This window comes from Apodemus sylvaticus, chromosome 4 (genome assembly GCF_947179515.1).
Source record: "Apodemus sylvaticus chromosome 4, mApoSyl1.1, whole genome shotgun sequence".
NCBI lineage: Eukaryota > Metazoa > Chordata > Mammalia > Rodentia > Muridae > Apodemus > Apodemus sylvaticus.
Genome location: NC_067475.1, coordinates 115,354,510 through 115,426,598, shown reverse-complemented (window position 1 = coordinate 115,426,598; position 72,089 = coordinate 115,354,510). Strand labels below are relative to the sequence as shown.

General features: G+C 44.9%; 1 protein-coding gene across 1 annotated transcript; it reads right to left on the bottom strand.

The window, feature by feature from the left end:
• Positions 1-36,331: 36,331 nt before the first annotated feature.
• Positions 36,332-71,811, bottom strand: Cog6 (component of oligomeric golgi complex 6). The gene is made up of 19 exons (XM_052180533.1): positions 71,624-71,811; positions 70,068-70,211; positions 68,690-68,761; positions 67,868-67,926; positions 65,355-65,466; positions 64,302-64,384; positions 63,884-63,954; positions 62,064-62,157; positions 57,091-57,219; positions 56,928-57,019; positions 54,982-55,046; positions 51,869-51,960; positions 49,654-49,771; positions 47,757-47,888; positions 47,271-47,438; positions 44,417-44,524; positions 43,131-43,184; positions 40,802-40,881; positions 36,332-37,414 (listed from the first exon to the last, which is right to left on the bottom strand). The coding sequence occupies exons 1-19, from the start codon at positions 71,774-71,776 to the stop codon at positions 37,267-37,269; spliced, it is 1,974 nt and encodes a 657-aa protein (XP_052036493.1). The 5' UTR covers positions 71,777-71,811; the 3' UTR covers positions 36,332-37,266.
• Positions 71,812-72,089: the final 278 nt, after the last annotated feature.

Sequence of the window (72,089 nt, the reverse complement as noted above, 5' to 3'; positions counted from 1 at the left end):
GAACCTGTTTTAAAAGCATCTATACTCCAAAGACCAATAGCACAGCTGGTATGGGGCAGATTGAGGCTTGAGGGGGTTGGAGGAGGCAGTGCACCTGCCCTGACAGAAAATCAGCTATTCTGAGAGACTTACGCACCTCCCTCTGTGTTGCAGACAATTGGAACAGGGACCCATGTCACCAAGTTCCAACACCTTGCCAGACCACCTCGCAGGACAGACTGGATCTAAGAGAGGATGGATGGGACGGATTACACCTGGATCGCGACTATTTAGTTCTGTTATCCAGGCCTCCTTAACGCTAAGCTTCAAGTCAGTAACTCAAAGGCTTGAGGACCATTGGCTCCCTTTGTTTCTCTTCCTGCCATGGGCACATGGAGTAGATTCTCGTTCTCTAGTTTTCACAATTATTTGTCTCTTTAATGGGCACCCTGCAGGTGAGTGTTTAGCCTTCATTGCCTGTTGGGGACTGCTGGAGCCCAGACTAAAATCTCTGGCAACAGAAATAACTATCCTGGGATAAAGATGGAAGCAACTACAAAGAATGACTATGACCCCAGTATGCAGAGGTATCTGCAAGAACAGAGCACCGTGCTGCTTCCTGCTCCTCTATGAGCACCGTGCTCCTTCCTACTCTTATATAATTTATTGTGCTGTTTGTGATGTGCCAGCCTTGTGAATTGTCTCCCATTTGCTGCAGAAGTCGCACTGAGTCATTTGCTACCTTGGTGAAGGATTTTTTTCCTGTTTTTATATTTATGAATTTGTCCCCCTGGGAAACATCAAGGTCAATTTCTGCCATTAGTTTCAAAATGCAGAAGGTTTAACTGTAGATGATGTTGATCGTGCAGGCAGCCAGATATAGAGCTGGGTCTTAGATGCGGATTTTAAAACTGAAAACACTGGGATGGGAGCATGAAGTGGTGGGAAGTAAACAAGAGAAAATGAAAGAAAAGTGAAATGAAATATGAACTGGTTGTTCTTCATTCCCAGTGTTCCCTCTGTGAGACAGCACAGCCTGAGCTCTGCCCTGGTTATTCTGGGTTAATTAGAAGAGTCTAGAATAAAAATAGACAGGTGGTATATATTAGCTAACAAATTAAGTTTTTCAGTTTCGGGGTCTTAGTTTAGTTCATTGGTTCCCAACCTTCCTGATACCATGACCCTTTAAATATACTTCCTCATGTTGTGGTGACCCCAAAACTCTAAAATTATTTCATAGCTACCCCATAACTATAAGTTTGCCACTGTTGTGAATCACGATGTAAATATTTTTGGAGATAGAGGTTTGCCAAAGGGGTCATGACCCACAGGTTGAGAATGACTGGTTTAGTTGTTGTGGCTTTCTGAGGATATACTGAGTTTGTTAGTCAGTTGGTTGGTTGATTGGTTGGTTGGTTTTGTTTCAAGCTAGGGCTGTGGCACATAGCTCAGGCTGGCTCTGTACCTACCATTCTTCTGAAGTAACAGGAATAACATGTGGGATAGATACCCTGCTATTTGCTAAAGAAAGTAAATAGCAAATCTAACTTCAAAGGAAGGCTTTAGGCCATGGACAACTTACTGAATGCCTTCTCTGGCTGTTGGCTGAAAGCTCTGGAACTCTAACAATGTTCCCTGCACACAAGGAGGAAGGACAGGAGGTAAACAGAATATCAGTGCATGGTATTCATCGGTTGCCCTGCTACTTCGCTGGAAGCACGTGGAGAGAAATAGTCTTCACGTTAGAAATCACGACCAGAAGATAAGGGTCACCTCTGATGCCAGTGTATACGGACGTAAGCATGATGAGACAGCTGGAATGCTAACTTGGATGCCAGAAGGAAAGGGAGAACTTTGGGCGGTCACAGGAGAACCAGGCCACACCAGTAAGGGCCAGGCATGCTAAACATTCAAGGCTCTCAAGATTTAATGCCCAGGCATCCTTTTTTAGAGAATGTTATCCATAAAAACAAGGGAATAAATCAAGAGCTAAATTAAGGAAGCAAGGGGCTCCAACAATAGATCTGGGAAGGGAAATCCCTGGAGACAGAGCAATCCAGATTATGGGAAGGGGGCCGTGGGTGGAAGGTCACTAGGAAAAGGGAGTCAGTGGGCTCTCCAGCCAAATACAAACAAGTTTTTAGATGTAAAAATTTTAATGGAGAGCTATTGTCCTTCCTTTTCTTTCACTATTCTACTCTGTGTGTGTGTGTGTGTGTGTGTGTGTGTGTGTGTTAGATTTAGTCTATGTGTAAGCCTTTTGCCTGCATGTATGTCTTGTGCCTTTTGAGGTCAAATGAAAGTATACAATCCTCTGGAACTGGAGTTATAAGTGGTTGTGAGTCCCCATTCCTACACATACAATAAATCTAATTTTTTAATCTGCCCATTATCTATGTATCTATCTATGTATCTATGTATCTATGTATCTATGTATCTATCTATGTATCTATCATCTAACTATCAATCAATAATCCATCACTGATCTATGTAATATTAATCTGTAGGTTTAAATGGGATCATGAGGGTAGGGTGCCAAAGACTGGACTAGTATCCTTATAGGAAGCACAACAGAGCTCTTGTTCTCTACCCATCTCCTAGCCCTCATCTGCTTTGCAAGATTTGCAAGAAGGAGCCACCTGCATCCAGGGAGCAAGCCTTAGTAGACACTAGACTGACCGACATGTTTCTTGAATTGAGCATTCAAGCCTCCAGCTATGTTAGAAAATAAAATTCTGGTGTTGACGTCACCTGGGGCATAGTATGTGGTCACCATAGCCAGAACTGGCTGAGACAGAATTTACTGAGCAGTTTCTAAATGTCCACATTGGTATAAATACCAAGGGTGCAAGAAACAGAAAAGTATAGTGTTTGCTTTGGGGAATCATATTCTAACCTGGGCAACTGATACATAGCCAAACATTTCAATACAAATTGACCAATGCTTCAATAGGCCAACACACAGAGCTTCCTATGTCCAGAGGAAGGGAGCTTCCAATCTGTTATCACCAAATGGCTGTTTAATCACTCGTGATTCCAGAATTTGGAGCCCCTAGGAAATAGTGGGTTTCCTTGTGAGCTTGGGCATTTTCCTATCTTCTGGCAGAATCGTTGCACTTCCTCCTGGGACAATCAAACCTTTCCAGATTTTTACTTCTAAGTTTATCTATTGTTTTTGATGTTAAAATTGCTTATGAATGGCAGTATGAAGGTAGACTTACCAAGGGCCTGAGGCTTGAAGCAAAAGAGAGAAAAAAACCTAGAAGTGGCTGTGTTCTATTCATATAGTGTGCATAGAAATGAGAAGTGAACATGTGTTAGTCTAACTCTAGCCCAGTGCTTTTCAGATGGTAGCAGATGAAGAAACACAGCCATGGTGATAAAAGGCACTGGATCAGAGTGAGGTTCTTGTATACCATTGATGAGTTCTGGAATAGTTTATTGATCCTCCACACTGGAGTTTTCTTTTCTTCTTTCTTTCTTTCTTTCTTTCTTTCTTTCTTTCTTTCTTTCTTTCTTTCTTTCTTTCTTTCTTTCTTTCTTCCTTCCTTCCTTCCTTCCTTCCTTCCTTCCTTCCTTCCTTCCTTCCTTCCTTTCTTTCTTTTTTTGTTTTTGTTTTTGTTTGTTTGGTTGGTTTTTCGAGACAGAGTTTCTCTGTGTAGCTCCAGCTGTCCTGGAACTCACTCTGTAGACCAGGCTAGCCTTGAATTCAGAAATTCACCTGCCTCTGCCTCCCAGAGTGCTGGGATTAAAGGCGTGGGCCATCACCGCCTGGCTCACACTAGAGTTTTCAAGTCTTAAGAAAAAATCTCAGCACTCTTAAAATCATAGAAAATCAGCCTGGCTATATTGCACAACAGGGACATTTACTCTTCGCATATAAGCATTGGCTTATCGATAACATAGAACGTATGAGCCAGAGGGTCCCATTTGTAAGTAAACTATTTGGGTAAGAAGAAATACCTGCGCTGGTAGCTTCATGCTTACTGGAGGCCAGAGATGCCAGGAGGAAGGTCTGGCTTTTCCTTGTCTTTCTTCCTTAGATGGGCACCTCATTCCGGGAAGCCATTTCTGGAACCTGGACACCGACAGTGGAAACTGAACGGACCAGCTCATGATGTCTCCATCTCTTCATCAGGGAAAGTCTTGCTAAGTCCAAGCCAGTGGCCCTTTAGTGGCCCCCACCGCCAATGAACCCTCTTATGTACCAGAGCTCTGCCTTTCTTCTTTCTTTTAAGATCCTTATAATAAGATACTGCTTTCTAAAACTCACCCACTGTACTCTGTGAATTTCATTCTTCAGATTCAGGAGACAAGTATCCAAAAGCCACTCACTAGGTGGAGTTGGTTAGGTTGGTCAGACTGCTGGGAGTTTAGTTCTCCTGCGCCCAGGTTAAGCTCACCAAGAGTCAAGAAAGACTGTGTGGTTCTTAAAAATACCCTGGTGTCCTCCTATCAGTTCTATTTGAACGACTCATCCACATGAGGATATATCACCGGCCCCGCTGGCTCCCTCCACTTCTTTAAAGCATTTTGGTTTTTGCCTCTCAAAACTGCATCACTTCAAATGACTTGCTTTTTGCTATGCATTCTCGGGTGTGCCCCGGGATAGTGTACCTGTTTATCCTTGCTGACTAAAGTAACTGACGTTGTCAGGACAGAGAGAATACGGATGTAAGAGTAAAGAATGACAGAGGAAAATGGTTCTGTAAATGGAACTTTAAGACATTTTTAGGTCACCTATCCTTTAATTATTTCTAGCCAAATCTTCAGAAAGCGACACATAAAAACATTAGTGACAATGACAGCTGACATGTAAGGCTGCCAGACACCATTCAGTGCCGTGTGTACGTCCATCGTCCATCCACTTTACCTTCACAGAAACCCTGCGCGCTCTCTCATCCTCTCCCTCCCCTCCCCTTCTCTTCCTCCCTCTCCCTCCCTCTTCCCCCCTCTCTGAGTGTGTGTGTGTGAGAGAGAGAGAGACAGTGTGTCTGTCTGTCTGTCTGTCTTCCTACCTCTCTCCCTCTGTGTGTGAGTGTGCCGGTCTTCCCCCCCCCCCCGTGTGTGTGTGTGTGTGTGTGTGTGTGTGTGTGTGTGTGTGTGTGTGAGAGAGAGAGAGAGAGAGAGAGAGAGAGAGAGAGAGAGAGAGAGTCTATCTTCCCCCTCTCTCCCTCTGTGTGTGTCTGAGAAAGTGTGTCTGTCAGTCTGTCTCTGTGGCCCCTCCCCATGTGTGTATGTGTGTGTGTGTGTGAGAGAGAGAGAGAGAGAGAGAGAGAGAGAGAGAGAGAGAGAGAGAGAGTCTTATCTTCCCCCTCTCTCCCTCTGTGTGTATCTGAGAAAGTGTGTCTGTCAGTCTGTCTCTGTGCCCCCTCCCTGTGTGTGTGTGTGTGTGTGTGTGTGTGTGTGTGTGTGTGTGTGTGTGGTGACTATCTGAAGAGTTAATCTGAGTTTCCTTTTGGCTTATACTTCACAGCATTTCCATCAAGTGGAGACTTGTGGATAAGGCAGATGACAAAGCCATCTGGCCACACTATATATAAGCCAAGCTTCTGACCAGAGGTTTCCAAGACATCATCATCATCTCTGGAATGGCCCCAGAAGCACAGGTCCTGCACAGGTCACAAGATGATGATGATGATGATGATGACGATGACAATGATGATGATGATGACAACAGCAGAGGCAGTGGCAGCCACGGAGTGGCCCAAACAAGAGCAAACATCAACATTCAAAGACAATTTTTCCAATGGTGGGATTTCCTGCTTTGAAGGGTTCACATTCCTGAGTATTCACAGTGAGGGCTGAATAAAGCTTTACCTAGGACCATCCAAAGAGAGCGGGTAGAGAGAGAAGGAGCAATAGGATCTTCAGTGTGCATAGTCTTTAGAAGAACGTTGTGGCGGGAGAGAACGCTGGGTGTGGTCCTTGTAGACTCCACAGGAATGTACCTTCTCTCCAGCTCCCTCCCACACAAGGAATTCCACAGGAAGCTTACCTACTGACTGCACTCCCATCTTTAAATGAATATGTGCCTATGGATGAATAACCTTAAGTAAATATATTTTAAAATCAAAATCAGGGACGTAAATCAGGCATTTGCTATAAATCTTATTGTGTGTCCTAATACCTCTGTGTCCTAAAGCAAAACCACATGGAGGCTTCTCTTCTGTAAAATGGGCTATCCTTACAAGCTGGTTGTGAGAATTGCATGCATATGTAGACACATACCACTTGATAGAGAATCCAGTTAGACACTAAAGCATTTGGTTAAATGATCTGCTAACGTCAGTTCCTCCCACATCTGCCAATCCAATTAACCGCATCCTCTTGGCAGACAGCGGGAGCGCACTGTGTGAGATCAACCTGACCACCTTGCCTGGACCAGGGCGTGTGCAGTAATCACCCACACGCTTTGGCTTGCTCTGCTCCCTTCACCTTTGACCCAGTCTACTCACTCCAGTTCACAGCGTGGTGAGCCAACATCACAAAGAAAAGGGACATTTCCTACCTTTGAAAGGAATGGGCAGAGACCCAGCAGACTTGTGGTGCCTGCCGTTTCCCATCTGTAAATTTCTCAAACCACTTTCCAGTAAACGATCTGCTGGGGTTGGTAGCATGATGGATAACGTCAAATGTCGCGGTCATTGTGTGCATTCTGAATAAAATGGTTTCTTAAGGATATCCAGTTGGTAAATTATGAATGGGAGATGGTTTTCACCAGTCTTCCATCTGCCTCAGAGGCATTATAGAAATTTACCAACTAGTAAATACTTCTGCTTGATTCCAACGACGAATGGATAGTATTGACGTGGGTGAAGTTCACTGTCACCTCCAGAACGTGGAGACCTTAAGTCAGCAGGCTTCCACAGACTCGGCCTCCCGGAGCGGCTTCCTGAGACCACTTTCAGAAACCACTCTTGCTTTTTGGAATGTCACTGTCGCAAAGCTGAATGCTACAGATTAATTGTCTGCGGATCATCTGCTGTCATCCTAGTGGGGTGGGGTGGGGTCATCTAACTCCTGGACCTACTCCTTACTCCCCGCCCACTCAGGAAAAATGCTGTGGGAGGGGGGGCGGGGGGGCACTATCTCACAGAGCCACAAGCCTTTTCCCAGTCCTCCCCGTGGCCTTCCACGCTGTGCCAGACATATTTAAACAGGCCGGCCTGGGGCTGGGCAACCTCTTTATCTGCCTTTGCATTCCTTCCTCTGCCTATTCATGCTGCTGTGTAGGGCTGGCCCCACTTCCTGAAATCTCCGGGGATATGGGGGCTTTTCTCCCTGCAACGGGGGCCCCTAGCCTAGTTGTTTTGGGCAGCTAATTTCCTCCCTTCTTCTCCCTGGAATACACAGAGCTTCCTTTGCTCAGCGTGATATCCCGCCCTGCTTCCCCACCCTCCCCACCTCCCACTGCAGAGAAGTTTGTCTGAGGCCTGGAAATCTCCCTATGCTCTTGAATTTCCTGCTGTCGCGATGCAGGATTTCCTGACTGGAGATGTATATGGCTGAGGCACAGCTAGGCTCTATCCTGACCACGCCTCGCCAGCATCCTCCTCCTCCTCACCGTACAATCTATCATATTTATGTCCCACGGGGATGAGCTCTGCCCTTCAGACTTCACTTTGAAACACCAATTCCTTCATTCCTCTAGGCTGAAGAAACCACGAAGCCCTTCACCGGTTACCTGCTCTTCACCTCCTTTGGATCCTAGAAGCTTTTTCTTTTGGTGTGCTTTGATCTGTAATTGGAAGGATTTCTGTAAAAATAAATAAATAAATAAGTAAAGTGTAAATACTAGGGAAGAAAACATTGCCTGAAGTTTAGTCCTGCCAAAATTTCTTCTTGTATTAAAAAATAGCAAATAACTAAAAAATTTAAAAAGATTGGTAGAAATACCTGAGAGTGTATGCTCGTTCTGTCAGAGCAGACAAGTGCCGCTGCATATCCTGACAACACCCAGATGTTTCCTAGACTTCGAGTCTTTCCAGCCTCACTGTTGGGGCAGAGAGCCTCAGAGGCCCGCTTCCGTTACCTTCATTCCTGCAGCTTGCTACCCACGCTGTCTTCAAGGACACACAGCTCAGAGACGCCTCTATAAGTTCCTTAAGAGGATAGAACCGGGTCTCAGAATTGGCTCAAACCCACAGGTGTCTGTTGAGGGGAGCCGGTGGCTTGGGAACCCCAGTGTGTAGGTTCCCCCTGAGGACACTCGTGTCTAAGGGTGTGCCTAAGAACGAGAGTTGTCGGCAACGTGTAGATCTCTGGCCCATTCATTCACCTGCGGGGACTCCCGAGTGAGCCTTGCCTGGTGGACGGCTGAGCTGAACTTGATGACGCACTGCGCAGACTGAGCTGGGATTGGAGGGAACCCGGGCTGGAGGCTTTGATAGCGACCAAGTGCAATCACTTCTGCCTGCGGCTTTGGTATGGCTTCCCTCCAATAGACACCAGAGTGTCCTCAGGGGGAACCTATACACTGGAGCTCCCGAGCCACCTGTTCCCCTCAACAGACACCCGTGGGTTTGAGTCAATTCTGAGACCCCGTTCTATCCTCTTAAGGAACTTCTTTGGACAGCTTTCAATCTTCCCTCGGATCCTTGGGTCTTTACTAAGGACCTTATCTTCATCCAAACAGGTTTCCTTAACTTTGAATCAAAGGGAATAAGGGCTTGGAAATCACCCTGTGGGTACCCAGACGTTGGCTGTGTGGATTATTCAGTCTCTCTCAAGAGACTAAGACCTTCTACTAATTCCAGCTCCTTGTTCTAGATTAGGAGTTCCCTGTGAGCTAGCTCTCTGCTGGATTCCATGCTCACAGAGTCTGGTGCAGAATTAATGTTTTGTATAAACCAATGGGATGGACCTGGTGCTCTTTGGTCATCTTGTCTTTCAACGTAGCATTAGGCTACACTAACTCACTCTTGGATTTCCCCCAACAATGCCATCCTTTATTGATAGAACTGCCAGCTATTGCTCATAGCTCTTCTGTTTGTCTGGGGTCTCTGTCACAAATACCTGAGATAAACCAGCTTGCAGGAGGGAGGAGGGGCTTATTCTGGCTCAAATTTCCAGAGACTTGCATGCATGGTTCTGTAGCTTTCTTGCTCTGGGCATTTGGTCACATCTCATAACACACTATGGTGGGAGCACGTGACAGACAGAAGAAGCAGCCAGGGTCCCTAGACTCTCTCCAGAGACACTTGGCCCACTCAGGAGGTTCAAAACTAGAGAAGAAGTTTTGGTAAGCAAAACATCTGGATTCTATAGGGAAGAGCCTCTTAGGGAAGGGTAGCCCAGACCCTGGTCTGGAGAGTTTAGGTAGAGGGCAGGGTATGCCAGCCATAACCTGTAACACGTAGGCACTGGGGGGTGCTAGGAGAACCTGGAAGCCAGGTCTGCTTTGGTATGTTAAATAGGCACCTAGGCTGTTTATCCTGAAACTTAATAGTGGGGACATGCAGGACAGCAAAGCTCAGGTAGGAAGAGAAGAAAGAGAAAGGGTCCAGAGTCGTATCTCCGCAACATCCTCCTCCTCCTCCTCCTCCTCCTCCTCCTCCTCCTCCTCCTCCTCCTCCTCCTCCCCCTCTGTGCCTGGCTTTCCTCTCTGCCCAATTTAAAAGGCCTATCACATAAAAGCACCCTCACCACAAAGGCCTTTAGAGAACACTCGAAAGCCAGTTCTGCAGTTACCCATGTGCCATGCCTGCACCTTAGGCTCAGTGCAGGCAGATTTGGCCACGGAACTGCTTATAGGACTCTCCTGAGTCACGTGCACAGATGCACTCAGCTGACCAAGATGGCGGTGGCAGCTCCACCAGCATTAAAGTCTCTTACATTTTTTGTTTGTTTGGTTTTTGTTTTTTGTTTTTCGAGACAGAGTTTCTCTGTGTAGCCAGGCTGGTCTCGAACTCAGAAATCTGCCTGCCTCTGCCTCCCAATCTTGATGTCAGCTCCCTTACCTGGAATGAGCTGCCCGCACTATGTCTAAATCGAGCTGACCCTAGGTGAGCTGACCTCCCTGACGCTGCTTTCTGGAGTCCAAAGTTTGTAAGTACAGCTTTTTTTTTTTTTTTTCCAAAATGGCCTCAACCAAAGAAATGTAAGCAAGAAGTCAGACTTGTCTGTCAAACTTGTTTTACAACTGTATAAGGGCACCCCCAAGCTTACAAATGAAGTGGGCCAACAGATAAGTGATATTCAGATGTCCTGGGATTAGAATGCAACAGACTCTAGACTCTTGGCTGGTACAGAGTCACCTGTCTGGGTTGGAGACTGTTCTACAAGGGGGAATGCCTGGTCCTGTAAGCTTAGCCTGAACTGGCATGTAGTCTAGGTTTTGTCCTGTTCAGAATCTCACACATGAAAACTGCCAACTTTAGCATCTTTTAAAAACAGTAGTCACAGGTTGTCACTCTAAGAATTTAACAGGGAGCAAAGAAGGAAGTGAAAGAATTTTAAAATACTGTTTTCACTTATTACATTTCTAAGTAACATCATTAAACTGACCTTGCAGTAGTCAGGAATTTGTCAATGACAATATTTGCTTCCCTTAGAGAAATAGGCATTTCTTAACAAAGGGCCCAGGATTGAATGCTACAGCTTTGTCTCCACCTGCAGGAATGAAAAGAATTATTTCTTGGTTGAAAATACATAAAGCTCCAAAGACTGTCATTAAAAACAAAGTATAACCAGTAATTCTTATGATTTACTTATTCATTTTCCTATAATGAATTATTGATCAAAAGAGGGTCAGTTAAAAGAAATATATAACTGGTGTCAATCATTGTGCTTTATAACTTAAAAAAGATTTATTTTAAAAAACTTATTTTATGTGTATGTGTGTTTTTCTGCATGTATGTCTTGCCCAAATGTGTGTAGTACCTGCGTAGCCCATAAGAGGACGCTAGATCTTCTGGAACTGAGTTGTAGATGGCTGTTAACATCTTTGTGGAAGCTGGGAACTGAACCCCGGTCTTTGTAAACATAATGCATACTCTTCACACTCTTAGCTGCTGAGCCTTTTTTACCAACTCCTTATTTTTAATTGTATAATTGAACTATATTGTACAATGCACAGCCTGATGATCTGGCACGATGGATACAGCTGTGTAACTGCTGCTCACAGTCAGACTAAGACATCACCGGGGAAGCTCTCTCAGGATTGGCGCCTCCTTTTAACCAGGACCCAAATTCTTAGTTCTTTACCAAAGAACTGTATCAGTAACCAGACGGTTATCAGTCATGTCGCAGGAGAAAGGATGGTGAGTGGCAGATCAGAAACACGGTGTAATAAGATGTGATTTTGTCCCCGTCCCTCCGTGATCCTGGAGCTGCCCCTGAAGGCTATCACCATTTCAGCTTCTGCGGGGGTAAAGTGTCAGCCCTTGACCATCTACAGCTCCTTACTCCACGGTTTACTTTTATGGCTTCAGACACTCTAAGCTCAGAATCTGGGTGTAGTTTTGTCTTCGTTTGCACGAGATTGTTCTGTAAGTCTCATCCACACGGAAACTAAATATGACCGATGTTTTCCTCCCTAAATACATGCCTTAAGGATTTCTCCGGAAACCATGGCTCACAGTATTTAGGGAGGAGTCTTGTCTGACCAAGATGAGAACGAGGTACCCACAGGTTCCCAGCATCTTCTGGGTGGGAGCCAATGATCCACACCCATATCGGGTCAGCGCTCGCAGTCCTTTGCGTGTGGCTGAGTCGGTAACTCCTAACCAGCATTCGGTTTGGTTTACCTGGAGCCTCTGCTGCCCAGGAGCATGTGACTGTTGTTTCAGTGACTTTATTGGGTTTCATTTTCTTTTGGACAAAAGTTAGGCCCTTTTCCATCTAGAAGGAGAAGTGGACAGAGTTCTCTAAAGAAGGACAGAGTTTCTAGTCACACAAAGCCCCTGCCTGACAGTTCTTACACTTTTCTGTATTGAATAACTGATTCTCTCCCCCCCCCCCCCTTTACCTGACATAGGTGGTTTCTAGAACACTAAGTCTATTTCCAGGCCTAGCTTTAGAATCAATTAAAGATCCCATCTGCCCTGATCCACCAGGACAGGACGACTTCACCTGCCGGTGCCATAAACCCAGGGAAAAGACAAGCTGGGAGGAGGAGGAAAACAACTTAGAAACCCAGCAAATCGCTAGAGGCTCTGTTTTCTTTCCACTTGAAAAAGTCACTTGTTAGACATCTCTAATACCAGACTGTTCTTGCGAAAGTTATCAGAAAAAAAAAAAAACAAATGGATGCTTTTCAGTCAGAGTTAAGCTGGTCTCCATGGGGCACTGGAGAGGCTGCCAGGTGTTTTTGGTAACAGGGACATAATAACTCTAGTGCGTTCATATGGTGGGCACACGATAGCTATTCAAGACCAGATGGAGGAAAGCAAGGATTGCGGTGGAGAGGGGGCGGGGCTTAGAGGATGAATAAAAGACAGACAAAATGGCCCCCAACCCTTTACCATGGCTCTTGGTGGGTTGAAAGTTCACATTGTGTGAAGCGGCAATCAAAATAAGGTTATTGAGCTTCACAGACTGCATCAGAGGTACCAAACTGTCCTCCCTAACCAGCCAGGTTCTCATACTACCAAAAAAGCCCGCTTTGTTAACTCATGTGGGTTATAGCCCTACAGATCACTGTCACTTCGTATTTTCAGGGAAACAATTTTTAAAAAATGTCTCTAACTTGTCAACTAATTTTGCACCGTCCAATGAATAGAGATGAATTCTCAGACCTAATGTGATTAAAAAAAAAAATTAAAAAGTTCTCCAGCCAGCCCACTCTTAAGTATCCATGTATTCTGTGGGAGGAGGACACCCCTCCTCCCTCTCTCCCTGCTCTAAAGCAGCTCCCCTCTGGGTCCCTGTGACCCCCACCCCACCCCTTCACCTCTGTCTATTTTCCTTGGGCTAGAGCCTCACAATGAATAGGCAGCATTTTCATGAAGGCCTGGGGGATGGGGGCATTGAGGAAGAGAACTGGAGGCCGCATGGGGTCCTCGGAGGAAAAGGAATTCCAGGACTGAAATAACTGGATGGCACTCAGGGCTGCACTGAGTGTGGACTTTTTACTTAGCTAACAGCAGCTCACCTCGTGTCCTTGACCCCTTTGAGACCATTTTCCAAGAAAAAGAAAGCAATGTGGTTCTCAGCATCACCTCTGCACAGTGAGGACAGTTACCTGCTTTTCCTGCCAGACTTTTGTGCTGCAAATGTACAAGTTCTTCTCTTTGTCTCCCTGCCTGCTACCTTGGGTGACATTCTTTTGGACCAACAAACAAGGGGAAGTTGGATGTATTACCATTAAGTAAAGGTACATTTTGCGTGGAAAAAAAAATATGCACCATAAGATCTCAGACTTCCCTAAATGACAGTGTGCACATGAAACACCCAAACTTTTGTCCCAAAGTAGGCAAGTATGATGTCTTAGGAAACTACAAGATCTTCTCTTGTCTTCTGAGCTGATGCAGATGACTGATCAGTAATAGTAATTTTCATGTGCTATGTTACTGTTTATAAATGAGTTCATTTCAGACAAAAGGCTTATTTCCTTCTAGCAGAGTCAGTTCCAGGACACACATGCAAGCTCACATTGTGTGAAGCAGCAATCAAAATAAAGTTATTGAGCTTCACAGACTGCATCAGAGGTACCAAACTGTCCTCCCTAACCAGCCAGGCTCTCATACTACCAAAAAAGCCCGCTTTGTTAACTCCTGTGGGTTATAGCCCTACAGATCACTGTCACTTCGTATTTTCAGGGAAACAATTTTTAAAAAAATGTCTCTAACTTGTCAACTAATTTTGCACTGTCCAATGAATAGAGATGAATTCTGAGACCTAATATGATTTAAAAAAAAATTTAAAAAGTCCTCCAGCCAGCCCACTCTTAAGTATCCATGTATTCTGTGGGAGGGCCCCCCTCCTCCCTCTCTCCCTGCTCTAAAGCAGCTCCCCTCTGGGTCCCTGTGACCCCCACCCCACCCCTTCACCTCTGTCTATTTTCCCTTGTAGTCCTGGATGCCCTTACGTCATCAATCCCAAAGCAAAGTTCTTTTACATTTATTTTGGCTAGATACCTGGTATGGGAAAACTGAAACCCTCGAATATCTTGTGTTTGAAGGAACACTTTCTGATGCCAGGTTTCTATGTGGGAGAGACAAGTCTGGTTTGGATTTCTGGTGTGAACTCGATGCATTCCTAAGTCTAAAGTCAGAATCTCTCATCCTTCAACTTTCTGAGATATTCTTGGTATATCATGTGCACTTCTGCTACAGGAGATTAACCGACACCTCAGAGACCTGACATAGTTATAAGCTTGTTTATCAGCTGCCTGAAAGTTTATTCCAAGTCAGGAAATATTGAGACTTTTCATGGTGCCTGCTGGGTAAATGGTTAAATTGGATTAATGTAGGATGGGATCTGTATAGTCTATTTATTTACTAGATTCTAGAACATTCTCACAGTATTTGTTCATGATAGTTTGACTATGTGGGGTGAAATCAAGATGGGGGTTCCTTTCTATGGCATCAGAGACCCATTTATGAGGTGAGTTCAGGTCAGACTCCCAAAGAGCCTCTGCTTTGATGGAGCCACAGGAGGAGTCTGAAAGAGTCTATTCAAGGCTCCTGGCTGTCTCCTGGAGGCCCCAGCTGAGATTTGTCCCTCTGATTTCCGCAGGACCCCTGGGCTCCGTGTGTCTTCTCACCTCACTGTTGCTGAATCTGAGAAGTCAGAGCCTGAAGCACTTCGCCCGTCTACTTCCTTTAGTGGGCAAAAATAACAAGATTTACAAAGAAGAATGTGCACTATCTGGCCTGAATCCCCAGGCCAGGCAGGAACAGGGCTCTGGGTCAGGGAAGTCCAAGAGGACCACGCAGGAGTTAGCATTCTTATATAATGGGAATGATCAATCTATGCCTCCTGTCAAAGATGACAACTAACATTGTTCTGCTGAGTTATGACGCTTCCTGCACCTCCATCGGAGGTCAAAGGGTCCAGAGAATTAATAACTAGCAAAACTGATATTTATTAATCACTTAGCTTTATGTCCTGTATCTTGTTCAGTTCCTTACAGTAATTCTTTGTATTCTTACTTTATAAGGCCAATGTTAATGCTGCTTCTGTCTTACCAGTAGAGAAACTACATAGCACAGGGATTTAAAATGAATTGCAATGGTCAGATGATGTGATGGTTCATATGTGTGCAAGGGCTTTGGAACTCCTTCCAAACTTGAACTAGAATTATCCTGTATTTGGTTTGAGCTAGTTGTAGAGACCAAATTCTAAAGAATATGATGTTGTCTGGATGGTACTGGACACTTCCTAGGCTGTGTTATTTCCCTGGGTTTAATTGGTTCACTCTCTGATTTCTCCCTCTCAGGGATGCAGACAGCTTTGAATTGCTATAGCCCAGTCATCAGTGGACAGGTTGGCTTTTTTTTTCTTTGTTTTTGAGGGTTTTTTGTTTGTTTTGTTTTGTTTGCTTTTTATTAATTCTTTTTGAGTTTCACATCATGCACCCCAGTCCTGCTCCACTCCCTATCCCTTCATATCTGTCCCTCACCCTTTCAACCTCTCCCCCCAAAATAAAACACACACACACACACACAACAGCAACAATGAAAACAAAAACAGAGCATAGAAAACATCTCATCATGGAAGCTGTAGTGTGTCCCAGTGTGTCCCACAGGAGATGCCTCTGTCCATATGTCTTCACACACAAATGTTTGTTGCAATGGGTCATTGGTCTGGTTCAATGAGATCTTTGACTTCTGTGACACCATCAATACTGGATCCTCATTGGGACTCCTCCTGGTTGTCCTGTTGTTGCCCTGTGTCATGGAGATCTTGCAGCTTTGGAATAGCAGGATTGACCCTTTCATTGACCTGTTCATCCCAGCCATTCACAGATAGATTTTTTGGGGGTGGGCCAATTCAAGAGTCCTGAATTTGGGTCTGCATAGGAGCTGAACTCTCTCCTCTCTGCCCACCAGGGCAAGGTCCCCAGTATTGCTCTGGCTAGGCAACCCAATGCCACCATAGGCTAGTGGCAGGGTCCCCAATACCTACTTTTTAGTGCTAAGATACCTAATACATATTCTATTCAGGGGATCACAACGTCCATAGTGAAATACTTCCTAACTCCTTAGATCCAAAGGAGAATGGTAGTGTGTTGATATTTTCACCACAGGGGCAAATAGCTGAGAAAAGGGAGGGATTTATATAGCTTACAGTTTCAGGGGCCATAGGCCATGGTTAGGTGGTTGGGTTGTTTCTGGGTGGTAGAGTAGAACATCATGGCTGACATGTGTTGTGAGTGGACGCTGCATACTCCGAGGTAGCCAGGGAACAGAGAACCAGGCTCAGGCCAGGGCAAGGACAGCCCTGATGACACATTCTCAGCTAGGACAGGCACCCTACAGTTTCTGTCACCTCCCCAAACAGTGCCACCAACTGGACACCAAGCCTTCCACACCTAATTAAGCCTGTGGGGAATTCCATATTTAAACTGGGACAAATGACCTTAACGGTGTGCAAAGGAGAGTGAAGACGTGTTAACCTGATGCTGACATATCAATGCACTTCCTCTCCTGGACAGACATCAATTCTTTTCTCGACACCTCTCCATCGTAGCCATGCGGATCTTCTGCCTATGCCTTAGGCAGGGTCGGTGTCCCCTAAGTGATATAATGCTTTTCACCCGCAGCCTCGCCTCACGTATCTCCCACTAACCCCCATGGTTTCCACTCTAATAACACCCGACAAACATTCGTTGTGGGGTATACGTGAGTCGGGAAGTGGGATGGAGAACAAGACGTCACAGGCCCTTCCAAGAGTCATGACCTGCCGTGTGCACAAGGCATTAGATCTAAGATGGCTTCCAGCACACTACACGCCAGTGAGACAGCAAAGGAACGGAGGCCAGGGTAGCGGCTACTTCCCGTCTTCGCAGAAGTCCTCATAGGTGACATACCTTTCACTCCGTCTGAATTACACCCCCCAGGCAGGGCTTTCATTGGAGCACAGTGTTGGTGTGTTGAAATACCATTGGCTGAGGTATTGAGATTGCCTTGAGATTGGCTCAAACACTACATATGCCCTGGGCAATAAACTCAAATTGGCAGCCTGATGCTGGTCTCCAGAATCAGATTTCCCAGGTCTATCATGTGACTCCATCACCTCTCACGCTCCCCGCCCCCATCCTTGGGCCTGTTCCCACAATACATTCCCAGTTTTACATCCCCTTCTGATTTAGTCAATCCTACTCTTTAAGGATTCAGCTGAGCGTTCATCTGACCTGGTATATCACTCATTGTACCCAACCTGACCTCTGGTCTTGGTCTCATCACTGCTGGAGTACATCTCCCCACTCTTAGCATTATTCTGCAAACAGTGCATGCTCTGTCCACGCTCTGGCAGTCTTGATTGCTTCCTTACCCTGTAGGCAGTAAACTCAGTTCTCATCAGAGAAGTTTCTTTGTGCCACGGATGGCAGTTAATACAGGAATTCACAACTGGTCGAAGTATAGAGAGGAAAGGTGATCAGCCTTAAATGGGACAACTATAGACAGCTCCTCCCTTCAAGGCTCAGGACCACTGTGGAAGAGGGATGGGACCCTTATAAGAGCCAGAGGCTGGGGAGAACCGGAATGAAATGGTGTCTTCTAGACATGACAGGATTACTACGCAGTGAAATTTTTAGTTTCTTTAAAAACACAAACATGCTTGTGGGAGTGTGTTTTTGTTTTAATATGTTTGTGTGGTATACAGGGCTGCTTTGGACTGTCCACAGCAGCAGACTATGACTTACCTCGTGCTCTGACAGGGCTGTGATTTTGCCATCTGCAAATAGTTTCTGCAATGTATGATGCTTGGAATTCTGAGGAGTCTTGAGAGGGTATAAAAATGCTAGAGCCCTGGGGTGTGGTCACTGCTCCTCCTCCTGTTCCTTATCCTCCTCCTGCTGCTGCTATGATGATGGTGGTGGTGGTGGTGGTGGTTGCTGGTTACTGGTTGCTGGCTGCTGACAATAAAGATCAAACTTGCCCCAAGGAACTCAACACCTCCTTTCCCATCCAACCTTTTTTCTCTCCTACCTAGTGTTGAGGGGTTGGAAGGAATAAGGGTGATAGGAAAATGAATGCATAAACCAGGCAAAAGTCAGGCTACACTGCTGCACTAGTGAACTCACAGCAAATGACACTGGCTGCACAAACCTTGCATCATCTGGTCGACATGCCAGCACCGATGGGGAGAAGCTAATGAACGCCAGCTTTTAGATGAGGGGCTGTGGTTAGCTGGTGGCTTCCGAGGGAAGAAGACTGCATGGGCTTTAAAGGCGTGGTCCCTGGATGGTTGTTTCAGCGGATGGCCATGCGCCCACACTCTGTCCGAGCAGTACAGGATGGACTCAGTGGGTTATCTAAGAAAGGAGGGGGTATGACATTGGGAAATAGTGTGGACGTGGGCGTGGATCTGGTGGAGCTAGGGGAGGAGTCACAGTGAATATGAATAGGTGTGCATTATGGAGCTCTCAAAGAAATAATAAACATATTGTATTTTTTTTTTTTTTTTTTTTAGCATAGAATAGAGTTTATTTAGGGCGTGGGGAGGGGAGTTCAGAGAGGAGCAGAGGCAGAGAATAGAGAAGCAGAGGCTGGCCCTGGAGAGAGGGGGGGAAGGGAATGGGGAGAGAGGCGGAGCAGAGGCAAGAGAGAGAGACAAGAGAGTAATAGGCATATTGTATTTTTTTAAAGAATTTTTTTAAGATCATGTGTTCAAAGTTCTCCACCTATCCCTTGACGAAGTACTCTCTCTTGGTTGTTGTTTATCTGAAGCTAAGTCAATGGTTAATCTCACCCATTCAGGGCAACAATTAAAGAGAAGAAGGTTGAAGGATAAGAAATAGATAAAAAAGATGTGGATAGAAATCAATGAAGACTCTAAAACAGGGGTGGGAAGTGCAGTGAGCCGAATCAGTGAGACCAACAAGAACATTAGACAAAGCAAGGGAGATCTGGCAAACCTTCCCAGCAGCCAGAGAGTCCTTGCCAAGAAAGTGGCAAATTCCCTCAAATCTGTCACTAAAGACCAGACCAGACAGGACCCCTGATAGACTACTGCCTGGATTGGAGATTTGAGTCTTCAGTTTCTCAGATTTCTTCATAAAGTATGTATAGCAGGTCCATAAAATGCCCCTTACATGTCTCCTGGTTTACTCTCTTCACCCCTTCCGGACAAAGTATATGGTGTCAATTTTATGTATCTAAAATTACTGAGCCAGGGGACTTTGCAAGAACCAGACTGGCTTATATATAGATCAACAACTCTGGGAAGACAGAAGCAGCCATTTTTACTGGAAATGACATGTCTTCATTGTTTTTTATTAGGTCTGTACTAGAAATAAGAAAACAGGGCAGAATGCTTCTGGGTATTTGTTGATTTATTCTTTGAATAAAATTGGTCAGAATGAATTCTCTTGAAAGAACGACCACACACAACATCCGAGTGGCACGTTGCTCCTCTTGCCCCTGCAGCCCTTTCCCCCCTCCTCTGCCTATGTTCAGCTAAGAGTTCCTAGAATTGAAGATGAACACTAAATCTGCTGATATTACTGCTCTCCTGCAGATGATTTTTTAAAAGGCCTTTAAAATACAGCCATTTCCAATTCTTTGTTGATCCAAATTTTGCCTAGAAAACAACTCTCAGAAATATCTCTCAAAAGATTATTTTAGGATATTGGTATTTCTTACTTTAGTTGCCTACTGGGTGCTCTATATTGTCTTAATACTAATACTGTGATAGCAGAGGAAGGAGTAAGAGCTTGGGGCTCTGCACACTGTGTGAACAAGAGCTCGGAATGTGAGAAGTGGAAGAAAAGGGCATCTTGAGAAAAGATCCAGTTTTTTGAAGAAGAAACCAAATCCCGGGTGTGTCCTCATTCTTCACATGATCTTTTCTGTCATTGCTTAGACCCTAAGGGACAATAAGATCTTTTATTTTCTTTTCTCTAATCCAACTCAAGCAATATAACAGTAATGAAAATGCCAACAAGTAACATCCCGCAAACCCTCATTTTGTGAACTGAGTTGTTCAATAATGTTTACGTCTTAATCCATTTGGGTCAGAGCCCACCTTGCCAATAGAGAGCTGTGCTCCTCTGACAGAATAATCCACGTGAGGTGTCAGGTGCCAGGCAAGGGACTCCAGAGTCCAGGTGCCCACCCATCACAACACATGGCCCCTCTGTACGTCAGGGCTCTCACTTAGGTCACAAGAGCATGGAGATGCCTATTCCCCAAAGCTGAAAGCCAGTGTTTCAATGTCATTAGCCACAGCTTTGTATCATCAGAATATCTCATTAATAATGGATCTCCCAACTTCCCTCCCTTGGAATTATCTCAAGATAAAAAACATGAAGTTCATAATGATGTGTGGATATGAGCATTGCCATGGATTTTAACTTTTTACAAACTATCCCTGTATGTATGTGTGTGTGTGTGTGTGTATATATATATATATATATATATATATATATATATATATATTCTCTCTCTCTCTTTCTCTCTCTCTCTCTCTCTTTACAAACTGTCCCAATATTAAAAAAAACTATTCAAAATCTTTCCCCAAACTAGATAATTATAAACAGGAGCACCTGCCACATTGTCTAAAAATACACAGAAGTGAAAAGAAATTTCATATTATCCCAGCGATTATACGATCGCTGATCGTATCTTTGGGGCATTATATAAATTATATCAAATCTAAATATAACTCTCATTTCCCCCCACAATTTAATGAGTATCTGATATTCTGTTCTAAACAACAGAAACAAATGGCCTGGCAGTTTATAGAAACATCTTTCCACTAGCAGAGAGAAGGCTTCATAAAGCCTTAAAATTACATGCAGCTTTGGAAACAATAGATAGTGCGGAAAACTTTGAAAGTCATGACTAAGATTTCTTTTTGAAGACATAAACGTGAAGCTGATTGATGAGGATTCTATCATTGGCATGCCCTCAGTTAACCCTGAAAATAATAAAAGAAACAGTGTCCCAGAGCTGTTTCTACAATTCAGCACCCCTGACTGTGTGCTGTGGAGTAGCTCTGAGCTACTTCACACTGGCCACACACCATATACCTATTTATGTGACTGCACACACTTCTGACAGCGTTCATGTTTTTTTGTGTGAGAAATGTTTATGTCTATATCATTAATATCAAGACACTATGGGGTATAAAGTAAATGCAAACATAATATCAAGAAATTTATAATTTCCATACCTTTCTTTTGGGTCATGAGAAAAAATGCTTACCCCCATGTCTGAGGGCTAATGTTTTGACGTCACTGCCTTGAGTTAAATCATCAGAATATCTCAGTAATAATGAATTTTCAACCTTCTCCCTTGAAATTATCTCAATAACATTAATTTCATAACGATGAACAGAGATGAACATTGCCTCAAAATAAGTGATTTTATCATGCATATTAGTATTGAATTCACCACAGTCAAGGGAACAAATGTTCAAAATATAAGCCAATAAGGACTGTACATTTTCAGAACCAAACTTCAACAGGGAAATTAACAACAAAAAAAAGGGATAAATTTTATTTCCTTTTGTGTATCAGAAGCCTCAGGAACAGACAATTTCCTGAATTTCCTGTGCTTGATGAGTCCACTGTGAGGGAAGCTTAAATCATCTGAGGTCTTCTCCCCAAACTGCCAGGAAGTTGGGAAAGAGCAAACTGTTTCCATGTTAGTCCAAGGCTCTTAGGAAGCAGCAAGTGACTTGCACCCTTAAAGAGCAGCAAGCGACTTGCACCCTTAAAGACATCTCTCCGAGGGCTTTAGAAATAGGCTCGTTCCCTGTTCTTTCCTGGCACTGAGGTGGATGGAGGCTAGATGAGGAAAAGAAAGAATACGAGACGCATAGACATGGCTCTGATCCCTGCTGTGCTGCTGCTGGGCGGTCTTCTGGGCGGCCCTTTCAGCCTTCGAACCCTCCTGGCTCCTGCCAAGACCTGTGTCTGCCTTGAGGAGTTGGCGTGAGAACAAGCCGTCAAAGATACAAAGGACCTGCATCCAACGGGCAATCCAAAACGGAAGGTGTGTAGACCGCAGACAGGCCTTGGGAGCATGCAGGAGACAGGTCTTCACCAGCTGCATTGGTCTTTGACTAGAGGTGTGAGATTCCGTGGTTGGTAAATTATTTGCCCCTTCCCCCCCCCCCCCCCCCCCCGCAATTGGCGCCAAAGTGCTGAAGGTGGAGGAGGGACTAGCGTTTTCTGAAGGGATGTGGTGAACCAAGTACTTGAACCACGCTCAAGAGTGAAGACCGCACGCAGCTCTCAGGACAGGCGGGGACTTGGAGCAGAACTCTGAGCCAGGATGTGACACTGTGGTGCCAGCGGCTAACCTTGAGAGAGTACAATTCGGGAGTTGATTGAGCGACTCCGATGAATTTTCATGATGAGGGCAGCTCAACTACAGCTCAGGGCTGGTATCCCTGCCCAGAACACAGAGTCCAGTGAGTCCCAGTCCCCGCGGGCAAACAATAGAGAGCTAAGAAATAAATCCTATGTGCTCCCAGGAAGGAGCCATGTCTGTTTTGTTTTAGAATTGAATGCTTGGTGCAATACTAAATGCCTACCTAAAATGTGACTCAGAGATTCTTTTTGTGAATAAAGTAGTAAAGAATTGTTAGGTGAAGTAGATATGAAATACAGGCAGAAGGGGCACCACCAGGTCAAAGAAGCCAGAGAAAAATCAAATGAAATACCATATGGTTTTAAATAACTCAGAGCAAGGCAGGACATTTCATGAAACAGGGCCGAGGTGTCTTGGTACAGGGGGAGAGAACACGTGTCTTCAGAGGCATGAGGAGCAGATGATAGAGAGAAGGGATGATATGGAGGGGTTTTCCCAGTGACACCTGGTGAGAGAGTTGGCCCGTGGGACTTCATTTTGGGGGCTGTGTTAAAACGGGAAAGCAAAAGTTTTATTTCTCCTCTATTCTAGCCTTTAGCCTGTTTAAGTCTCCTGTCCTGTTCAAGTCTCAACCTTGACTATTGTGCCAGGAATCTGATGGGCATTGGAAATGAACGAGCTGTGTCAATAAATAAGAGTGAACTTTACAGGCAGGAGAAGAGAAGCACTCATGGCTATCTTGAATAACAAAAAAAGAAAGAAAGAAAGAAAGAAAGAAAGAAAGAAAGAAAGAAAGAAAGAAAGAAAGAAAGAAAGAAAGAAAGAAGGAAGGAAGGAAAGAAGGAAGAAGGAAGGAAGGAGGAAGGAAGGAAGGAGGAAGGAAGGAAGGAAGGAAGGAGGAAGGAAGGAAGGAAGGAAGAAGGAAGGAAGGAGGAAGGAAGGAAGGAAGGAAGGAAGGAAGGAAGGAAGGAAGGAAGGAAGGAAGAGAGAAAAGCCAAGCCCACACATGGTTCCATTTGCTTTCCACAGCTCAGCCTCAGCCCAGGAGCTTTTCAGGGTCAACTCTTGAGCTTTTCCCCTTAAGCAAATTTGACAGTGAACTTTGTTCAGCGATTGGACTGATGGCTACCGCCCACTGGAGACACAACTGTATTTCCTTCTCTTTTAAATCTGGTAAGATGGACTGAGCTGCATGACGTGCAAAGGAGAAAGGATGACCGCCAAGCAGCAGCCAGGTGTGGAAAAGCAGAGAAATCGCTGACCCTGCGATAAAAGACCAGGCTTCCCCAGGCTTGGCACCTCGGGCAAAGGCTCTTCACACTGCCCCCGCATTTGTGAAAGCCTGGAAAGGGCACATAACTTTGAGGACTTTGGGGAAGAGGCTATGGAAGGGCTACACGTGGCAGCTTCCCACAGGCTCAGAGTGAAGGCTCCTTTGCTGTCACAGAGCCTTGGGGTAACACTGGCTGCCTTGTGGGCTCTGGAGGAAACCCCACGACCTGACAGCCCCAAGGGAAGACCCAGCTAGCATGCTGAAGATAGCAACAGCAGTGGGTGGTGCTAATTAAGTAAATTATTCCACTGCCTCCTGTAATAACAAACCAGAGAATATTTTTACCTTATGATACGGGTCCCTGTTTTTTAGGACACTGCTGTGTGACTTCTCATAGGTAAATAGGAACAAATATCTACTGACACAATATATAGGGCACTGAAGACCAAAGACGTTAATCCATCTAAGTCTAGTTTGGTGAGCCAAGAAAAAGCTTATTAAAGTTACTTGCAGGAGTGGGAGTGACTCGGATCCAGCATGGGTTGCCTCTTGGCCACATCCCTGAAACTCTTTGCAGGGCTGAAGGCAGCTCGACCGGTTAGAAAGCTCTTCGTCTCAGTAATTGCTATCCTAAATTCATTGCTCAGTTGCTTATGTTTTTGGCTACTGGGTATGTTTATAATTTAAATCTGCCTCTTCTGTAGCTATTTCCTCTGAGTTGGCACATTCTTTCCTGGAGGGAAGAGAGATGCAGACAGACTCAGGTAGTAAAGGAAATTTACAAGGCTAAGGAAGTGAATGAATCTAACAAGACCAAAGAAGTTCCTGCAACAAATCCACAAGGCTTTTTTGCCTGAGGTTATACAAGCAATAACCAATTTTCAAGGCACTGGGTTAAGGGGTAAAATGTTACATCTTTCATTATGTAGAGAGTTCACCAATATGACCAGTAAATACATGTTAGAGCCTTTTCCCTTTTTTTTTTTTTAAAGTTTATGTGGTTTTTTGTGTGTATGAGTGTTTTACCTGCATGTATGTATATGAATCATGTTCATGTAGTGTTGGCAAGCCCAGAAGAGGGTATCAGATGCCCTGGGGCCAGAAGATGGCCACAGATGCCCAGGAACTAGAGTTATAGATGATTTTGAGCCATCACATGGGTGCTGAGAATCAAACCTGTGTCCTCTGCAAGAGCGACAGGTGCTCTAAACTGTTGAGCCATCCAGTCACAATTATGGGATGCTTCGTGAATCTGTCTGCCATCCATGTGCAGCAGTCACACTAATCTTCCAGCTTTATGTGCTGCCCAAAGGACTAATACATCGTTGATTTAATCAATTTTTTAATTAAAATAACATAATATTGTAGGATGGGAATTTATAAAAGGAGCTTACTGTTTATAGTTGTCATGCCCAATAATTCTCAGATTAAGGTGTCAGCAGATTAGAGGCCTCTGAGGGGTTTTCTAGTCTTACTGTTACAAGGTAAGGGGTGGACCGGCTGCCCTTGGCTTCTTTTGTAAGGGCATTAATCTCCTTCCAGTGGAGCCGGCTTGTTGTGGAATCTCCTGCAGAAGGCTCCCAATGTAATGCCATCACTTGTGTATGTGTGTGTGTGTGTGTGTGTGTAGTTCAATTTTGCATATAAATGGAGGTGGCGATCAAACACAACATATTAGAACACTACATCCAAATACCCGCTCGCAGCTCTGCACTTAGCCATCTAGTGTCCTGCCCTGTGGTAGACTATGTGGCTATTCACAGGGTATTTTAATTCTCCCAACAAACCTGCCACACCTTAGTACAACTGATTACCCCTCAGTTTACAAAGAAGGAAAGTGACATGTTGAGAGGCTGACCAACTTTCCTGGGGGCCCCAAAGCCAACAGGTGGGACGCGAATTCAAACAAATAGCACAATCACTATGTCATGGTATATAATGAACAGCATGGGGCTCTGGAGAATTGCAAATGATACTGCCTGTGATCGCTCTGGCAAACCACCTCCATATTTCCATACTCAGTGGCCTAGGAATTCTACTCCAACTTAGAGAAACTTCTCATTTACCCGAGTATGTATGTGCAGTGCTATTATGGAGGCTTTGTCCATAAAACAAACAAATGGACAAAATGCTCCCCAATACATTTGACAGGACAGACAGGCAGCTTGTGACTCAATGACATATTACGCAGTAGCAATCGTAGAACTTCCCGTAACAGCCAATGAGTTGAAAGTTACAATAAGTTACCTTGAAAGAAAGACGCCACCTTCAAAGAGTCTGTGCAAGCAGATCTAGCAGTAAGGGGCATTTCTACATGGAAAGGCTTACAAGAATGGAACTCCAGCAGTCTCCTTTGTGGGTAGGCAGGTGGACAGACACGGGAGGGTGTGAGAGTACTGAAGACAGTTATTAAGTTGGGTGGTGAGATGCCTTGATCACTGCTTTGTCAGGCTTTGTGCTTCACAGTGTAAGTTAGATAGAATATTTTGAACAAAACAAATATCACATACTTTAAACTGTCTTCTCAAAAGTTACCATTGAAAGATGGTTACAAACTGGTGGCTCAGCTCAAAACTGTTTATAACTCTAGATCTTGGGAATTGCAACACCCTTTTCTGGCCTCTGCAGGTACCAGGCATGTATGTAGTATGCTTCTACACAAATAGGCAAACACTCATACTTATGACATGTGCCCGTGCAAACACACACACACACACACACACACACACACACACACACACATACACACACACATGCTACCATTGAGACTTAGCTGTAAAGTTAGATGGGTGTATCAGGAACTTCCTCCTCCTTCGGCTCCCCCCCCCCCCCCCATCCCAGGTGCTTGGCTATGATTAGCCAGGCCTGTTTTTCCGGCCCCTGCTAACTAGAGGACTACCTGGAGCTCTGGAGCCTGGATAAATAATCCTGCTAGCTCAGAAAGCAGATGAGGAAGGTGTAGGCCACCCACATGGTAATCAGGAGCTCCTCTGGGCTGGCCAGGAAATTACAATTTGTCCCTGCTCCTATCAGTGCTGAACTGCTAGTAGAGCCACAGCAGGGTGGGACATCGGCATGAGCGTGTGACCAGCCACTGGGCCCAGTGGGTCAGCAAAACCGACTGACAGGCCAACACCCACATGTTCTGGCTGAAACAACTCAAGGGCGGGCATAATTGTACATAATAGAGCTAAAATATAATTACCCCCATTAAAATGGGTTACTAAATCTCATTGTCCCTGAGTGTGAAGGAGGCAGGCACACTGAGTGTGAAGAAGGCACACTGAGTGTGAAGAAGGCAGGTGCACGTATGAAAGTGCAGGAAGAAGTACACCGAATGACTGAGAGTGCCTGACAGTGCCACCTAGGGGACACCTAGGTGGCAAGAGACCCTGGCTCCTTGTGAGACCCAGATCTCATCTTCATTTGGGGAACCTTAGCTGTTGTTCAGGGGACCCTTGCTCTATCTGTTATTTCCACAGTTCACCCAGGCATGGCTACTCAAGCCAGCTGTGGTGGCACTGATGGTGACAGAATTCAGAACTGGAACTAGGGAAATCTAAGGATCAGAACGCGGCTGCTCCAGCAGAGCTGTGCGTGCACCCTGTGAAGCGGCTCTGCAAGCGACCGCCTCCCTTCATTCCCTGGAGTTTGCACAGGACCTTGGCTCTGCTTGGGTGCAGCCCATGGCCCCAGCATGACCCCTCCACACACAATTTCATCCTCAAGCCCAGAAAGTGCCCTCGCTCCAGCTAGGAGCTCCCCAGAGAGGAAGATCTCAGCTGCTTTGAGATAAATCATGATTCCTGACAGCACTCCTGCCATCCTTACTGCCTCAAGATGTGTGAGTGGCCAGGCCTCACGTTGCATTCAGATCTCTCACTGGAGAGCATTCTGACAATTAGCACAATGCTGTCAGGAAGGAGCAAAGCGAGTTTGTGTCTCTGAGCCCTCACCCACTAAAGTGTCAAGACTAATGAGTTATTTTCCCCCATCCCCGCACTAGAAAAAACAGATAAATGTTAACAAACTGATGTCATGAAGTGTCACTAACAAGACTCAAAGCATGTAGAATGTTTATTGTCGGCATGGCCCAGGCAAGGGGATGGATAAAGAACAGTCAAAAGGCAAGAAACAAAAGGTGCATACACCGCACGCACCGCACCCTGACAGTGGTCCACAGCCCTGAAAAACAGGAAGCATCAAGCCCAAGGGGAAGGCGAATTGCTCACCTCAGGCCCACTGCCTCTCTTGACATATCTACTGGATGTCCCTGACTGGAGTGGTAGATTTCTCTTCCGGGACAAATCTGTTTCTATGCATGAGCCAATGGTGCTGATTCATAGGATAAGCTCAGGAGTTCAGAAGAGGAGGAGGAAGAGGAGGAGGAAGAGGAGAAGGAAGAGAAGGAAGAGGAGAAGGAAGAGGAGGAGGAAGAGGAGGAAGGGGAGAAAAGGAGGAAGAAGAGGATGAAGGGGAGGAAAAAGAAGAAGAGAGAGGAGGAGGGGGAAGAGGAGGAAGAGAAAGAAGAGGAGGAAGAGGAGGAGGAAGAGCAGGAGGAAGAAGAGAAAGAGGAGGAAGAGGAGGAAGAGGAGGAAGAGAAAGGAGGAAGAGGAGGAAGAGAAAGAGGAAAAAGAGGAGGAGGAAGAGGAGGAAGAGGAAGAAGAGGAGGAAGAACAAGGAAGAAGGAGGAGGAAGAAGAGGAAGAAAAAGAGGAAGAAGAGGAAGGAGGAGGAGGGGAGAAGGCGTGGGGAGGAGGAGGAAAGGAGAAATAGAAGCATTTTAATTACAAGCACTTGAGCCTGGCAAATAGAACCCTGAACCTGTCCAAGTCCCAGACTTCTGACCCCTCCCAGACGGCCATCTGCTTCGGCTGTGCCGCATGGGGAAGAGGTGCCCATGCAAGTTCCCACTGAAAGGGACAATCTTGGATCAAATACTTGGTGCTAACAAAGCCTCAGTTCTGAATACAAGTCTGTTGAGCTATTTAATGGTTCTGGTTTTGGAGCAGGGGAAAATGGGGTGGTATGGGAGCTGACAGAACCCGATTTCGGCCCATCTTGATGGAATGTGGGAGTTACAAAGACTGCTCTTGTTCCCCCAGATTTTCTGGTGCAGGGCAGGGTGGGCTGGATGTTACAGTCCTTTGGAAGGATCTAACTGGGTCCCTGTTCTGGCTTTTTCTGGGTGCCAGAACACCCCAGAAGCCTCTGAATGGAGGTCCTGAAGTGTCAGAAAATAAGTTGGCACTCCTTTCCTTCCAGCCTGCCAGGCTAGAGAAGGGGTGGGGGTGTTGTTGCTGGAGGCCTAGGAAGGTGAGTGTGAGGTCAGCTCTGTGTCGTGACTTAGCTGGTAAAGTGATCCCGCCAGGCCAGGGGCAAGAAGCTGGGCTAGGAGCAGTGAGGTGGTGTAGCCCAGAGTCTAGTCTGGTGGTAGCTCTGAGCCCGGCTGCCAACAGTCATCAGGGATCCCAGGCGCCCCCCTCTGGTCAGTGAGGCAGGGTTGGCTGCTAAGCCCTGGGAGCTGGAACTTGGCATCTGAGCCTCAGTGGCATTGGGACCTGGCTGATTATATGCTCAGCAGAAAGTGACTCCATCGTCATACTATCTGTGCACAGCAGGAAGCTGGCAAGTTTGGGTTCCGCTCATTCCTCTGCTAACTGTCAAAGTTCTAGGAACGTTTCTCAGGCTACTGGGTATGAATCAAACTCAAGAGTTTTACAGGAAACTTAGGCTCAGGATTAGAGATAGTTTTAAAATAAGCAAGATACCCACCACACGAAAAAAGTGCTTCCCTATCTGTTAAGACAACAGAAATGAAAACAAAACCCCTAGAGGGAAAATGGCACATCCGGTTATAACTGGGATTCACATTTTCTCTCAGAAATCTGGAAGCTGGAAAGCAATGTGGCATACAGCTCCGTCTTTTTACATGAGGCGGTGCCACAGCTGTACAATGGAAGACTGGCTCATCTCCAGTGTGTAAGATGCCAGGATCTTTTACAGAAGGAAGTCACGTGCTAAAATCCAGTCAGAGTCAGCAGATTCCAAGCCACCTGATCACGGACAGGACAAAGGAGCAAGAACCACGGTGTCTGGAGCCTCAGCATGCTGTGAGGATGGGACCTGGTGCACCAGAGGATCAGAGCAGCCGGCCGGCCCACAGCTCAGAGTGGCTGAGGCGATGAGAGGACAGACGCAGCAGGGGCAGGACAAAGGAAACACCTCACTGCTCATTCTTTGTAAGGATGACATATCATCCCCATGCTCCCTTGTTGAAAACATTAACGGCCAATATGTAAACAATGGATCTCCAAGTGGATCATGGAAATCAAACCCAAACATGGAGAAAATGGCGAAAACACATAAAGCAAACAACGAACAGAATGAAGACAAAAATTCATAATTACTGCAAAAGCTTATACAGCTCACAGACCAAACATCAGAAAGGCTACAGATGATTACCAATGGCATGAATGAAATTATCATCTTAGCATGTAGAGTGCTTTACACAGCAACTACATGAGAGATTTCATTTCTTCATTCTAAAGAGGACAATTTATTAGAATTATTATATATGTCAGAACACAAAAGTCAGCATTTTTGATGCAAAGAAATAAAAAATGACAGAAATATTTATGTTTGTAAATATACAGCTAATTAATTCAGGAAATACAAAGGGTCACTATGGAAATTAAATGCTTGAAGTGAGATCAACCAATGGTAGGGAGCCCAGTCCCAAAGGTACACATCTGCACCACAGCTCCAGGATCATGGATACATCTGCACCACAGCTCCCGCATCATGGATACATCTGCACCACAGCTCCAGGATCACGGATACATCTGCACCACAGCTCCAGGATCACAGACACATCTGCACCACAGCTCCAGGATCACAGACACATCTGCACCACAGCTCCAGGATCACGGATACATCTGCACCACAGCTCCAGCATCATGGACACATCTGCACCACAGCTCCAGCATCATGGATACATCTGCACCACAGCTCCAGGATCACGGACACATCTGCACCACAGCTCCAGCATCATGGACACATCTGCACCACAGCTCCAGCATCACGGATACATCTGCACCACAGCTCCAGGATCATGGACACATCTGCACCACAGCTCCAGCATCATGGACACATCTGCACCACAGATCCAGCATCACAGATACATCTGCACCACAGCTCCAGGATCACCAAAACATCTGCACCACAGCTCCCGCATCATGGATACATCTGCACCACGGCTCCAGGATCACCAAAACATCTGCACCACAGCTCCCGCATCATGGATACATCTGCACCACAGCTCCAGGATCACCAATACATCTGCACCACAGCTCCAGGATCACCAAAACATCTGCACCACAGCTCCCGCATCACAGCTCGCACATCTATGGCTCAGGAAACATCTCAGAGGATTGGGTGAAAATATTGTAAGAGCCAGAATACCAGGAGGCCTCTCTTATAAATGGTGGCATGAGCAAGACCAGAACAACGGCAGTCTTGGCAGACATGCTAGTGTGAGGCAGGAGTTCCCCACCCTAGACAAAGAACTTCAGGAAACTCAGTGTTCGGGGAGAACTAGAGTTAGCCTCTCCCCAGGAAGAGCCCCTGACTGATCATTCAATGCAGTGGCCGCCCCTGAGCCCAGATTCACACAAACAACAAAAACAGACTCAATGGGCTATATTTTTATAGGTTTGTGCACACTCATGGAGGCCAGGAGAAGCTACCAGCTTAAGAATGAGGAGGATGTGGGAGGGGCTCGGGGGAGGGTAGCTGGGAAGGATGTGTAGGGAGAAAACGGAGGGGACAGGTGAAATAATTCTATTTTAACTCAAAGTATATTTTTAAAACTTAAAAAGTGAATGGAACAAAAAGGATAACAAAGACATAAAGATCCATGTACAGAAGAAAACATAGATGGAAGTAAAGATTAGCATGTTAAATGGTTAACATAAATGAAAAATATCCCAGCAGGACCATTTTGACAAGGTGGAAAAAAAGACCAGGCAAAAATGCAAAGTAGAAAGAAGGAAAGGATGAAGACAGAGCAAAAGTGAATAAAATAGCTTAAAAAGACAACAGGGAAAACAAACATTTAGTAAGCTTTCTCTTTGAAGTGGCAAACTAAAACAGAAGCTACAGGCTGCCATCACCAGGTGGAGGGGTGCGGAGGAGCGCGCCACAGCCCTGAGTCTGGAGGAGCGGGGCCACGCGTGGAAATGGAATTTACCAAAAAGGACACAAAAAGAAATACATCTTTAGGGGGCTTGAGAGGTGGCTCAGGTGTTAAAAGCACTGGCTGCTCTTCCAGAGGTCCTGAGTTCAATCCCTAGCAACCACAGGACTCACAGCCATCTGTGATGGGATCTGATGCCCTCTTCCGGTGTGTTTGAAGACAGACACAGTGTACACACACACACACACACACACACACACACATATATTTCTTTAAAAAAGAAAGAAAAGTCTTAATAGTCTAAATAAGAAGTAAAGAAGGGCAAATAACATACACTGTATATGCAGAGACCTCAAACCCGAGGAAGCGTGGTGAGCTAGAAAGGTGCGTGCATGGATAGACTCAGCATGCTTGCACTCACTCCTTCTCATTGCAGAGAAGCACAGACATCCACAATGCACTGCAAACCCATGAGGGCCGTACTAAAGAACTATACAGAGCAGAGAGGGAAAACCACCACGCCTTGTTTAACCTGTAAGGGGAGAGTTAGCCAAATTGTTCGGAACACAGTAAAACTACCTTAATTAGGAAATATTAATATGCTATGATTTTGATCATCAGAAAAAAACCCTCACAGCACATAAGCACATGATTCATACTAGTTTATAATTGAATTACTTTCCTGGTGGCAGAGCTATAACCTTTGCATAAAATATAAAATCCTTGAAAATTTTAGGCTGGCTTAGACTTTACTGCTTTTAGATATAAAAGTCCCAAACTCTTTGCCAGAAAATGATACTACACTTGAACTTAGCCAATAGGCTGAGAAGCGATGCCAGAAAAATGATATATCCCTTGAAGCAAGCAAATGTTGCATATAAATACTTTTGCCCCATCTGGAATTTCTTCCAGTTCAGCTCATGTATTATGATGTGTTTTTATGTATTTTCAGTGCAAAATGTTTTCATTTTCAATATCCATTGGAATTAATGTTAGCTAGATTTGATAGACTGGCATTCATACATTATATATGCAACTGTTACATTCTCTGCTAACATGTCAATTTTATATTTGGACCTATATTATAGAATCTATTTTCAAAAGTAATTCAAGCAAAACAGTCTTTTCATAATCATAACTGATAATCATCCTTAAACATAATTATGACCCAAAAATGACCATATATATATATATATATATACATATATATATGGTCTGGCTATAATATTTAAACAACATTTAACTTTTAAAAAATGGCTTGGGGAGATGACTTAGTTGATAAAAGAGTTGGTGAAGCAAGCATGAGGAACTGAATTTGGGTCCCCCATCATCCATGTAGAAGCCAGGCTGAGGGCCATGCGCCTGCAGTCTTAGCATGTGCCAGAGGAGCCAGGAGGATCGTGGCTGTGCTGGCCGGCCAGCCAAGCTACACTAGTGTGCTCCAAGTCATGAGAGAGCCCGTGAATAAACAGAGGGCAAGAGAGGAAGACACCTGGCATGCGCCTCTGGCTTTGGAAGGCTTCTACACACAGGTGCTGCTCCCACACACAGAAAAATACCCTCCTGCCAGAACTGTAGCCCTGACTGTACACTCTACTCAAGAGTCAGCCTGCATCACATAGAGAAGACAGAGCTCCAGATAGACGAATATTCCCAGCCTGGACAATTAATACTGCTCCTACTAACAGTTTTCAGGGAAAAATAAAAGTCTTACCTTCTGCTTTCAAAATAGGTTGCCAGCTGGTGGTGTTTCCACGTTTCAAAATTACAATGCCAATATTTGAATTTGAGATGTGCAAACTGGCATGTTACAGGTTCACTTTCTGCAACACTTTTTTTTTATTAAAATGTATCAAAAATTTAAGTTTGCCAAATGGTAACATTAAAGAGTAAAATGCAGTGGTTTGATAGTATATTCAATATTGTGGAGGCATCACTACTAATCCCAAAATATTTCTTTCTCCAAAGGCACCTATCAGTGGTCAGCTGCCACTACCTTGTCCTTTAACCCCTGCAAGCTGCTGTGTGAGCATCTGCACACAGGCCCCTCCTGCACACTTCATACTCATGATGCAAGCTACATGTAGGCAGCATTTTGTGCTGGTTCCTTTCATTCAATACTCATCCACACCACAGCACGTATGAAAAGTTCACTCCATTTGTTAATGGGTGGATGACAGTGTTTAATGAACTTTTGGGTTCTATCTATTATAAAGGCTGCTATACTATTCCTATAAAAGTTGTGTGCAGATGTGGTGTTCTAGCTTTCTTGGCATATTGAGTGGCTAAGTCGTATGGCGATCCTATTTAATTTTTAAAAAGCAATCAAGTTGTTTTCCACTCTCATGACCATGAACCATGTTTCACCTTCTTCACTTCCGCACTAACTTATTCCCTCTAGACACTGCTAATGTTATTGTTACCCTAGTGTGAGAAGTGTCCCACTGTGGTTTCAGCTTGCATTTTCCTATAGACTAATTAATAGCTTGTTAGCCATTTCCTGACCTTCGTTTCATAATCCTGTTAGTAGTGATTCTCTTCCTTCCGTCCTTCCTTTCTTCCCTCTTTCTTCTCCTTCCCTCCTTCCTTCCCTTCTTCCTCCTCTTCTCCATCCTCCTCTTCTCCTCCCCCTCTTTCCCCTCCTTCCTCTCCTACTCCTTCCCCTCCCTTTTCTTTCTCTTCTTTCTCTTCTTTTAGCATCTTTTTTCTTTAGGGAAATGCTTAGGTGGACTTCATATGTAATAGCTCGGCCCTATTGGAGTTGTATATTATACACTGAAGACACATCATTCAGTACCACAGGCCCTTGTCAAATGTGTGGTCTGCAAAGGGTTTTCTCCACTGTCTTTCCTTTCTTCCTTCTTCCCCTCCTAACAGCCTTGGCTGTCCTGGCTTGCTATGTAGAAAAGGCTAGCCTCAAACTCAGAAAGCCTTCTGCCTCCTGAGTGTAGGCATTAAAGGTGCGCACCACCATGCCTGGCGTGCCTTTCATTTTCTTGTTTACATTTTGTTTATTCATTGAGAATTTCATAGAATATTTTGACCATTATTCTCCCCTCGCAACTTCTTGTAGATCTTGTAGATATATCTCCTCACTGATCCAACTTCATATTTTCTCAAACCCAGCAAACTGTGTTGGCTAGCTAATCTTGGGTATGGGATCCACCCTTGAGTGTGGCAAAAAAATATTAGAGGTCACATGGTTAAAGAAAACTGACTCTGTTTTCCCCTCATAGACCAATAGTTCGTCAGCTTAAGGCTGAGTGCTAACCTCCTCTTCTACACTGGGTTTTCTCCGGCTTAACTTTTACAAGCCTTGCCCTTAAAACACACCTTTAAAAATGTTTGATGAAATCCATCCCCCTCCCAGTGGGTGTCGGTGAAAAGGAACTCTTAATAAAAAGTGTATGTGTAGGGGAGGGAGGGAGTGGGCTCTTGCTAAATGCAGGATTGCAAAGATTTATACTAAGATCTTTCTTTATAGTTTTGGCTCTTATATTTCAGTTTTCCATCCACTCTCAGTTCAGTTTTCAATATGGTTTGAGATACGGTGGATTTATAGTTGCTCTAGCCACTTGTGAAATGATCTACTGAAGAGTTCTGGCAGCCTTATTTGCCTTTTAAACAGTAACTGTGTCTAGATATATAGGTTTACATCTGAACTCTAAATTCCATTTCAACCACAGTCCCTGTATATAGTAGTTAACACTTATAATTCTCTGCCTTATGGCGGTGGGAAAGTTATACCCACTCAGTAAAGCTCATACTTCCCAGTTTGAATTTGATGTTCCTTCTGGGCTTCTGATATTCTGTACCTGCCAGTACTGACAGCAGCAGCAAGCCAAGCCAGCCCATGATCACCAGCATGTCACACTGATGCTGTACAAGCATGCAGTGTGGGTAAGCTGTGCAGTTCATGGTTAGGCCGATGGAATGCATTTCCAATGGGCACTGTCATCTTAGTCTGAGCTTATTAGAATGCAACCCTACAGTGAGCTGAACAGGGCCTATGTAGGCCCATTTGGGTGGCAATATATTATACTGAGGACTGCTGCACTGTGTTTGGTTTTGAAATTGAGATGTTTTGGTTACTGACAGTGGATTTCTGAAAAAAAAAGACAGATGGAATTTTCATAGAGATTCCATGATCTGGCTATTGGGCCACCTTGAATCTCTAGTTCTGCCCATATAACGTATATTCATTATCATGAATCAAGCCATCTTTAATTAGTTTATATTTATGCAAATCAATACAGTCCAAAATATCAAGCCTGGCACTCAGTAGGCCCAAGTGCTGTTCTGACTGCTGGCCTTTGCGACCCGCTATTACATGTTTCCCAGCCTACTGCTGCACCACATCCCACGGGATCTGTTTCCTCTGTTGTACTTCCCTTATATCAGTATTTTTTCCAAAATGCATTTGTGAGAAGTATAAAAATACTACAAAGACTGTTGCTCCAGAAATAGTTTAATATATATGTTAAGAAAACCAGATAACAAGAAAAAATATTTTTTCTCTTAGCAAACAAAGTGCTAAGTGCATCAATCTCTTTTTCACAGTAGAAATAAATTATTTACAGTGTAAGTTCCTGCCTTGTATTATGCTGTTTTGATAAATAAATCAATGAAATGTAAATTCAGTGAACAGACTGATCTGGCAGACTGATACCATGGATGGCGTACGTACTTGCTTTTGTTCTGAACAACCAACCCTGCGACTGAGCACAGAACAGAGTTCGGGGGTGGACAGACTGAGTGCACACTGTATGGCAAATACCCACCCTGGAACAGGAGGCTTCCTTGTGCGGGCTGAAGCTGTCTGCACAGGCAGCCTCTCAGCTAAGCGTCTATTTAAGCACATACAGACCGGCCCCAGGCATGAAAGAGGCGGAAAGGGACATCAGCCTGAATTCTGCTTTCCCATCAACCCCATCCACGCCTGTTTGGGGAACAGAGACATGGGCTAGGGTCAAGAAGCTATTCATTACAAGGAAAGCAGAGGAATCTTCCACAGGAGACATTCATTACCAATAACAGCTGTGGTTAAGATGTTACACAGTACTAACTTAGAAGTCATCATACTTAATCCCAAAATCTTACATCTGACTTTTTGCCTCTATTTATAATCCCAAATCAAGGGGACCTGCAGAGGCAGCTAATGGATAAGAGAACATTGCTACCTACAGAGGAGATACAGCAGTACAGATTCAAGTCAATATTGATTTACCTCCATGTTAGCTGAGAATGAAAGAAACTGACCTACAACCTCATACAGAGAAAACTATTAATTCTCAGTCTTCAAAGTAAAGATTCAGAGATTAAAAACCTAAACCACCCTTGGTGTTGTTGCCAGGCAGTGATAATCTGCAAAGGCCGTGGACATCATCAAGAGAGCAGCGTCTTCACCTGCTCCGGTGACCTGTGGAGGATGCTCTCCGGATCTCTGTATGCGTTGGCAGGGTCCATCACGGCTGCATGCACTTCCCCATAGGCTCGGCACACGAGCTCGGTAGACTGCTTTATAATCTGCTCCCTGCAGAGGAGCAGACAAAGCCAGAATGTAACACAAGGTCAGTAAGGCACACATGAATGATGCCACATATGACGTCATGCTTCAGCTCCATGCTGACAGGTCCTCCTAATGGGCAGTGTTGACTGTTTACTGAAGCCTCCCTCATCGCATGCAGCCTCCTAAGCCAGGGCTGCATTTTACACACTGCACCATCAGCACCAGAGCAGCGCCTCACATATAGATGTGCCTGGATTTATGATGGGCTTACAGCTGGTGAAACTAGCTAAAAAAATGAGAGAGGAAAAATGCATTTACATTTACAAAGAGTAAAGTTCATCTCTTGTACCAGTTTCTCTTGTGGGGCCTTGTAAGGGTAACATCAAAGGACCAGGCCGTTCTCCAAGATTTACAAACTCCCCAACACATCTCACAGTTAGAGTACTTTACAAACGATCCACGCTGTGAATCAGAAAGCAAATAGAATAACCATGTAGCTAATTTACCACTAGAAAAGTGAGTGAACTAGGGATTCTCAGCTTCACATTTCTATCAACTTTTTATGTCCTTCAAAATGCTGAACACTAAGAATTGCTCCATTCCAGGCTCAGGGAGCTTGCTATTCAGTACTTAGGATTCCTGTTTTCTAACAACTCTCAGCATTACCACAAACCTACTGTTCCTAAAAATGGCCTCTTTCCACATTCAGGTTCTGAGACCACTGAGAGTGAGCTTTCCCAGGTGCAACCAAATGCACACCGGGAGGAAGACTTGAACAGATAAGGGCTGTGCAGGCAATACATTTTGCTTTTGCTGGGGCTAGGAGTTGAAGCCAGGCTTTGCCCAGACCCTTGGTAAATTCTCTACCATTGAGCCCTGGGGACATAAAGCAATGCTGACACTCATTCGGCTTGCTAAAGACAACACTGTCTTCTACTGGTTCTGTTTCCAACCCAAAGTAGTGTCCTATAAGCACTGCTCTTCCCTCTGGCTGCCCTAAGATGCTTCTCTGATGGTAAGGAGATATCATATGATAACGATCGAGCTTTTGACAGTCTGAGGACATTGAAAAGCCCTTGTGCAACTTCTCTGTTCAGGCTTTCTTAGTTTACTGCTAAGCATGCAGATCCACATTTCACGTCGCATCTGGAGAAAGTTCTTGCATTAATCTTTTTGCTCACGGGCTTCCCTGCCTGGTCCTCCCTTCAGGAGGGATGAATGCTTTATTTTAGGTCGTGTACTTTTCGAGTGTAAGTGCAGCAGTCTCTTTGAAATTTCTTCCCTTATCCTCTCAGTGTACTGCTGCTCTCCTTTAGTCCACGGACACGTTTCCAATGCTCGCTGTAATATCTGCTAATCCCACAGGGCATCAGCTATGGGTCTGTTTCTAGTAACGGATCATTTTCTTTTTCGGGTTCACATTTCCTGTTCCTGAGCAGTTCTGGGGTGTTCCTACAGTTCTGGACGGACGCATGTCTTCCAACACTGCCACTCATCCTTCAAAGCAGTGAGCTGAGTTCAAGATCAGCATGGTACTTAGGACGGAGGCGCTCGGCTCCATCAACCCATCTTGAACCTGCTTCCTGAGGTCTCCTGAGCTCTGTCCAGCCTACGGTTGTTTTTCTGCAGATAACTTTCCAGAAGTTATTCTTTTCCTTTCTTAATTAAAAACTTGTTTAGTTTTGTTTATAGAGGTTACTTGTTTATACAGATAATGACTACAGTTGCTAGTTCCAAGAAAAACACATCCCACTTCCTTCAAATCAAAATAAACAAAACAACCCCGCAAAACAAAATCCAGATATTTCACTAAGTCCACGCTTTTAGTTTTGATAAATATAAGAAAAACTTTGAACCTAAAACAAAAAATAGCTCTTAATCATACTGTACTACTTCATGTCAATTCTTACAGAATGGACTCTATGATCCTGGCAGAGTCAGGAGTCCGCCATCAAAGACAGTAACATCTTTCTAATTTAGCCAAAGGGAAAAACAAAAACACCTTTAAAACGTCTTTATTTTTCTATTTCCTCCGCTTTTGTCTCCTCTCTGCTGTAGCCCCGCCTCCTTGCCTCCTCACTGCTGTAGCCCCACCTCCTTGCCTCCTCTCTGCTGTAGCCCCACCTCCTTGCCTCCTCACTGCTGTAGCCCCGCCTCCTTGTCTCCTCACAGCTGTAGTCCCGCCTCCTTGTCACCTCACTGCTGTAGCCCCGCCTCCTTGTCTCCTCACTGCTGTAGCCCCGCCTCCTTGCCCCCTCACTGCTGTAGCCCCGCCTCCTTGCCCCCTCACTGCTGTAGCCCCGCCTCCTTGCCTCCTCACTGTTGGAGCTCCAGCCTCGGAACAGATCATCAGTGTGCTGACCTAACACAGCATCCTTTCAGGAGTTTGCAGTGTTTATTCAAATTCAGTGCTATTTCCTAAATTCTTAATAAAAATGTTGCTCTAAGTTTAACAGACATTTCGGGCTATCATTTCCACAAAGACAGAAGGATGTGGTTTACCCTTTAATCACTAGTCTGGTGCATTGAAAGTACTTAATTCCTACCTAGTAGAGTAGAAAGAAAAATGCAAATTTAGTCTTGCCTAATCTCTTCCTTGTAGAGAATTGTATTAGTTTTTTTCTTAAAATCAAGGATGTCAAGTTATAGAATGCCTTGCTACTTGTAATTATACTATACAGTGTCTTAGGGTATTAGATGGTTGTAAATAAAGTTTCTTTGTCTGGAACACAGTGTCAATATTCAGGATGGCTCAACATACAACTTTTCACAGTGTCCTGGTGAGAGAACAGTGCCTACGCAGTGGAAACCAGAGACGTTTTGAACTTTGAACTTCTCCACGGTCAGTGGCAGGCTTCTCTGTGCTCTCTCTTCCACTGGGCAGCAGGAAGCTGTGCCCTGTCGCCATGCCAGTGAGGACCCATGCATGCGATGTTCAGCTCCATTAACTGAATTTTAACTTCAAGTGAGTTTACCAGGATGTGCCCCTACTCTAAATTAAGGAGACATGTACAATATTTAATAGTTTTAAGTCTATAGAAAACCAGATGCAAAGTAGACCATAAAACAGTTTCCTACACTACGAAATACATATGGCATGGTCCAAATTATCAACGTTGCCTTGACTTGCTTACAATATATAGGAATTTGGCATCATGTTTATTTGACTTCAATTATAGTCAGCAATTTGAAATCATTAGTAAAATAAGATCACATATTAATGAGAGATGCTGAAGGGAAATATGGGCAAGGAGCAAGTATGGCTCAGGTTAATCTTGGGGCACCCAAGGGAAACACTGAAGACTAGTTCTTCGAAGCCAAACAGCTCAGTCTTACAAATAACATTTTTAAGACATCAGCTGATATTTTAAAATGTATGCATTTCCCCGTGTTCTCGGAGCAGACACTTACTTCACCGTGGCACTGAGCAGGGAGTTGAGCTGCGGCATCAGCAGGTGGTCTGGGGCCGAGAGGTAGCGGTCAAACTGAGCCTGAGAGAAGAACGGACAGGCAGTGGATGGCAGGTTAGGGAGCAAACAACACCCGCTCACTTCAGAGCACCCCATCACAACTGTCTAGGCATACTTGTTCAGGTGAGCATTTCTTAAAACACTGCAACACCTAAAATGCTTATATTAAACTCATATGCACCAGGGCCTGAAAGGTTGGCAGAGTATAGTGGAGAGAGAGTATAAGTTAACATTCAACTTTCATTTTGTGTGTGCGTGTTTCTGTGTGTACACATTTGTGTGTGTGTGTGTGTGTGTGTGTGTGTATGTGTGTGTACAGAGGACAACTTTGGGTACTGCTCTTCAGGTACCATTCACCTTTTTGTTCTACCAAGACAGAGTCTCTAGTAGCCTAGAACTTGCCAAGGGGACGAGGGCGGCCAGTGAGCCCCAGGACCCCTGAGCGCCCCTCCTCTTCCCAGCACTTGGGATTTCAGGCATGCGCCCCCATCCCTGGCTTCTGAAGTGGGTACTGGCACACGTGTGGCAAGCACTTTGCTGATGCACCATTTCTGAACTGTATAACATCTTTTTAAGAAAGTTAGGTTTCTTTAAGTGAATCCTAAATCTACTCATTGTCATTAAAGTTTTTAAACATGAATTTGTCTCTGAAATTCCAGTTTATAGTACAATTATTACTTCAGTATATATGATATGATTGTTCTTTCTAAGTGGAGTTTTTTCACCATGACATAATGCACCCTATGCATTTCACTTTGGGCTCTAAACTGTAGACGCTCCAACAGCAACACTGCCAGTCCTCCTGCTACTTCTGCAGAGTTGTTAGCACAAGCCTTTTAGTTACGTTAGTCCTGGACTACGGCTGATGGTTAATGTCAACTGTCTGCTTGGCAGGCCCTGGAATCACCTGGGCAGGAGTCTCAATGATGACTGTCTAAATTAAGCTGGGCTGTGGGTATGCCTTTAGAAATCTCAGCTGGGTTAACTGTGAGAAGACCCACTGGAAACTGGGCAATACCGTCACATAGGCTGGGGCCGAATGAACAGCAGAGAGGGGCCGAACATGCATACTCACTGCTCTTGTCTGACTATGGACTGCATCTGGCCAGCTGTTTTAAACCCCCATCAAAGTAGACAGTATCTTTAACTGTGAGTTAAAACTAACATTTTCTCCATGAACTTGATTTTGTCAGAGTATTCTATCCTAGCAACAGGAAAGAAACTACGTGATATGGAGGGCATCTCTGTATCGGACTGTCCATCGGCATCCACCCGCTTTGTTAGGGATCGCCTGAAGCACCCCGGACACATGGCAGCTGCAGCAGGTGAGCCTCCAGGCTCTGGAAGCTGACTTCCTGGGTGATGGAAGTTATCGCAACGGTGTGCTGTGAAACTCAGTTTCACCTATGAGTGCAGGGCTGCAGGACTTACAAGTCATGCACAGAGCACACGTGCACATCTATGACATATGCCTAGAACCAGCTTAGGTCAGAAAAGCATGCTGCCCAAAGTGGTGCTCGTCCTAAAAGGAAGGAATAAATTCCTGTGTGTGTGCTGGAGACTGTGTGTGTGTTAGTATATGGATGGGTGTGTGTGTTTGGAAGTGTGCAGGAATGTATAGGTGTGTCAATGACTGAAGGTATGAATTTGTGTATGCACTAGTGTATATTGATGTGTGTGAGTGTCTATTAGTATATACACGAGACTATCAATGTATGTTTAAGTGCATATGAGTGTATGTGTGAGTGTGGATATGTTTATCAGTGTGAATGTGCTTGAGTGTGTGCATACTTGTGTGAGTGTGTATGAGTGTATGGATTTGTAAGTGTGTGTATGGGTGTGTTCACACATGTGACTGTGTCTGAGTGTGCATGTGAGTGTGTGTGCGTGCTGGGCAGCGCTGGGGACTAAACACAGAACTGCGTGCATGCCAGGCGAGCATCCCACTGTGGCCACAACTGGAGCTGATCGCCGAGAGACATAAGCTGAAGGCTGCATGCGTCTCCTGCTGAGGAGTGACACTGCCCTAAAGACAGAAACCCTAGTCATCATCGCAGGATGCAACCAAGCCAGAGCAGGAACAGCCCACGGCAGCACGCAGTCTGCAGCTCACAGCACACAGTCTGCAGCTCACAGCCTGGACTCTCATCCAACACCACACGCAGGAGCTGTGACTGGGCTCCAACTGAGCGGCTGTCACCTAGGGCATTATCACCACACAGGAAGCCATGGCCAGCGCTGGCTAAGGAAATGTTTTGTTATGTACTTACCATTGCAGCCTTCAGTGCCACGGCATCTAGGTTGGGCATATTGGCTAAAGAACCCTGTAAGAAAGTTATAAAGATGGCTCATTAGAAGATTGCCCAAGTTCAGAACATCACATAGTGTTTCCAAAGAAAAGTGGCTTCCCATAACTGCAGTAAAAGTAAGGCCGTAACTGAGGAGCAAAGTTACCAATAATGGAAAGACCAGCACGCTTGAGGTTTAGTCAGAGCAAGGAAAGGGAAGTGACAAGCACTTGGAGGTCGTGCAGAGATGTGGAGGCCAAGGCCAGGTGTGGAGGCTGTGGCCAGGTGTGGAGGCCGAGGGCAGGTGTGGAGGCTGTGGCCAGGTGTGGAGGCCGAGGGCAGGTGTGGAGGCTGTGGCCAGGTGTGGAGGCCGAGGGCAGGTGTGGAGGCTGAGGGCAGGTGTGGGAGGCCTAGGGCAGGTGTGGAGGCCGGGGCAGGTGTGGAGGCTGCGGCCAGGTATGGAGGCCGAGGGCAGGTGTGGAAGCCGAGGCTAGGTGTGGAGGCCGAGGCTAGGTGTGGAGGCCGAGGGCAGGTGTGGAGGCAGTGGGCAGGTGTGGAGGCCGAGGCTAGGTGTGGAGGCCGAGGGCAGGTGTGGAGGCTGAGGGCAGGTGTGGAGGCAGAGGGTAGGTGTGGAGGCAGAGGGCAGGTGTGGAGGCTGAGGGCAGGTGTGGAGGCCGAGGGCAGGTGTGGAGGCCGAGGCCCTCTAAGAGAGCAGAGAACCGTGAAGAAGTGGTTACCCTGTCAATCCACTTCAGCAAAACGCAAGGACAAAAGCTGCTAATTCTTTGCTTTGTAAGGTAGGAGGGCTACTCTGTGTTAGGCTTTCCCACCACTGCAGGACCTGTTACTAATGGGGTTCTCTAAGATTATTTCAGTTCAGAACATTTTTCTTTAATGATCTGCTAAGTTAGATGGAGGATAATATTACTTGTCTAGCAATTCATACATTCATTTGGCTGAAAATAAAATGGGACTTTAAAAATCCATTATGAACACTGTATATACTTTGCAATACCAGCTCCTCTGTCTGCACATCTTGTGACACGAATTCCTAGTTATTCTCATCACTTTTCACCAAGAATTAGTCTCCTTCTCAGGCGCTCTCCGAACCCTGACAGTCACTGTGCTTAGCCTGTCTCTGCGCAGGGCGTGAGTGCAGGACATGAACACGGAAGACAGCTAATCAGTAGCAAGGCCACGAGTAAAATCTCAGTCCCTCTCCAAAGCTGCCCCTGAGCTGCCCCTCGGCCAGGTGCAGTGGTACTCACCTGGTCAGGTCTATGCTGCTGTACAGTATTGTAGATGTAGCTCAAGCCAACTCTAGTTAAAACGTAAGAGGCTTGCTCGTTGATAAGAGTGTCCAGGTGGGCTTCAATCTAAAATAAAGCCCGGCAGAAGAAGCGTTTTAGAAGAGAACTACCAGAGAGAGCAGAGCACACTGGGGCGGGAGGCCACCATGGACCTGAGGACAGGCAGCCTCCGTCCGAGACAGCTGCTGCTTCCCTCAGTAACAGCCAACGACAGTTCTAGGGCTGGCCACTAGCTATGAAATATGGGTTGCTTTCAGCTGTTTGAAAAGCAGAACTCAGAAGTCACAGCAACCATGTAAAATACTCAGGGAGAACGAGGGCTTGAAGGCTACATCCTGAGGCTCCCTCTTCCCTAAACAGCCCAATCTCTGAAGAACCTTGGTGGGAATCGGTGCTGCAGCTGAGAAATGGGGCACCTACAGGAAAGCACCCCAATAAAAAGCCGCTCTTCCCATTTGTCAGGCTCCCCCTTCCCTTACACACCACGAAGCACCCCCAGTTTTACCAATCTGCTAACCACACAGAGCCCCACCACTTCCCATCCTTATGCTGTCAAAGCCAGCCTAGTTCAAGGGACCCCAGCACCAGCACTCCTCCCACCAAGAAGCCTCCCTTCCACAGTCTTCTTTTTCATGTAAATACCCAAGGAAGCATAATTAAGAGGCCTTACTTCTTGGATTTACTGAAAACCTAAGAAAAATAATTCGTTCAAATGTAAGCATTTAATGAAAGTGAAAAAGAAGACAGTTAATGCTCACAGCTAAGTCAGTGAGCTGGAAAAGAAAGAATCAAAGAAACAGGACAGAGCCAGAGTAAACTTCAGGAGAGACCCATGATATGAAATCAAACAGAGAAGATATCCAGAGCATAAGACAGTAATACACAGAGAGATGGTAGGCAGGCACACACACACACACACACACACACACACACACACACACAGAGAGAGAGAGAGAGAGAGAGAGAGAGAGAGAGAGAGAGAGAGAGAGAGAGAGAGACAGACAGACGGACAGAGTGAGTGAAAAGTTTGAATCTTTGAAATGAAATGGCTCTCAAATGTCTACAATGGGACTAATCAAAAAAAGAAAGAAAGAAAAAAGAGAAAGAGAGAGAAAAAGAAAGAAAGAAAGAAAGAAAGAAAGAAAGAAAGAAAGAAAGAAAGAAAGAAAGAAAGAAAGAAAGAAAGACCTAATATATTCTGGAGAAGTATCCGAAGCCAAAGAAAAATCCTTCCAGGCTTCTAGTGGACAGACCCGGCTACCCCAAACAGGAGGCTCGACTCCTCTGGTCTTAGCAGAGTGCTGGGGAAAGCTAGGTGACAGCGGGAGATGAGTGAGGTGAGCCTCAGCCTGACAACATAAACCATGGCTGGAGGACCCAATGAACCCCAGTCTAGCCCCACCCCTGCATGTCTCTAGAAACATGTATGCAGAGTCCAGCAAACACATCATGTATGGGGGGGCAGAATACAGATTCTGGACAAACAAACTCCATTTAACAGGTACAGAACTTTGTGCCGTGCAGAAAATGGACAGAACTCTGAGGACAAGCATGTAACTGCTGGTAATGTAAAATAATGAACATTTTAAGAAAAGAGATCTGAGACAAGCGGCAGGCATTTGACTTAGTGACAAATATGCAAAACATATTACGAAGTATATAAATAAAAAGTTCTCAAGATAGGACATTAATCATGCTCCCTTACATGGCTCAGTTATCAGCACTGAAAAGAGGAGACTCTTCGGAAGGCAATCTCCTGCCTCAGACTTTAGAGTAGGTCAAGAAGGCCACGGTGACCATGAGACAGGAGGACAAGGTCGCAAGGGAAGTGGGACACGGAGAGGACCGGAAGGCACAGGTAAGCTCGGAGGGGCTGAGGGTGCAGAGAACAGCCAGCGGGAGGGGGCACGGGGCAGCGGAGGGACAGAGGCGAGGACAGTGAGCGTGCACACGCGCAGATGCTTTCCTGAAGCCCACTGTTTGTTCGCTAAACTAAAAAGTATTAAAACTGGAGCCTCTCCAAACCTCTAGCGGCACACACCAGAGTTTAGGGCTGCCAATGTGCATTCTGTAAGAAATGAGTGTGCAAATAGGTGAATGGGGGACGCTAGTTCACATTATTAAGATGTTATTACTACTATCATCCTCAAGTACTCTTAAAAGAATTAGAAATCAGACAACTTACATGTATTAAAAGCTACTTCTCAGAAAAACACAAAGCAATAAATCAAAGTTACAGTATCCACTACCTAAGCTTTGATGCTTTGGTAACAGAACATTGGGGGCCTCTGCTTCAGCCTTGGTCCTTTCAACACTGCATTGGTTCCAGAGCCCCAGCACTAGGTAACTTACAGACGCCTCTGACTCAGCCACCATTAGTCTGTGAGAGACAGCGGCTGCCTTATGGGAGCGGTGACTTAGACAATCCGTACGTACGCAGCGTTTTGCCTGATACAGCTTCTGTCCTCTGTAACGCAGGCTGTACATACTGCACGGCCAGACACTACAGCACACCATGCAACACAGCATCTGTACAGCACTGCACATTCAAGTGAGTTGGAGAGCTTCCTGATACCATCCGCACTACCATATAACCAAAGTCCTCAACCATCTCACATTTTGGCATCTCTAAAACTGAAAACTAAATTGCGTGTGTGTCTGCACGCGTGTGCGCATGCATGCATGCGTGTCTGCATCCTTTGAATAGACTGACTACCTTAAGGAATTCATGGAGTTAGGCCATTGAAATTGGTCAAAAGCTGGCATGTTAAAAAAGCAAAATGACAGAGAATCACTTTCTAGCAAAACTCACCTGAAACTGAAGCATTTCCAGGCGCCTGTCTGTGAATTCGAACAGAGCCAGTGTCGTCTTCATCATGTACAGTGAATTGACCATGAACGTGGCCATGTCAGCTGTACCTAAATTGCTGGCCGACACTGTACACATCTGGAGGAGAGGATCCAGGACACATGACAAAACCTGCAAATGACAAGGAAATGAATTCTTTACTTCTGAATCAGGAGATGGTCCTGGATGTACAGCCTTTCAGAACTAAATGCAAAACTAACTGGAAGATAGCCATTTAACTTATAAAAAAGCGCATGAAGAAAAGATTCAATAACAAAACCAGATAACTTAAAAACTGGCATCGCCAAATTACCTTTAAAATCAAGAACTGATTTAATATTGAAAAACCATCAACGATGAAGGGATGGTCACAGCACATGGCACTCACACCAATGTCTGACAGACAGGGTGAGACAGAGGGGAGCAGGCCATCAAGGAACTCAGACCTACCTGCACAAAGTCAGCCTGCCGAGCATCCAAGGGGACGACGGAAGAGTCATGCGATGCCAGGACATCCCGCAGCAAAGTGAGGGTCTGACTCAGGGCAGAGCTGGGTCCGAGGTCAGGGGGCGGGAGCTCAACCTGCACAGAGAGCAGTTTCTTCACAGCAGGGAGGCTCATGAGAAAAATGCAGATGTAACAATGTAGCGCATGCTGAATACATTACAGACTCATGAGTCACCACAGCTGATTTTGAAGGATGTCACTGAGGGTGACAAGGTTCTGTCAGCCCACCCAGAGTTACTATTACCACTTTCTATGGTAAAGTTCAAGATCTTATGAGAAAAGCTGGTATTTCCTTGAACTGTAGAATTATACTTGTTACATACTGAAAAATAACCTAGTTTATTTTGGTTTTAGCCCAAGTTCTAAGAATAAGTAAATCCACACAGGATTTATTTATCTGCGCAGCCCAGGTCCCAATGGCGGTGTCTCTGAGCACGATTACCTGCTCTCAGGGCTCAGGGTCCAGCCTGGGCCTCTTGGCGCCTCTCCTCATTGAGAGGCACTGGAGAAGTCCACAGGCCACTCACTTGGAAAAGGAGCTCTCAGGAAGGAAGAACAGCCGAGAATTTGAAAGGTCGGTTTAAATCCCAGATCTGCCACTTATGGTCAATCACTATAGGACCTCGGGAAGGCCGAGGTCTCTGAAGGCCTGGATGGAGTCCCCGCATCCTCTGCTGAACAGAGCCCTGAGTTGAAGCTAGGCCTAACACAACACTGCTGCTCGCAAGCACCACCAGAGGGCTCCTGTGAACCTACTTCTTAATTTTGTTTCTTTTTAATATTAAAACGTCTTATGCAAGTATGAGATTCTGCCTATGAAACTTTAAAAGAATCTCAGAATACTTCTAATTTTAACAGGTAAGATTGTAAACTATATAAAATCTGGCAATTAGACAGCATAAGAAAGAACAGAGCTGTATAACAGGAGGAAGAAAGCAAGAGTACTAGAGTAATGGAGAGAAAGGGGAATGAAATCTTAAGACATACAGAAAACAAAGAGTAATCTAACAAATTCAAGTGTCAGGAAGTCATCCAAATGTAAATGGGGTAAACATACTCATCAAAAGGTAAAGACTAACAGATGAATTTATTATTTACAAAACTATGATGAAACCGTATGCTATCTTTTAACAAGCCCAAAGTACAAGGACATAAGAGAAATACACTTTGCAAATATTCAAGTGAAAGCTAGCACAATCATATCAATACCAGACAGAAGACAGTAAGGCAAATGTATCACAAGAAATAAAGGCCTTTTATGATGGTAAAAAGATTAATATGTGATAGGAGCTCCAACAGTTCCCTCCCAGAAAGCATCTAGCAGCAGCGCCCAAATACGAAGCTGACAAAGAATAACTATGCCTGCTACAGAACTCTGCTCAACTTAAAACACGAGGCTGCACCGCTCTCTTGGGTTCTGGTGTTTGCTTATATTACATGGTGGTTTTTCTATCACCTTCATAACGTTTATGTGTGTATATCATACAGAAGACAAGCTGCACCATTAGAACGTGAGACTATGAAACTGTTTGCAAACATCTTGTAAGAGCTCCAGGTGTCACTGTGTCACATCAGCTCTAACACAGGTAAGGTGGCCTTAGCCACACATACCTGGGAAACTCTGTATTTAAAAATAATTGCCTAAAATTAAAATGTTTAGAAACAAGGCAATGAGCTCATCTTGAGATTTTTCTCACATTCCTGGAAGATGAACTATGGCCTGAACCAATCTAAACTTCCCCAGTGTGAACTTGAAAAGGAAAAAAAATCACTAACATTCAAACATCAAAGTTCCCACTGGCATGGCCACAGCCCAGGGAGGCCAGGCGGACGCACCCACCTTGTCCATCAGTTTATTCGCATGGAGACTCAAGCTACTGAAGAATATTCTTTTGCTCAGCAAGTGCATTTCTTCAATTGTTGTCAGTAGAGTAGCTGCACTATTTCCAACGATGCCACTAAAAGCAAAGAATATTCATTTCAGGTTGAAAAAGAAAGCCAACAAAGTTCATCTCATGGAGCAGTCTTTAAGGAGATCTAAGTCTGGAGGCTGGAGAGATGCACAGGATGTGAGACTGTCTCTTTTCCAGCTTGAAGGCCTCAGTTTGCACCACTAGTACCCACGTAAGAGCCATATGTGCCTGCAGGGGCCTGTCACCCCAGCACTGGGGGCTGCAGGAGCCCTCTGACCAGCCTAAGAGGCAAGCTTAGGGTTCTCAAGAGACTGAGGCAGATGGTGATGAAGGAGTCATCTGACATCCTCTCCCGGCTCCACACACAGGACGGCACATGTCACCCCCAGGCACACATGCATGTACACCACAGAGACATGGAGGAGGGACAGGGAGCGGAGGGGAGATACTGATTGAATGATCTGGGTTATGACAAAAACAAAAATAGATTTAAATAGGCATGTGTGTGTGTATCTGTGTGTTTTTTAAACTAAAACTAATCCCTCTAGTTTCATATAAAAATGTCAGTTTTCTTTTCATTCGAGTAAGGAGGTTAAGAAGGGAAAGCAGCAGCTAAAGCCTGAGCATCTGCAGCACGCGAGTCTGGGCGTGGAATGCGCATCATCAGGAGGCGCCAGAGCTCACAGGACTCAGGATCTGCACACGCGGATGAGCGATGCCGGGCTGCAAAGGCTTGTTACAACTATGGCACAGCTCTGGCCCCAAGCATTCTGGGTAAGGTTTAGTCAGCCTGTACTGTGCTCCCAATATTTCATAACATATTTCAGCAAGGCTGTGAGTCAGAACTGACATCTGTGACATGAAAACACTTTCTTCTCTAGCACAACACACACGGTTCTTAATTACACAGCAATGTCTGGTTTTAATTTTAAGAAAGGCAATTAATAGTTCTTAGTTACTTTTTAGTTAGATTGCATAATACTTAGTTCTTTTCATTAAAACTAGTTTATCCTATCAACAACACACCTAAAAACTATAGTTACTCAACTCTTTACAGCTGCTTAGAGGCCCGTATATTTAGACTAATTATGAAAACCTGCTATTTTGAAACAATTAATTACATTATAATATTTATTAATTTTCAATTTTCTATTAAAAAGATGATTCTTAGATTCATCCAAAGAGATTTCTCATTTTTTTCAAGGAGAAAAGTATGTTTACATATTTTGCTCACTGATACTCTGAAAGGAATTTTAATATTTTTTGATAAGATACATTGTTTCAAATGTTAGGGTACACTCTGTGAAATTGTGTCTCTATCCTTCCTCACCTACCCAAGGCATTCTCTGATTGGCTTTAATAAAACTTTGGTCGCCACTTCCTGAGAGGGAGAAAGGAACTCCAGCAATGAAATTGTATTGTATTGTTGAGTATTTTAGTGCTGGGAATGAGGAGGAGGAGAGGAGACGGGAGGAGACAGACATGACTCAAGGCCTGGCCTGTAGGTGGATGGGGCCAGGTGGTCAGGTTAACTTAGACGAGCTAGTTGACAGTCTGCCTAGCTAAGGCCTAAGGCTCTGAAGGATTGAAAGGTCTTTGTGTAGTTAGTTGGGAAAAAGCTAGTTAAAGAATTATTGCCACGTATTCATTTCCAGCATTAAGATAAACAATATTAATCATTTTAATTTCCATTCAAACCCTCTAAGCTGACTGTCCTGGGGAGAGGTAAAGCTGCCTATTTCATCGTGCAATCAAAACGGAGCATTGATGGCAAAGCGAGGATATCGGTGCCCAAAGAACACAGCCCACCCGCTCACATGTCCTGCAGGGTCTATGCATCGCAGGAACTGTCATGGATCTCACTTACTGACGAAGAAAGGCTTACTCCGTAGGTCTATTTTGTTATGTACATTGTGTGTGTTGTGTGTGTGTGTGTGGTGTGTGTGTGTTGTGTGTGTGTGTGTGTTTGTGTGGTCATTCATGGGAAAGGAAGGAGGGAAGAAGCGATGGCCCTAAGGCACACTGGCACACTGAGCATGTGTGGTCTCACTCACTCAGTGATAACGCACAGCAGGAACAAGACTGTGTCCTGACTACAGATCCACACACAAGGGATACAAGCACATTCACTCTTCTTGGTACCTGATGGTATGGTGGTAAAACTTGAGGAGGTTAGAAATTTTATATAATAGAACTGCCCCAGGCTCAGCAAGTATCACTTGTTCAATTCGAACCTATGAAAACATGAAGAAGAGAACCTTGAACAGTTCTTAAAGTATACCTTTTCTTCATTAATGATGGGAGATACACAGCATTAAAATATTCGTGCTACAATTTCATTGCTGCAGTAATCACAATATGCTTCTATAGAAATTCTGCATATTAAATCATAAGATAAATAGTTTAATACAAACTGTTAAGGTATCTGCAACACCTGGCTTACACATGTAATAATACAAACTTCAGCAGGGCCACTTTGAGGTTCGGACCACTGTGTATGCAGATTTGGTTAAGACTAAACTGCACAAGCAGCTGCGGCGGCGGGTGGGGGAAAGCAGGGGAGTATCTGTCTGTACTACCCTGGTTGTTCCTGTTTGCAGTCTAGGAAAGCACACATGAACACCAATGCGCCTGCCCAGCTGCAAGGCCGCCAGAACAGAGCGCGCTCTGGCTGAAGGTGAACTTGCTCTTCCCAGGAATCTTGTAATCGCCTCTGCCACTCACTGCTCCCTCCTGACACTCACACTGCCTAGTCTGCCTGCTCTCACACGGCTACTCACGGTTATCCCCCGTATCTAAAACAGACAGACAGTGTTTCCTGTCTCCTTCAATCTCTGCAGCATCTGCTACACCAGTGCACACAGCATATGTTCTCTGCTCTGTTTTTTTTTTTTTCAGGATATAGACTCTATATGTGTACCGCTTTACAAAGAACTCTTTAGTAGTTATAGACATTAATTTATCTTCACATTTGCATGTTTATGAAAGTAACTCCTCTTTGGCGGGATGCAACAAGATAAGGAATCACATTTATCCTTACAAATCAATTTCTAAAACACATTTCTTGGTCTGTGTGCATGCACAAATGTCCATGTGGGTGTGAACACCCTTGCAGGCCTGTGTGGGGCCAGCAGTTTGCACAGGTGTCTTCTGTTTATCACTCTAACTTTGTCTTCTGAAACAAGGCTCTCTCTGAACCTGGGCCTCCCTTGCTGACTAGACGGCTGGTCAGCAAGACCCCAGGATTAGAATTATACGCATCATTACAAATACTATGTTTAGAAACTTAACACAATTAAACCACAAGGACACTAACTGCAGACAGGTTTTCCTGGGCAGATGAATGTTAGACACCTGCTCAGTTATTCTGCATCTGCCTTACAGAATTTAAAAACAAGAAAATTCGTATTCCTACTGCCTTTAGAAAGAACATGGGAACAGTGGAAGGGTAGAACGAGGTGGAGAGGGACAGAGGGAAGGAGGGAAGACAGAAGTGACAAAAGCCCACGGCTTACAGCCCAGAGCTCAAGGGAAAGCAACCCCCGGAGTCACAGCAGCGACAGCTGGTACATAGAGAGTGACAAACGGCACACAAGGAAGCAACCTTTCTCCCAGAGGTCACAGAAGACACCAGCCATTCAGCAAACCAAAAGTCTTAGAAAATACGTTTGTTACAAGAGAAAAATAAACTAGGAGACCAAGACTGTGACAGTGGCAGGAACGGCTGCGGTTAGAATGGAGCTGGTGCTGGAGGACAAGACCTCAGCAGAGATCAGACAGGAAGCTCGTGGTACAGCTCCCACACCCAAGTACTCAGGACTCACGGTCCTTACAAAGGGACAAGGGAGGCTCAGGCAGATGCTTAAAGGGCGCCCGCGGGGCATCTGACTGCAGCAAAGCCCGCACACAGCATGGGAGATATGTCCTGTTAGTGCCAGAGCAAGGCTGGGGGAGAGGGAGGGAGATAAAGGGAGGGAGGTGGGGAGGGAGAGGGAGAGGGAGGGAGGTGGAGAGGGAGAGAGGGAGGGAGGTGGAGAGGGAGAGAGGTGGAAAGGGAGAGAGGGAGGGAGGGAGGGTGGAGAGGGAGAGAGGGAGGGAGGTGGAGAGGGAGGGGAGACAGAGGGAGGGACAGGAGAGGGAGGAGGTGATGGAAAAGGGGGAGGAAGGGGATCCTGACAAGCCTCTGTGTTCTGACGTACGTCCGGGGAGTTTAGTCTGTCTAGGCAGCATACGATGCCCATTCCAAGCCATGTGCCACGCAGCTCCATTTCCCATGCCTCTTTTCTCTGTGTGCATGCCTGTTTTCACAGAATGCATAATTTATGGAGGTCAGGAACACAGGGCACATTAAGGATTTTATTAGAAGAAATGGAATGCTTATGAGAAGGAAGGGCTGTAACCCCTGGACTTGAGGAAGGCAGACTCAAATTCTGGTGCTGTGTTTATGAGTCTGCTTTATAAGTGAAGCTGACAAGACAGAGCCTGACATATAATGGAATAAACTTGGACCGCAAATTTCTTTAAAAAAAAAAATCAAAACCACAGAAAGCCTGGAAATAAACAGCGCTAGCTAGTCTTTGCAGAAGTAGGGTAATTTTAGAAAAGGGAACGTCAAATGAGAAAATCTCCCCACCAATTGGCTTGTGGACAAACCTCTCGTACACTGTTTTGGTCGGTGACTGAGGTGGGCAGGGCCAGCTCTCTGGGCTGTGACATCTATGGGCAGGCAGTCCTGGAATGGATAGCAAGGCGGACGGAGCGGAGCAGAGTGAGCGAGCCAGTAAGCAGTGTCCTCCACGGCCCCTGCCTCCACCCCTGCCTCCACTCCTGCCTCCACCCCTGCCTCCACTCCTGCCTGAGCTCCTCTCCTGCCTTCCCCGAGAGACTGTGATGTGAGTGGGAAGAAGTCTGCAGCAGATGCAAACTCTGGGAGCCACGGACCACGGGCCTCACCCGACCCTCACCACTGCCCCGTGGAGCCAGGCCCATGTGAGCGAGCGAGCGTACTGCAGCACAGTAGAGTTCAGCACTGGAAGAAGGCTGACATGAGGTCTGCACCTGCTGACTCCCAATCCTGTCCTGGCATGGCAAGTAATTTAGCAGCAGTAGCAACAGGTAAATATGTTCCTATTTGGATTAATCATTATATATTAGTATGAAAAACAACATCACTCACTGATTTCTCTGAGCTCCTAAGAATGAGCCAATACTTATAGGTCAGATCCCTGAAAACACAATAAAGACAGACCCTTTACCTTTAGAGGCCGACACACACCCTCGGTGATATGCCCAACAACTTCTTGGATATTTTCTTTAACACCTAAAATTAAGTACAACATAATTTTATTTTCCCAAGTTATACCTGACTTGTTTTAAGAACCATTCAACAGAAAATACCTATGGGTAATGTCACGAATGGCATTTAAATTAAACAACACTTTGTTAGGCTAGGTGTCTTTCTTTGGGTCATTACTTAAGTTGTAATTTTTGATGTGTCTAATGGTGCCGGTAACTAGCACATGTCTACAAATGCTGACGACTCATGTGAATGATGGTTAGCATTGCTGTGAGGCCCCGAGTATGACCCATGAGCTGGAGGACACCCAGGAAAGTGCAGCCCGTGGCTCTGAGAACGCCTCGCTGGAGGCGGCGTGGCCCTGAGAACAAAGGCTGAGACCTGACCGTGGAACCAAGGAAAAGCTGGCATTGTTTGTACCATTACCAAGCATGATGCACTTAAACGGTGGGGCGGACCCTTTCATTTTCAGAGTGAGGCTCAGAATTTCACCTAACTCTAACTTATCTTCAAGCTTCTAAACAATCTCATCTAAACTTCTCTAAAGACACCTTTGAGGAAGCACATCACTTCTTTCTTTCTTTCTTTCTTTCTTCTTTGGGGAGGGGGCATGGCCTAACTATGCAGTCCCGGCTGGCCTAGAGCTCACTATGTGTAGATCAGGCTAGCCTCAAACTCACAGCAATCCACCAGCGTCTGCTTCCTGAGTGCTGGAATGAAAGGCATGCGCCTCTATGCTCAGTCTGGAAATATATTCTTTTAACCCTGGGCAATAACGATGGTAACAAAAAAAAGTACACACTTTGGCTGGCGTGATAGCTCACGCCTGTAATCCCAGCACTTAGAAGGACAAGGCAGGAGTGAGAGTTTGAGGCCAGTCTGGACTACACAGTAAGACCATGTCTCCCACAAACAAAAACTGCAAACTTGGTACCAACCTAAGATATGCTGCATCAAATCCCAGCGGTGAAGAGCCGAGTCTGTGACCACAGTAGTGTGGCCACACTCTGCTCTCCAGTCAGACAATACCAGCAAGAGTATTTCTCCCTACCTTCTACCAAATCACAGCACCCTCAACGTACACACTAAACCCCCGGCTCTCAAACAAGTCTCCTGTAATGGCTGCTCTCATCTACTTGGATGAGAAGTAGATGGATTTTACAATTGCTAAAGATGCAAATATTTTGGTCTATCTGTGAGGGCCTTTCCAGTGTGTTTTAAGTGGGGAAGAGGACTCAGTCTAAGTGTGGGCTGGGCCCAAACTGATTCAAGTGAGAAAAGGAACAAGGGTGCCCAATACACACCGGCCACCTGTGTTTATGACCGCGGACCACCATGCCTTCTCTGCCACTGCCACGGTGGAATTCTTTCCTTTGTGTTGCTTTCATCAGGAATCTTATCACAGCAACCAAAAAAGTAGCTGATATACCTCTTTGAAAAGTTACAACTAAGAACATTAGACTTTTGTAGACATCAGCAATTCTGGGATATAGTCACTGTCCTCTCTTAAAACCCAAATATTTTAAGCATTGAGAAGAGTCCCTTGAGAAAGAAGAGTCTGGGTGATAAAATGACCAGTTAGAGCTGGCATGAGTGGCACTCAGCCACTCACAGCGCCCTTGCCTCTGAGCTCGATGCTGAGGGTCTGAGCCAATGTACGCCTGGCTCTGCAGTCACGTCATACCAGAAGGCACCGGAAGACGGGCAGACCCTGAACTTGAACGGCTGAGCAGCAGACGAAAACACACAAATCTATTAAGCCAAGGGGAGGGAGTGTAGGAGGAAGAGTCTCTAAGGACATCAGGGTGTTCGTGTGGTATGTTTATCTCTGTGAAGACAGCAAGGGAAACACAGAGGCCATGTGCACTTTCTCTTAGGAGTTTGCAGTACCGCCAGCACACTCACCCTGTGCAGTCACATGCTTTAAGAGAGCTTCCAGATGTTCCTTCTCAGAGGCAGTAGCCTGATGGAGCCACGCCAGCATGTCGCCCACATACCTGAGGAAAACCACCTGTGAGTAAGCGCCCCAGGGGAGAGTCAAATCCTCCCCTAGTGTCTGTCACCATACCTCAGCGGGTCATGGGAGTGCATCTCGATGGGTCTCGGTGTTCCTCCTGGCCCTCCTCTTGTAAGAGCATCAATAAACCCACGAACAACAGTGCTTCGCCTGGCCGTTCCAAACTCATCCAGGGTATACCTAGAAGACACACACGACGTGAGCAGTACCTATTTTCCCCTAACAGACACTTCCGTCGGTATCTAAGATGAACAAGACGGGAAAGCTGTATTAGGCACACCCCCCTCAAGACGGATCTTGCAACTAAAAGTTATGAATCATTTTAACAAGTTGAAAATTCAATTGAAAGGTACAAATGTTGCTCCTTCAAAGGAATACTTTGGTCCAAGAGCAGTGGCAGCAGCAGTGGTGGCGGTGGTGGTGGCAGTAGTGGTGGTAACATTAACAGCTGTCTCCAGAGATGACCGAAAGCCACACACCTAGTTCTCAGAAGCTAGTTAGAGTTCAGGTCAAATACTAAGACCTTTATTTTTTTTCCATATTAAAAATTTCTCTTTCTGTTACTATCACTTAGCACCCAAAATGGATCCAAATTTGCTGATTTTTAAAAGCGCATTTTGACTCAAATGAGACTTATTAGTTGTTCAATACATTTATTGCCTGGCTATGTATGCACAGCAAGTATGTTTTACATGAGAAGTTACTCATCACTGATGAAGATGAGGGAAATGTTTCTATGGTGGAGGGACTGAACCGACAGAGAAGGAAGCTATGAACCAGTGCAGGGTGGTCTGGATGAGTGCGTGGGATGGATGGAATCAGTCCTTCAATCCTAATATACCTGCCACTCTTTATGCCCTTTTTAATATTCTGTACACAGCCAAAATTTTTAAAAATTTTAATAATGTAAAGTCAGCAGATTCTATGCCACCAATTTTTAAATTCCTAAACAGTCTAAATAGTAAGAATGAATTCAATAGCTAATATACAAAATTTACCAAAGTTTCCTCAAGATGTCCAGAAGAGCTAATTTCTGAATTACTCACAGCTATAAGGAAAACTCCAACTACGTAAGAGCATTGCTGGATGCTTTTCCTATTCACATTATACCCAACAGAGAGGGAAGCGAGGGAAGTGACAGACAGTGGGAGTGAGGAACAGGGACCTCGCCTGAGGTGTTGAGATCTCTGCAAATACACCGTAGTAGAGGGAGGAAGTGCAGACATCAGGCAGAGCTTTGCTGTGCCGCACAATGTCTTACGTTTGCTTTCTATATTTTAAGACAAACTAGAGCCAACATTTCACTTCCATCACACACTGACACCACTCAGTGCTCAGAGGGAACATGTCTACCAGGCCTGGTGAACACCTACCGGGATTTAACCTGTACAAGAACTCGAAGTCTCACTTAACATTAAGGTCAACCCTCCTGCAGATAAATATAATTTAGGAAAATACAGCATGAGGCAGAAAGAAGCTTCAACCATCTCTAGACACGGAACATCCTTCTCAGAGACAAACAAAAACTAAAAAGGACTTTCTCAATAAAGGCTACAATTTCAAAATGTAGCTTTTATAAGACTGAATATTCAAAATACATAAATATTATAAACTTCTGCCCAAAAAGCAAATCAAGAGACAAGAATGCTGTAGAATCTCCTTGTTGGAATGCAACACAGATTCATAAAACAAAATAAAGCCTCAGTTATGTACAAGCTCCACATCCTGAACAACTTATATGCTCCGGTTTACTAAAGGAGAAAGGGTCAGCAATGTTTTTAAAATGTCCATTTACCCTCAGCTTTAAAGCTGTGTGTGTGTGTGTGTGTGTGTGTGTGTGTGTGTGTGTGTGTGCATAGCTGCTCTGCTTCCATTCTGTTACAGTGATAACCACCCTCCCCACCCACCCCGCCCCACAGCCGCGGGGGAGAAGCTTGACTGTAGCTCACAGCCTATGACTTCTGGGAAGTCAGGGCGGGGCCCTGAAGGAGGTCACAGCCCACCACACCACAGCAGAGCTGGCAGATGTGCCGACTGCTGCCTTAGCCACTGCTCTGGCTCAGCAAGCCTTCTTCCCTCCTTCCCATCACACCCAGTCCATTTGGTGCTGCCACATCCAGGTAGCCTTCCATCTCAATTAATAGTCAGGACAATGCCACCTCACCCTGGTAGACCCATGGCATGACATAGAAAATTCCTCGTTGGGGCTCTCTTTCCAGGTGGCCCCAGGATGTGTTAAGAATGAAAAAGTAGTGATTGGTACAGTGGTTTATTAGTATAGCACATTAGCATACAGTTACAACTACTAAGAAACACAAACTAGGCAACTTTCTCAAGGACTTCAACTAGCATTTTCTTGTGCATGATATTTATTCACTTGAGAGGGCCACAACTGCTTAGATGGAGTTCCTACACTGCCACCTGCTGCAACAGGAAACATCCTACAGCTGAAATGGACAAGCAATGATGACTTAAGAAAAGGTGATTTTCCCTTTCCCAGCACTCCCCGTAGCCTAGTGAATGGTGCCTGAAGCCTGCTTCCCTTCTCAGTCTCCAGACATTCCCCACAGCCTTCCCGGTTCCGTCACTGCCCTGGTGAGAGCTCTGTGCTTCCTTCCTCTTACTCTGCTGTCCTTTCTGGCTCACACACCCCTGCCTGCCTGGGCTGCAGTATCTGCCTGCCTCCGCGCTGGTGAGAAATGTCTGACATTACTTTAGGTACCTGCAGAAATGAGCCCTCCACAGCCTGGGGAAACAGGCACCATTATCATCCTCACTGCAACTAGGGACAAAGGTGCACAGAGGGCTAAGGGCTCCTTCAGGATATCTGACTCAAGAATCCTCCCTTAGAGCTCAGTACCTGGCGCCAGGGGAGATGGCTCATGGAAAGAGGACCTGCCACACAGCCGGGAGGATCTAGGTTCGGTCGCCAGCTCTCACGTAAAAAGCTAGGTATGACAGTTAACACCTTATATCACAGTACTGAGGAAGCAGACACAGAATTCCTGCAGCTCACTGGCCAGCTGGCCTTGCTGAATGTGTGAGCTCTAGATGAAGTGAGGGATCCCGTCTCACAAAAACAACAATTGTAGTAGTAGTAGTAGTGATAATAATAATAGTAATAATAATCATGATCACCATTATCAAAGTTCAGTAGTAAGGCCCCAACACTGACCTAAGACATAGATCAACCTAGGTGCCCACCAACAGAAGAGTACATTAAAATACATTTGGTGCATAAGGAGCACAGAGCATTAATAACCACAAAGAAGATGTCTTTTTAAGAAAAATAAGCCACATAGCCAAGTTTAGCAAACTGTAAAAACAATTCTCCACCTCTAAAAACCCTTCCTCTGAACCAAGGTCTACTAGGAACTGAAGGGGGCCAAAGGAAGTAGGCCATGTGGTGTGCTTGTGTGGAAGTTCGCAGTGAAGGCACTGCAACATTAACCTCTGAACAAGGACAAACCTGCAGCTCGTGCAGCACTTGTTTAAAACCAAGCCCAGGTGTCCAAGCACTGCAAGACTGTGGTAATCACTGCCAGTGCTAGCATCTGGAAGGGAACCACAGAGCTGCTGACCAGCAGGCAGCACCGGCTTGACAGAAGTGCAGCCAGTTCTCACCTTCCCAGCCAGTTCACACCTTCACACCCACAACTCCCTCCAAGTGGAATAGTCTGCTCCCTCCCAGAAAACACCTCTTCAACCCGGGGCTCACTGTGCACTGCTTCCCTTAGGACGTGCACTCTGATGGTCATCCTCCTCGCCTATCACAGGACACGTGGGCCACCCGGAACACGGCATTCTGACTATCAAGGCCTCATCCTATTACAACAGGTTTGTTTATATGATGCTCTGAAGTTGACCTCTTCCCTAGCACTCAGAACAGGGCCCATCCTGTACCATGTTGTTGTAAGCTGCACGATGCTGCTGCTTCACACAGCTGGCCTGGCATGGCATTCATGGTCTGTGACAAGGAAGGGAGCCTCCGAGGGGCTCTGGATGAACCCCTGGCGGTCTCCCAAAGCATCAACACTTGCTGTCCAACACTGCTGGCTTTTAGTCTGCTCCAGCGCTGTAGTGGCTATTCCTGGTTGTCAACTTGACTATATCTGGAATGAACTACAGTCTAGAATTGGAAGGCTCACCTATGATCCTAATTTGGAGGCTCAGAGATATAAGTTTCTGACCTGGATCTTGGTATGGAGATCTTGAAGCATAGTGGCTAAAACAAGGAGATCTCCGAGTTCAAGATCATTTGGGATTAAAGGCATGGATGCACACACCTTTAATCTGGGCCACACCCTCTGTTGGAGACCTACAGCCTTTAATCTGGGCTACACCCTCTGCTGGAGATACATAAGGACATTGAAAGAAGGAAGATTCTCTCTCACTCTTCCTTGCCTGCTTGCCTTGTGGGACTGAGAAACTGCTAGATCCTTGGACTTCCATCCACAGCTGCTGCTGACCATTGTTGGGGAGTTGGACTATAGACTGTAAGTCATTGACAAATTCCTTAAATATATAAGGACTATCCCATACGTTCTGTGACTCTAGAGAACCCAAACTAATACAAGCGCTTTAAAAATGCAGTAACTTTTGTGAGTAAGATACAGAATTTATAAATCAACAAATGAAATGCATACGGTCCCCACCCAAAGCATTATTCTGAAGATCTTAGCTGGCACAGTTGCAAGATCAATGACCTGGACCTTTAAAAAAAAAAAGCCTAACTGTGAATATTCTCTTTTCTTCTCAGAGTAACTATATTATACTATCGCTACACGATAACCTTCTTCCAGGGCTGTAGTGCTGGAGGGACTTTAGTGATGCACTATCCCAAAGAAGTTGATGAGATGGTAAACTGACTAAGTCACCCAGCTGCCACATAACCAAGAGACAATCATACTTCAGGGACACCCTGGTGCGCCGATGGCACACCCTAAGTGACTAGCACTGAGCATCAGTCCAGCACTCGCTTCATAAATCACGGGAGTAACGGAAGGCAAAGCAGCGCGGCTTACTTGTACAAGACAGGCCTGTCCTGCAGGGCTTCCATGGCCTGAGTTAACACCGCAGACACATCACAGGACTCTTGAGTCAGTGCTCTGCATTCGCCTGGAAAAGAATCAGCAGGGTAACTCCAGTCCCAGCAGTCTGCTCATTTTAGTCTCCATGCTCGCGCTTTTCCTCCACAGCAATCATCATTTCACCTTATGCCTCAGTTTTTCCTGTAAAGTGCTTGCAAATCCCTACATTCAAAGAACTGAGGACTTCTGACTGATAATGCGGAGGCAACTACACACGGCTCTGCCATCCCTGGGAGCCAAGGCTGCACAGCCAGCAACACTAGCTTAAAACTTAAGGGAGCACAGAGAGATCCGAGGCAATGCCCCGCCTTTGAGGAAGGATAGTCCAGGCAGGAGGGCGAGACAAACGTGAAAAGTTGTATCACAAAACAGCAGCATGTTGATGCATGCCAGATATCCAGTGGCCGCCTTTCAGTGACAGCTAGTCACTGTGCTACAGTGGGTGTGGACTGCTCCAGGGGCGCCTGGACTCTCTAGCAGTCTTGCAGACTAAGACCTGGATATAGACAGAGAAAGAACAGTCCACACGAGAGCAGACTGTATAGACAGGAAGAGAGGTGGAAAAACAAGGAAACTCGACCAAAGCCCAGGCATGCAGTACATGGCGGCAGCCTGCTAACTGATTAACTCCAGCGCTTGCACCAGTCCGCCGTGCTTCCTACTAACCTACTGCACACTCACACTCCACGCAATGTAACTGTCTCCCCCTATTTAATATGTTACTTTGCAAATATTACTCTATCTGACAGGACCACTAGGACCTGAATCAGCACTGGAGACACCCATGGGACTCTTGGCTCTAGGCAAAATAAGCTCTGAAGATACCCTGACCCAAGTTCCTGGAAAAAGGAACATTGCAGGGGGTCTGAAAGTGAAAGACCTTGCTACTAGAGCATTTTCTCAAACTGCCTAAGTAAGTTCAGGTAATCGCCAGGCCTAAAATAGAAGAGGATGTCATTAACAAGTCTGAACCAGGAAACGGGAAATGAAAACTAGGAGTGACCTGGCCAGCCCCGTGGGCTGGAAGACAGGAAGAAGACAATGATGAAGATGGATCACATGACTAGTGACAGTCAACAAGGAAAATTCAAGACTTCATTCTTGCAAATGCAAGCAGCCAACCATTCCAACACACAGACTAAGGAGGGAGAGAAACTACCAGAGCAGGGCTTTTCCAACACTGTAATGTTAGCACCGAGAGAACCACGCCTGACTTCTGACAGCCTGCCAAGATGACTCACTCATCACTGCATCTCAGGCTGTGGTAGTTTATCACAGTTCCCCATTTCTAACATTACAGCCACATAACTAGTAAGAGCTGCCCAGCCAAATGCTGCCTGCATTTATGTATTCAGGACAGAAGCGTCTTCTTCGCTGCTTTCCTTTAGAGCAGAGACACCGTCTTCATTTATCCCCGCCTAAGCTACGTTCCTGATAGACTCACAAAACGGTATGTGAACATGCAAAGTTTGCTTAGCTTTGTAAAACAGATCAGTCAGAGACTGAGAGACGACACAGCAGCTAAGAGTGTGTTCTGCTACTGCAGAGGACTCGGTTCAGATTCCAGCACCCATGTTAGGAGGCTCCCAACCACCTGTGCTCAAGCTCCTGGGGACCCCCACCCCACTTGTTCTCTGTAGCACACACACTCACATGCATACTCTCCACACACACAAATACTTTGTAAGAAAGCAAATAAAGGCCTCATGAAATTTTAAGAATTCAATACAAATATACGTGAAAAAATTACTTACTTTGAGCCCACCGGTAAAGTCTTTCATAAGCAGTTTCTTGAAGCAAGGCCATCTGTTCCATAATCTCCAGACTTAATGAAAATTAAAACATTATTACAATGCAAACTGTAGTCAACAGTTGTACCTAAGTAGTTATTCAGGTGTAATTGCATAACAATTTGACCCTTATTAACTTTTAATCACTTTATGGAATTATTTCAGTAATTTGTTTACAATTAAATGTCAATTCTTAATTCCGTCAACTAATTCCCAATGTGGTTTTTTTTCAGTCAAACACATGAGGCTGGACGCTTCCCACTTTCCCAAGGACTAATGAGGATCACATTCCCATGTCACAGACTATCGTTTCAGCAGCCGGAGTGACTCTCAAGTTCACGCAGGCAAGCAGCACTGCCCCGGTCACCCGGCAGCTACTCACCCTGCCGTCTGCTGGTTGGTTCGCAGAAGAACCTTGACATCATTATGAATCTGTTTCACTCTTCCCAAGGCCTTGAAAAAGTCCTTTAAAATTAAGTGTCATTTAAAAATGATTAAAAGATCACTACAAAAGTGAAACAAAATTGTTTTCTATTCTATTCTATTCTATTCTAACAAAGTCTTACAGATTTCATCTGCATTTATAGGCATAATAGGTATTTCTTCATATTTTAAGCCTGACATTAATCTAGTGCCCACCATGTAACAAACACTATGCTAGTTGCCAGTAGTAGGGAATGTGTAAAGACTATGTCCCTGCCGTCCTCAGCAAGCACGCAGCCAAGTAAGAGTAGCTGCCTTATGTCTCTGCTACATAGGCATTCCATATGCATTCCATATACATCCCTGCTCCCTCACCAGGAGAAAAGAATAGAAGAAGCTCATCAGACAGACTGGACTCTGATAAGACCAGAGCCTTAGGGGTGAGGAGACAGAAAGAGTCCTTTCTGGACAAATTACTTGACTTTAAGGAAAAAGAAGTAAATGGCATTTGGGAGGCTTTATAGATCTGTCATTCAGTCTGCAAAGTGTGGCAAAGCATAAAAAAGAGAGAAAATCAAGCAAATTCCAACTTAAGCAAGATAGAGTTATGAAGGAAAAAATAAGCAATGTATCATCATTTTATCCTAATGAAAACAGGAATAAGGAAAACATGAATATGTATCATTTATAGTGAAAGGTGATATAACAGCTAAATGCTTGTATTCAGTGTCAGAAATATGCCATGTAGATCAGGCTGGCCTCAAATGCCAGAGATCTGCCTAACTTTGCCTCCTACATGCTGGAATTAATGGCAGGTGTGTGCTACCATACCAGACTGAACAACTTTGAAATAAAACCTTAAATTAATTAAGATACGTGCCTTAACTTCAAATTTAGAAATATTTCCACATTATCATTTCTTAAATGAGAAAATTCAGCTTTCAAAATCACATCTTCCTCAAAGCAGCTGTAATTGCTACACTCTAAGTGACCCCGGCGGACACGAATGTACCTCAGTAACGGGGCCTCCTCTTGTACCTCGGAGGAGACTCATTTCATCAGAAGTCAGCTGGAACTTGGACAAAAAGGCATCTGCAACTTGTGCTCTAATTTCTAGTCTTTGGCTGTAACAGGAAGAAAAATGATGCATATTATGCTTTTATATGACTATAAAGCAAATGCCTCACACAACAAAACTGTGAAAGATTCTCTACAAGAAAGCCTTGTTTCCATCTCAAGGATCAGCAGCAGGCACAGCTCTGCCCTGCAGAACTGCACATAGTAAAAGGTACTGTTCATAAGTAAAGGAAGAAATATGTTCACAAATGGCACTGCACCAATTTATGGCCTTTTACAAAGGCTACTTTCCTAGACAGAAATACACTCTTGATTTCAAGCAATTTCTCTTACTCATTAATATATCCTGACCTCAAAGTTTTCACACAAAACACACAGCAAACAAAAAATTAGTTCTGTTCATTTTTATGTTGCAAAGAGATAATGAATGAGCTTATAAGTCAAAAAGCTATGTTTCTAATTAAAATATGTGCCTTAATGTCAAATTTAGGCAAAGGTAGTCAGATCTCTGGGTTTCTAGGCCAGCCTAAGATACACAGACTATTTCAGATATGGAAGACAAAGATTTACCCTGTAATAGCACCTTTGGCCTTCCCCATTTGTGGTGGCTAATCTTGGCTATAAACTTGCCCACATTTGGAATTAACTAAAACCCAAATGTCTGACTACACCTGTGAGGGATTTTGTTTTTGTTTTTGTTTTTGTTTTTGTTTTTCAAGACAGGGTTTCTCTGTGTAGCCCTGGCTGTCCTGGAACTCACTCAGTAGACCAGGATGGCCTTGAACTCAGAAATCTGCCTGCCTCTGCCTTCCAAGTGCTGGGATTAAAGGTGTGTGTCACCACTGCCCGGCAGGGATTTTTTTTTCTTAATTAAATGATTTGAAATGGGGAGATTCACTTCCAATTCAAATCTTTGGGGTGGGAAGATAGATCCTTAATCCAGATCCTTTAAGGCAGGAAGATCCACCTTTAATCTGGACGCTTTCCGCTGACAGCCTATATAAAGGACATGGTAGAAGGAAGCACTCTCTCTGCCTGATTGCTCCAGCCTTCACTCCCCAGTCCATTCCTTCACTACCATTAGAGCCTACTTCTTCAGGATTCCAGGTATACTGACGACCAGCTGAGACACTCAGCCTTGTGAATGGAACAGCTACTGGATTATTCTTGGACCTTCCATTAACAGACAGCTATTGTTGGATAGCCAGACCCCAGCCTGTAAGGCATTCAAATAAATCTCTTTTACATAGAGACAGAGATTCATTTTATCAATTCTGTTACTCTACAGATCCCTAATATACAACTCTTTCTGCTTGACAATAAAAACAATATTGTATACTATTCAATGTGAATGTAACAGATGGGCTAGCTGGCAATCAGGAAAAGGAACACTGTAGAGTAAAAGGCAGTCTGCAGTGACCAAGGGAACAGTTCCCATCTAAGTGCCAGCACTGCCTGAGCTCCCTATGCAGCAATGCAGCACTCCCAGTGTCTGAACTCTAGGTCCGTATACATAATGGGTATACAGCAGGTCCGTATATATAATGGGTATACAGCAGGTCTGTATATATAATGGGTATACAGCATGGCACAGTGACACACGTCTGTGATGGCACTTGGGAGGCAGGGAAGCAGGAGGACTGCCAATCTGAGGCTGGGATATATCTGTGGCAGAGACTCTACCTAGCACATAGGAGTAACAATATTCTACACTGGAGACATTCTGTTAAGAATTAACAAAGATAAGCATTATAATTATACTCATGGCAAGGTATGTCTGCCTTGTGTTACTTATATTTTTAGGTTGAAAGACTTTAAATTCACCAAGCAAATGTCCCTGTAATGAATAACACAAGATTCTAAAAGGGAAACATAATTCAGGTATTTACTTAAACCAATCATATAATGCTTCCTACACAGAGCTGAAAAGTATATGTCCTACTCTCTGAAAATCATCTAACTGATTTTAATTTTCAGATAAAGGGCCAACCATCCGCACACAGGCTTAAAGTAATTACAAAACTTCATAAAATTCCTTGAATAAAAATTAACCATTTTACTAACAACCTTTTTTGGAGCTGTCTTTAGACTTATCTTGAGAACCAATTACAAGGTACAAAGAACCACTCTCCCTGTGGCTTCATTAATCAAAATGGTGTTCCTGCAGTCTTGATTGATCATACATCCTATCACTACAACTACTTCCAAATACCAGATAATCTCTATTCCAAAACAAAGTAATCTCTTACACCAAGAACCAGGCATAATGTTTCTAACGACAGTTTCCACGCTAAAGTTGCCTATCACCTATTAATAGCTCTGGGGTCTGTGTGCTCCGTGAGCCTTGAGTAGCATTCTACACTATTTCCATTTTGACTTGGTATTATTACAACTTCCCACTAAATCTGCATTCATGAGGAGGTGACTTACTTTTGAAGAAAAACTTACTTCTCAGCTTGAAGCTTGGTGGTCTTTACTATTAAATCTTGAGTCTGCTCTTTTGCTGCCTAAAATTGTAAATACATCAAACATCAGTGTATCCCGACTTCACTATATTTCCATAAGGCTAATATCCCCACTTCCTGGACTTCAGACAAATGGCAAGGAGCTCAAAAAGGCCCAAGTGATGGGCACAGACGCCTCACGGCTCATGAATTACCTTTCTAACGGTGCCCCTCCCCCTCCCGGGTTCCCTCAACACAGGGCGCTGAAACTCGGAGGACAACAGGACCGGATGCTCTGCAGTGAAGCAGCAGCACAGGGAGAGGTGATGGTTCTTGCTGTGCTTTGATGAGCGCAGGTCATGGGAATCAAGTCTCAGAGCCAGAGAACACAGGACCTGAAGGACAGGTGCTGGAGACACACCTGGTTGTTCCTGCCCAAGTGTCATACCAAGAAATGCTCTCCTACCCCCTTTCAAGCCATTACCAAAATAAACAAACAAAAAACCAGAAGTGAAATTTGGTTAACAGCAACCAGTCATCAGAAGATTAGTCAGCCAGCCCTGAGGATCCCAACAAGGCACAAGTGGCCCAACAACAACTTAAAAACCCCAAACTACAGAATACAACAAAACAAGGCCCCAGCTGGTGAAACAGCCCAGTGGAGGAAGGCCCAACCCGGCAGTGAAACACAAGAGCATTCAGGGCTTGCGCTCTTCTAAAAACCAGAACCTTTGTAATACGCACTTCCTACGCACCATTACATGTCAGATGCTCACACATTTTTGAAACCTCACTTGTACCTAAAAGTCCAGCCACTGTGAGGTACCTGCAAGCGACTCGTCATGTCCTGACAACAGCTGCTCATCGCTTGTACATCTTCATTGATGCTTTCAAGTTCCTAACAGGGGAAAAATAACACCAACTACTGTAGAGAGCATAAAGAAAAATTTCATTTTTAGGCCAAAGGCCACAAGCTGTTTGTTGCATTAAGATACTGGCCCATTTATTTTAGAGGGTGTATAAAAACAAAACAATAAACTTAAACAGATGAATATCTGCATATCTTAAGAACTTAAGAATAACTATATAGTTAGTAAGTATATTAGTAGCTAGATCTAACTATTCCAAATTTATATGCACTTCATATTTATATTTATATGCAAAATTGTATATGTGTGTATGTGTTCTGTTAATTTCTAAAAAAGAAAAGATGAGAGAACTAAACCGTAAATGTGCCACAATGTATGCAGCACACGGAAACAGTTTAGCTAACCATGGGAAAGGGGTTAGGTTAGCAACTGAGATGAGCTGGTGATTTTCAAAGATATAAAGTTAAAAGTCAGTGCCTCATCATTTATTTTAAAAATTACTTCTATTTTCAAAATATAGGAAAGCAATTCTATACACCATGATGATGTTACTTTTGAGGGACGCTAGGCAGGTGGTTTACCGACTGGGTTACAAGCCTGGATTAAGAATGTTTGCATCTTAACTTGTACTGAGTTGCCTAACTGTACTCACTGAACAAAAGCACTGGCTACAGATCACCACAGGCAACTGTAGGCAACTATTTATCACAGACTTTGATACTGTGAATCCTTATGTACTTACTCCGCCCAACCTCAGCAAGCACCAGCTCCGGCCATTCTTGCTGCTTCCACCTGCCCACTTCCCTATTTGTGTCTCCTCTCTCCTTAGAAACTGAACTGTTCTCAGGCAACCCCAAATGTATCCATGTACTCATCCTACGTCACTCAGAAACCAAGCCTTCCTCTTCACCTCTGAGATGAGCAGCCTTCAGTCAACACCTGAGAACTGTTTTACCAAGTCCTTGCTAAAACCATGTTTATCACTTCCACCTGATTTCTACATTAATATGTCAGTATATAGCAATACTAGCAATGTAGTATCAATAGTCATGAAATATTACACAATAAAGAAATCACAATTAATAAATAGTATTTAAAACCATTGAGAAAGTGGTTTTTATTAAGAAATTACAATTCTTAAGATAATTTCTCAAAATAAACATTATAAGTTTTTAATAGAGGCAAAGAACTTAGAAATTACAATAATTCAAATAAAAAGTTAAGGTGGTTTCTAGTTGACAATTGTACATTATCACATAATACTGCAATTTAATTAAAAACGTATCAAAACACCAAACATATAGCTCTCCATAAACACTAAAAGAAGTTACATACCTCCTTCACGTCTTTGAAAATGCTTACAAATTCCTCGTTGATGGCTAAGCTTCTACGTTCAATATCACCCCGTAAATTTCTTCGAGTCCGCAAACTATTTTCAACAAAAAAGGCTGAAAGGGCCTTGAGAGCTTCCAACATCTCCTATCCAAGTGACAACAGAAGGACATCATTTGGACTGACTTTTCAGTGGTTTCCTGATATCTAGCCAAAACTCAATGGAATTATTTTCAATTGACTTATTTCCATTAAATAACACAAAAAGTAGTATCTGAATTAATAAGCAGTAAACTTACTTTGGGACACAGTTAACAGTATACTTACATATAATTATATATGTAAAGGTAATACACAGCAGAAGTGCTTTGAATTTTAATATTATTTATTAATTTTTAGAAGGTAACTCCTTTTTAAAATTAACTTTATTTTATATCCTGGCCAGTTTCCCCTACCCCTACTGTCCTCCCAGGCCCTCTCCTCCCTTTATTCCTCCTCCATTTCTAAAAAGGCAAGTCTTTGCATAGTATATGTTCTGAGAGACTGTGAACTGACAAAGTATAGAAAGTTATAGCACCAATTGTCATGAGATAAAAAAATGTACATTTATATTAGGTTGGTGCAAAAGAAACTGATTTTAGGATGTCAATTTTAAATCATCAGCTCAAACACCTTTATTAATTAAAACTGAAACCATTACAATTGACACATTTTTGCTGATGAGTTCTGGATTCTGTGAACTCTTAGAGGGCATCCCGTTCTTGGCACAAAGTTATTAAGATGCTTGAAGAAGTGAAAGCCAACTGACAAGAAGTCAGATAAATATCGTGGGTGAGGCAAAACTTTATAGCTCAGTTCACTCAAATTGTGAAGAGCGGCTTGTGTGCCTGGCAGTTGGGAGTTCTGGAGAAATGGGTCTATCATGTTGACCAATCCTTGCAACAGGGTTTGCAGCACGCTTCTCATTGTGGTTTCCTGGGATTCAGAGAGTTTTATTTATCAGAGCCGCAGCAAACTTCTCAAATCACCAACCATGATGTTTTTTGTTTTGTTTCTTTTCGCTGTTTTGTGGATCAAAGGTGGGCTTTGGGAAGTGCTTTATAGTGTCTTCTTGATGCTAACACCTAGCTTGTCGTCCCAAGCTGTCCAATGTCATAACCCTATCTAGTGCAGGGCTTTATTTACAACTCAACACGTCAATGTTCTGTTTTTGACACACAGGAGTCAAATTCTTGCTGACAGCTTATTTTCACTTACCTGTATCTTTACCTATGTCTTTACCGCTCCCACTTTACTGTATTCTTTTGTGCCACGTTGGCACAGTCGTATACCTGGCTGCTCAAAGCTGCAGGGGAGACAGCCAGCTCTGATATGAGCTGCGAAGTACTGCTCTAGACGGCGGAGGGGAGGGCGTGCGGGAAGGTGCTCAAGTAAAGGACACAGCAAGGTCAGGGCACAGCTAGCACCTAACCCAACTAAGAGCTTCCTGCGCCTAGGACAGCAGCTCCTGCCCTGGCCAGGCTCCCGCCCGAGACCTGGGGCCCGCCCCCTCCGGTTACCTTGTCATTTTCTAGTCGCGTCTCCAGGATCTTGTGCAGTTTACGCGACAGCGGATTGTTGGGCTGCGCGGTGGTCGCGCCTGCCCCATTGCTGAGGCCATTGGCGGCCCCGGAGGCGGGGACCGCAGCTACTTCCCCGCTGGCGTCAGCCATCGCTGACTGAGCCCGCGTAACGGAAGCACTGCGCTTGTGCACTCGCTCGCGCATGCGCACACCTGGCCGCGCATGCGCACCGCGACCCGATACACTCACTGTGGATTTACTTTAAAATCTGGGGAGGTCAGTGGTGGCGCCCGCCTGTAATCCCAACACTTGGGAGGCAGAAGCAAGCGGATTTCTGAGTTTGAGGTCAGCCTGGTCTACAGAGTGAATTCCGGGTCAGTGAGTTCCAGGTCAGCCAGGGCTACACAGAGAAACCCTGTCTCGGAAAAACAAACAAACAAACAAACAAACAAACCAACCAAAC

Coding starts and splice junctions, on each gene's coding strand:
- Cog6 (XM_052180533.1), bottom strand. CDS start 71,776: ATGGCTGACGCCAGCGGGGAAGTAGCTGCGGTCCCCGCCTCCGGGGCC. Junction 68,762..70,067: donor TTTTCAAAGACGTGAAGGAG/GTATGTAACTTC, acceptor TTCCCCTGTTAG/GAACTTGAAAGCATCAATGA. Junction 37,415..40,801: donor CTGCTCAGTGCCACGGTGAA/GTAAGTGTCTGC, acceptor GCTCCTCTGCAG/GGAGCAGATTATAAAGCAGT.